General features: G+C 48.0%; 1 protein-coding gene across 2 annotated transcripts; it reads right to left on the reverse strand.

Moving 5' to 3' along the window:
- Nucleotides 1-732: 732 nt before the first annotated feature.
- KIF3C (kinesin family member 3C) lies at nt 733-36,247 on the reverse strand. 2 transcript variants are annotated; one of them, XM_032653190.1, is made up of 8 exons: nt 34,056-36,231; nt 17,269-17,370; nt 16,507-16,629; nt 15,015-15,133; nt 14,428-14,544; nt 3,797-3,905; nt 3,446-3,618; nt 733-3,206 (listed from the first exon to the last, which is right to left on the reverse strand). In XM_032653190.1, the coding sequence occupies exons 1-8, from the start codon at nt 35,586-35,588 to the stop codon at nt 3,113-3,115; spliced, it is 2,370 nt and encodes a 789-aa protein (XP_032509081.1). In that variant the 5' UTR covers nt 35,589-36,231; the 3' UTR covers nt 733-3,112. The 2 variants fall into 2 exon arrangements, with proteins under 2 accessions (XP_032509081.1, XP_032509082.1); XM_032653191.1 differs by having other exon boundaries at nt 1,922-3,206; nt 3,797-3,902; nt 34,056-36,247.
- Nucleotides 36,248-56,433: the final 20,186 nt, after the last annotated feature.

Here is a 56,433-nt window from a genome sequence, read left to right on the forward strand (position 1 = left end):
CCAGGAGTCAGGGCCTCGTGTTTGTTTGTTTGTTTTGGCCGCAGCACGCAGCTTGTGGGATCTTAGTTCCCTGACCAGGGATCGAACCCGGACCCCTGGCAGTGGAAGCGCCGAGTCCTAACAACTGGACTGCCAGGGAATTCCTTGGGCTTCGTGTTTTTTAGCAGCAACTACTTCTCATTTCCTGTAAGACTTCCACGCTACAGGGAGCCGACAACTAGAACCCAGAGGGAGGGAAAGAGGCCCTGGGAAGACAGGATAAGGGGAAGCTAGTCTTGAATTCTTTTAATTCAGCACCTACCATGTGCCAGTCATATCGATGCGCTTTCCACACATTATTGCCTGTTTTAATCTCTCTTGGCTGATAAACGGAGGAGCAGAAGGGGCACAGCTGTTAAATGATATTGACAGCTAATCTGGACAGGCAGTTCTGAAATCTGCTCATAGCTCAGAATTAACTGGGAGGGGACCACTAGCTTAGAACACGAACAGCTGCTGCCATAGCTCGGGCACAGACTTCAGACCGGAGCCTGAGCCCTGCCCCCTCCGCCTTGATGCTCCGACGGAGCCCCTTTTATTAAGCAGCCAGTTCTTTTCCCAGGTGCTGATCACTGCAGCTGGGCTCCAAATACTCTTGAACCCCTCTTGGAAAAAACAAGGAAGAGAGAGAAGGGAGAACATAAAAAGAGAAGTAGAAAGAGTCAGAGGGAAGAGAAGGCAGGCAACCAACTCTGTAACGATACTCATTCCTTTATTATCGACTGCGTTAATTAGAACAGGGCTGGAGCCTGCAGGTTGCTGGCAGCACTGAGCTGCAGGTGCATTTCGGCTCAACAGAGAGATCTCATCCTAAGCCAGGAAGACAGAGGGTCATGTCTTATATATATATTTATATATTACATATGTCCTGTATCGTCATATGTATAGAGTGACAAGAATGGGCCACAGCATTGTTAACTGTTGTCCTAAATAAAGACCGTAGCAACAGACACGGAAATTTGGTCCTAATCAAGGCCCTTACTTTGTCAACCAAGTGTTTGATACATCAAAAGGAAAAGAAGAGAGAGAGAGACAGAGAGACTGAGATCCAGCCACCCCGGTGGCCCTGTTCCCAGCGTATCTTACACTGAGTGTAGAGTGTCCCCCGTGGAGGTAAACACACACACAAACACGCACACACATACACACGTACACAAAACTGCAGGCAGGAGCTCCTCCTCTGACCACACCTTGGGCCCAGCCCTCAGACTGGGGGTGAAGAAGTTGGGTATATTGTGCTATAAGACTGTGAGGGTCAAGTGACCAGACAATGCGGAGTCGATGTGTCCAGGTGATGAACGGGGCTAACACGTGCGGCTTCATCCACAAATGAGAAAGAGGTCAGTGGGAGAGGCTGCTCAGCGCAGGACTGGAGGTCCCTCTGTGCCCAGGCCCCCTGGGAAATTTCTACACACTGGTCTTGTCCCAGCCACAGCCGAAGCTCTGATCTGAATCCTGAGTCTCAAATAATCTCCTGGGCTCTGATGAGAAATGTTATTTCCTTGAAGGACAGAAGCAAGTGGCAACTGAGTGGCCCAGCTACCTGGTCCCGTAGTTACAGCAGCGGTGACAGCATCACTGAATTAAACTAAACCATAGCTTGGTCCTTAGAGCAGAACTTGAACTGTGCAAGCAGCTTTCAGTTCCTGACAGAAAGAGAAAAACCAGGTAGTCGGCCCCTACCGCCACCTCCCACGCCCCCAATTTCATGTCAGTTTCATGCCTTTCCCCCAGTGACAAAACTCCTCATGTTCTAGGAACTGGAGACTCCGTTATCAGGTCGTTTTGAAATCCCAAACCACATGTTTTCATTCATGATTACCTCTTTACCCTTCCACTAAAATATACAATTAAAAGGTAAGTCAATGAAAATTAATCTCTCTTTTTTTTGGTAGAAATTTACTCGAGATACCTGGAGACATACCGGGTTGTCACAAAGGAAAGTGAGGAGTACTTCCCTAGGGACCAATTTGCACAATGCTGAAGAAAGGGTCAGTCTTGTCAACAAAACAGTGCCCAACAAACGTGATTCAGAAACAGGGGTAACAGGCAGAGCTGGCAGGTTGCGCCTGAGCCTCCATCTCCTGTGCTCAGTGAGGGGGAAAAGCAACAGATTCTGTGGTACCTTTGTTTAGCCAGAGGGAGAAGGATACTGATGCCTTCCACTGTGAACGGGGATCCAGGCAGCTGCAAGGAAAATGATGAAAGCAGGAAGGAGCAGCATCTCGAAGATGGGGAGCTGGCCTGATTGCTTGTCGGCCAAGGTTAGTTCTCCGAGGGGACAGAAACAAAGGGCCGTCCCTCGATGACTGTCCACATTGTCTCTATTACTGTTCCATTTCCTGAAGGTCCCAAGGAGGCAGCAACCGGTGGGTTCACAATTCGCATCCACGGGTTGGGAAGGTGGGCAGGAAGCAGAGTTTGGGAAGCCACGAGTTCTTGCCAAAGCTGAAAAGCATGGACCGTGTGGCTGAGGTCACTGGAGTCCTTGAGAAGGAGCCCAAGAAACCGAAAGAGGTTGTTTGCGACCCAGAAAGTGGAGAGCGGTCTCTGTCCACCGGAAGCACAGGCTCAACACCGCCAGGATGGACGTCTCTTGGCCTCGGTGGACACCTAGCATTTTTCTAGTCCCAGAAAGTGCTCAGGAGCTGCTTACCGGCAGTGCAGCAGGAGATGGGAGATTACGGAGCGCGCTGGGTAGGAAAAGCACTCTCTTCTCAGGCCCTGCCGCCCTCCCTTCTGGGGGCAACTGACAGGGAGGAGCATGAGGTCTGATTGGGGCGGGGGGTCTAAAGTCAGGAGACGAGGAGGCTGTGCGGCGACCATGGCAAGCTCAGGCGAGGGCACCTCTCCCAGAAGAACTGAGCTCCACGAATAAATAACATTAATTAAATAAAGGAGGCTAAGAGCCAGCAGAGGCATGGTCTGCCAGATTCTCGCCCCGCACACATATGCACATGCGCACACACACACGCACGCACGCACGCACGCACACCGAGCGTCAGGCGAGATGATCCAGGGTTGGCTGCCCCGTCCCTGGGGTCTGGGGGATGGGCAGCCCGACTGAAGGTTGTCACTCGTGGTCTAGCGCTGTCGTGGGGAGCAGAGCAGCGGAGGGCAGCGAGGCGTGTGCAATGGAAGGTGGAGGCCGCTGAGGACTCTGGCACCTGCAGGGGAAGGGGATGAGGTGGGCGAGAGCGGAGGGTGGGGAAGTGCAGGAAACAGAAAAGTGAGGACTTTTCTTTCCCTCATCCTCTCGCTGTAGGAAGTTGGCTCCCACAGCCCCAGTTTTCACTCTCCCTTCATGCCCTTTGGGTACAGCCCAAACCCTCCTCAGCCTCAACCAGCCCATGGGGTTACCATGCCTTCTAAGTCTACTGCCCACTCTGACCGTGATGGTACTGACCAGGATCTGGACTTTCGGACTTTAGATGTGGAAGGTCTTTCCAGAAAGCTGTCCAACCGCATGAGTCTCTCCATGTGTAATGCACGGGGGTCTTGTTCTTGATCGTGAGAGAATTCCATCTCAAAGACCGCTGGAGGGGACACATCCAGCTCCAGAAACATGATGTTCTCGGCCTGTGGCGGGAATATCAGGCCAGACGTGAGCACTGGCCCCGACGCCTGCATCTTCTGGGCACTTGGGAAATAGCGGGAGTAGCAAGGGTGATGAGGCAGGTAGAGGAAGCAGAGGTTGTGAGCATCACCTCCCTTGGGCGCTCTCTCCCCTCCCCCCTTCTACTTCCCAGCTTCTTACCCTATACCTGGGGTGTGACCCCATTGCCATGGCAACCCGAGCATACTGGCTGATAGGCCTCTTGTAGCCCACTGCAGATGTTGGCCGCTTCTTCATTTGGCTGTTACTGCTGTAGGGAAGAGGCTATATTTAAATCTATTTCCTCCGAACACAAAGGGAAAATGATATCATGATGGGTTAAGCACCATTCAGGTAGTCAGTAGGCCCTGCAGACTGCAGGTTCTGGAATTTTCTTTTCTTTGCTCTAATACAACCTGACAACTCAAAATAGTATAACACAAGGAGACACATACTTCTCCACTCTCGTTGCTTCAATTATTTTCCACAGTGAAAAGGTTTGACTAAAGGCTGGAAAAAAGAAAGGAAATCCAATCTTATTTTTAGCTGTCAGACTTGTAGACTGACTTCACACACTATATAAAACCATCAATTAGTGGTTCTGCTTTTCATTTTCCTTCATAGGATTTAACACAATAAAATGATTAGAAACTCAGGCTTGAACTGCAGGTGTTCCAAACTAGCCAAAACAATCTTGAAAAATAACAAAAGTAGAGGATTCACATTTCCACATTTCCCAGTTTCAAAACTTATTTCAAAGCTATAGTAATCAAGGCTGTGTGATACTGGCAGAAGGACCGACATATGGACCAATGGAATAGAATTGAGAATCTAGAAATAAACCCTCATATTGGGTGGGCCAAAAAGTTGGTTCAGGTTTTTCCATAAGATGTTACTGAAAAAGCCGAACGAACTCTTTGGCCAGCCCAATATTTTCGGTCAATTGATTCTCTATAAGGGTACCAAGACCATTCAACAGGGAGTGAACAGTCTCTTCAGCAAATGCTACAGGGACAACTGGATGTCCACACACAAGAAAATGAAGTTGGACCCTTCCCTTGTACCATATATAAAAAACTAACTCAAAATTAATCATAGACTTAAATGTAGGAGCTAAAACTATAAAACTCTTAGAATAAAACAAAGGAGTAAATCTTCATGACCTTAGATTAGGCAATGGTTTCTTAGATATGACATCAAAAGCCCAAGCAACCAAAGAAAAAATAAATAGGACTTCATTGAAAACTAAAAACTTCTGTGCTTCAAGGGACATCATAAAAAAAGTGAAATAACAATCTTCAAAATGGGAGAAATTACTTGCAACTCATAAATGTGATAAAGGACTTGTATCTAGAATATATAAGTAACACTTACAAATCAAGAATAAAAAGACAAATAACCCTGTTTAAAAATGGACAAAGGATCTGGGCAGCCATTTCTCCAAAGAAAATATACAAATGGCCAATAAGCACAAGGAAAGCTCAACATTATTAGTCATTATGGAAATGTGAATCAAAACCATAATGAGATACCACTTCACAGCCACTAGGATGACTATAATCAAAGAAGACAGAAAAGAGCACATGTTGGTGAAGATATAGAGAAATCGGAAACTTCATGCATTGTTGGGAATATAAAATGATGCAGTCACTTTGGAAATGGTTTGGCAGTTTTCAAAAAGGTAAACATAGAGTTGCCATGTGACCTAGTACTTCCACTACTAGATACATATCATCAAGAGAATTGAAATCACGCCCACACAAAAACTTGTATATAAATGTTCATAGAAGCATTATTCATAAAAGCCAAAAAGTAGAAATAACCCCAATGACCATTGACTTATGAATAAACAAAATGTGGAATATCATAGAATGGAATATTATTTGGCAACAAAAAGGAATGAAGGACTGATGCATGCTACAAGGTGGATGAAACTTGAAAACGTTTTGCCAAGTGAAAGAAGGCAGACACCAAAGACCACATGTGATATGATTCCATTTATATCAAGTATCTGGAATGGGCAAGTCCGTAGTGACAGAAAGTAGATTGGTGGTTTCCTAGGGATGGGGACACTGGGGAGAATGAGGAGTGACAGCTAATGGGTTTGGGGTTTCTTTCTGGAGTGATGAAAATGTTCTGGAATTAGATAGTGGTAATGTTATACAACTCTGTGAATATACTAAAATCCACTGAATTATACCCTTTAAAATGGTGAATTTTATGATATGTGAATTACATCTCAATAAAGGTATCATTTATAAAACATACAAAACTCAAGCTTGGCTTTTTTTGTTTGTTTTTTTGGCCGTGTATAATGGTCTGCTGGATCTCAGTTCCCCGACCAGGGACTGAGTGCTGAAGGCACTGAACCCTAACCACTAGACCACCAGGGAACTCCCAGGCTTGGCTTTTAAAAAGTGCATATTCTTTGACCGATATTCCCAGTCCTAGGAATTTCCCTAAGGAAATAATCAGAGATAGTGACAATTTATAAGCAGAGATGTTTGCTGCAATATTATTTACAAATGCAAACAATCAGAAACAACCCAAATGTGCACCAATAGGGACCAGTTTATTATTCAGCCAAGTGAAGGAATAGTATGTAGTCATTTAAATCGTCTTATGGCTCTGTGTAGACATGAAAAGGTTTCCACAACATATTAAATAAAAAAGCAGATAAAAAGATGACTTTTTTTGTTTTGTTTTTATAGGAGTGTGTGTACGTGCGTGGATGCTTAGAAAAAAGTGTGGATATTCAACAAAATGTTAACAATGATTGTCTTTGGATGGAGTGATTACGGGTGATTTTTATTACCTTTATGCCTTTCTGCAATATCTAAATTTTTTACAATGTATTGCCAATCTTATATCTAATAAATTATTTCAAATACTCAGAAAAGCATGGAAAATAATATATATCTGTTCGCCTATCATCCAGCATTGTCAAATCTTAACATTTTATTATACTTAACACCAAATCTTTAAGAAATAAAATGTAGACACAGTTTTTAAGACTCCATCACTTTCCTTCTCCAGAATTAATCACTCTCTTGAGTTTTGTGTTTATCAATGTCAGGCATATTTTTATACTTATTTATATATGTGGCTATTCATAAACAATATATATGGTATCTGTATGCCTACTTCTAAGTTTTATACTGTATGGCATACATACTATATACTGTTTTGTGTCCAACAAACATGTCTTTTATATTTATCCATGCTGCTCTAGATTAGATGATTAAAGTTTAACTATATTGACTATCTTAAGGTTTCAATATAGCATTTTATATATGTTATATATATATTTATGTTTTTTTATATATTCTCTTGTTGATAGACATCTAGGTCAATTCCTTTTTCTCTCTCCCTTTCTTTTTTTTTCTCTCTTTTTTTTCTCTCTCTCCCTTTCTATTTAACACAGTGCTGTTGTGAAGAGTTCTGTGTAGGTATCTTGAAGTACATATTCAAGTTTCCCTGGGGTATATATACCCAGGGCCGGAATGGTTCCGATGTGCATTTTCAGCTTTACCAAATTGCCAAATTGCTTTTCAGAGTGGCTCTATACCGACGAGAAAGTTCCCGTTGCTCTATATCCTGGCCAGCTCATGGTATGTTAAGACTTTTTACTCTCAGCAACTTAATGAGCGTGAGGTATTGTATTATTCAAAACAAAGATAGGAAAGAGAACAAGTTATTTCCGCTAAAAACCATACTGCAGGCTTTGGAGTGAGGTAGATCTGAGTTCGAACGTTGGCTCTACCCCTTACAACTTTGTTACCTTGGGAAGCGGCTTAGTATCTCTGAGCCTCAGATATCTCATCGATATCCTACAGAATTGCTGAGATTAAACAAGATAAGCACTTAGCACAGTACACCGCAAGGGCTCAACACGTGGCAGCTGTGATGATTATTAATTCTCAATTCCACTTGTTAATTTCAAACAGGGATACAGATGAGCAACGAAAAAAGCCAAAAGGCAGACAGAAAACAGAAGAGAAGAAACAGGCTGAGTAATTCAGAGATAGGACGTTATGTCCTTGAATAGGAGAACAAGCCGTGCAGGCGCCGACGGAACAGTGCCCGCCTTCTGCCACAGAGAGTAACAAGAACCACATTCCCAGGGTTTTTTTTTTACCAAGTGTATATAAAAGAGTGCTGGATCCCACTTAGGGTCCCCGCCGACCCCTCTTCATAGATGAAAACAAGGAAGATGAGGCTGTAGAAGCCCCAGCTGGTTCTGCTGCTATAGACCCTCTGGAAGGTGGGCGGGCTGTGCATGTGGAGAGTGGCAGCACCGGGGGAGGGGAGCGGGAAAATCAGTAAAATAACAACTTATCATTTATAAGGTGCATCTGTGCATCCCATTTGAACTTTACAACCTCCAGAGGTGCAGGCAGGGCAGACAAGGAGATGAGGCTCAGAAAAGCGAAAGCGCCTTTGTGTCCAAGATCGTACAATTAGGAAGAGACTCGGAATGGATTCTTCCCAAATACTCTTTTTAGGATGCCACGCTGTCTTTCAGGAGCGCACACAGAACAGCCTGGGCCTGAGTGTGCCTTGAAGGCTGCAGGCTCTGGGAACAGCACAGGGGGACAGGGCTGGGTGAGCAGAGCAGTGGATCAGGGTGAATTGGCAGCCTGACCCAATAAAGATGCCAGGGCTATTCTGGGTGGCAGGTGGGAAGAAGGGGGTGGGGGAGGGGAGTCTGTAATTGGGACACCAAGCTTCCCATCTACTCTCTCCTCTGCCTCAGGCCTACTTTCCATGATTGATCCGTCTGTAGTAAGCAGGTTGTGGCTGACAGCCTAGAGTGGAGGCCTGGCCCTGCGAGTATCCACCCCTCTTGAAAGAAACCCACAACAGCTTTCCTGTGCGTCGTAATCCTCAGAGTTCTCTTACGACCCTCCCTCCACATAGCTTCTATCACGAGATTATATATATTTTCCTCTTAATATTAAAAAGTTCTCTCTCAGTCCCATCTCAGAGGCTGACCCCAATCTCATTACCAGCTCTGTCTGCTCACCACCTTTTTCCCCTCCTGTTCTGAAAGCCGGCAGCCAGCATCATAGGGTGTGTTTTCCTTCTCGGTCCTTTACAAGCACCTGACACAGCAAATCTGACTTTTCTCCGTGATTGGATCCCTCCTTCCCTGCAAGTGAGCTGTCCACCTTGTAGCATTCCCCTGCATGTCTGAAATCCCACTCTTCTCAGTTCCCCTTCACACAGCACGCGGCCTGCCTGGGCAGGCAAAAACTTCTCCCTGTTTCAGATTCTTTTTCAGCTGTCACAGGCCTGTGAATCAATCTAGGGACGCAACTCAGAGCTGAGCATGTTCTGGCTGAGGTAAACTTTGCCTCTGTAAGGAAACCAGTTTAACTTTCTATCCTGATTCTATTTAGAGCAAGGAATGCTCTACTCTCTCTCTCTCTAAATTTGGAGGCAGCCTGATTTAAAGATCAAAATCTAGAACGAAAGCAACAAACCAAACTGTCCTTCTATGGCACTTGTAAGGCATGATGGCAAATTGGTTTCTCTGGAGTGCCCACAATTATCATACTGGCTTACTGGTACTATTGCAGCCATTTATGGATCATCTTCTCTGTGCCAGGTACTGGCCTGGAACACCCTCCACCCCACCTCCAACACGCACCACACACACTATCTCACTTCAATCTTGATAATCCTGCAGGGATTTTTTTTTTTTTAAATCCCGACTTTTATCTGAACTTGGGTTCAGAGAGGTTAAGAAAAACCTTCTCAAGGCAGAGCAGGGACTAGAATTCAGAACGTTCTAAATCCAAAATCCAGTCTCTTTCTACTGCACCATGATACTTTGAGAAGAATCTAGGATAGCAGGGATTGCAAAAGGCAAGTGGCTAAAGTTACAAATAGAATTTTGTGAACTGTAAACCATGGGCTACAGACGTTGCCAAATATACAACCCTTAGAAGACAGTTTTGTATAAACACAATTAAAAATAAGGTCCATGATGAGTAACCAAAAATAAAAGGTCATATTGGTAAAACAGTCGTGGTTAGAGCTGGCTGCAGAAATGTGTTTTGCAAAGTAACTTTAACACAAAAGCGTTTGCGATTGTGGAAGGGACCTCACCTGAAGTTACTGTGCCTTAACTAGCAGTGGCCTAGAGATAGCGGAGAAAAAAGAAAAAGGGATAGACATCCAGAATAAGTTGATACAGAGTGTGTTTCAAGAGCTCCCCGACAATAACTCCTTGTTTTCAAGAGAGGCTCGGGGAAGAGTGTGTAGGGTCAATGCTTGCAGCTAGCGGAAGAGGGGAAACATTTTTCCAACAAAGGCTTTCTAAAGGGACGGTATGACTTTAGGTAATTTCTTTCCAACAATGCCTTTTTCCTCTCCTTTTGAGCAGCCTTCAGTGTTCTAATCCCCAACACACCACAGGCCAAACTGAAGCAAAATATTCCACGCTTGAATTGAGCAAATGGGACAATGCCTTGATGAGTTAAATATGCTTTGGGAAGAAAGAGGTTTTTCAGCCCTGATTAAGTTATGTTGCAAACAGTGGGACCCAATCCTCCCAGAGAGGCAGCTTGTTCTACAGTCTCAGTCCACAGGGCTCCCTGAAATGCGGGAAGCTGCGTCCAAGGACCTGCCCACCCTCAGCCTTCCGCTGTGAAAGGAGGGGCTTGGGGCAAAAGATCTCAGAGATCCAGGCCAGTGATTCTTATGCTGTGATGCTACCCTGGGGCTGTCTGTTGCTGAGTCACTATCACGCTTGGGAATTCCAATTAGGAGGGAATTGTGTTTACTTTATTTTAACCACCAACTGCTGCCATACAAAAGTAATTTTTTTAAAAATGAATTTATTGAGATTGAATTTATTTAAAAATGAGTTTATTGAGCTGTCAGAGCTTGAGGATTTTTGGCTGCACCGTGCGGCATGTGGGATCTTAGTTCCCACACCAGGGATCAAACCCGTGCCCTCTGCAGTGGAAGCCTGGAGTCTTAACCACTGGACCGCCAGGGAAGTCCCAGTAGAAAGTAATTTTAAAAATTTGTTTTGTATAAAAACTTCCTAGATCTATTATTACTTTTCTTTTTTTTTTTTTGTAATTTATTTATTTATTTATCTATTTTTGGCTGTGTTGGGTCTTCGTTGCTGCGTGTGGGCTTTCTCTAGTTGTGGCAAGCGGGGGCTACTCTTCTTTGTAGTACGTGGGCTTCTCATTGTGGTGGCTCCTCTTGTTGCGGAGCACGGGCTCTAGGCGAGCGGGCTTCAGTAGTTGTGGCATACGGACTCAGTACTTGTGCTCGCGGGCTCTAGAGCACAGGCTCAGTAGCTGTGGCGCACGGGCTCAGTTGTTCCGCGGCATGTGGGATCTTCCCAGACCAGGGCTCAAACTCGTGTCCTCTGCATTGGCAGGTGGATTCTTAACCACTGCACCGTCAGGGATGCCCTATTATTACTTTTCTTTTGTATTTTTGTGATTTTTTTTTTAAGTTCTGAGATAAATATTATTTATTGCAGTTATCAGACAATGGACAAGTGACATTAGGAAAAAGAAAATAATCTGTAGTAGTAATTCAGAATAGCATGTAGTTGACTACCTGGTATTTATTAATGTCTTTTTGAAGTAATTTATTTATTGGAATTTTTCTTAAAGAAATCTATAATACCTGTTTATATCAACCGTATTTAAGCACAGTGGAGAACACTGGGATGTCACAATTGCCTTAATACCTTTGACCCTTTACCCAGATATATTTTGATATTTTCTACACAAAATATATACTCTCTGTATTCTGAGGAGGTACATATATATTCTGTATAAAACAGCATGTTTAAGTTGTGAATATACTTAACCATAATTTTGAAAAAGCTTGTAAATGTATTTATATCCTTACAATTTTAATATAAAATTTTAAGGGAACACAGTCGATTTGGGATCCAGTTAGAAGCACTGCTAATAGAGATGTACAAATGCAGGCTGGGGAGCAACTGTGTGCAGATTTAAGTCAAAGGGGTATGTATGTCGAGACCAGTTCTTCCTGAAGAGTTATGGGAAAGAAAACACTATAGCGTAAGCTAAAGCCCACTGCCTGCTTTGAGCCCGTTTTTTTTTTGGTTTGTTTTTTTGCTTGTTTATTTGTTTCTTTGTTGTTTTGGCCTCCTCGTGGCATGTGGGATCTTAATTCCCTGACTAGGAATGAAACCTGTGCTCCCTGCAGTGCAAGTGTGGAATCCCAACCACTGGACCGCCAGGGAATAACCCACAAGCAGCTTTTGAGGAAAGAGCCGAATTCTTAGGCTTCCTAACGGCAAAGAAAACACTGAATCTTTCTCTCTTTGCGTTACTTTCCAAGAGCAAGAAGGATGGTGGGGGGAATCAGAAGAGAAGGGAAAGGTGGGAAAAGAACATCACAGGCAACTCCCTCCGCCCAGAAAGGTTCTGGTTCTGAGGCCTAGAAAAGAACATGTAAAGAGCACAAATTCTCCTTTAAAGCAAAGAGAGGGATAAGAGGCTAGGAAAGGCAATAGCTCAACAGTGAGCAAAGATACCAATCTATATTTTGGAGGACTTCTCTCTTTTTAAAAGTTGTTACTGGGCTTCCCTGGTGGCGCAGTGGTTGAGAGTCCACCTGCCGATGCAGGGGACACGGGTTCGTGCCCCGGTCCGGGAAGATCCCACATGCCGCGGAGCGGCTGGGCCCGTGAGCCATGGCCGCTGAGCCTGCGCGTCCGGAGCCTGTGCTCCGCAACGGGAGAGGCCACAACAGTGAGAGGCCTGCGTACCACAAAAAGAAAAAGAAAAAAGTTGTTACTGGTATCTACTCTAAAAATTATTTAACATGTGCTATTTTAAGATAGCTGTTTTATTTTTAAAAATCTGTGAATGGTTTTTCAGTGTATGCAAACCATTTTATTTTTTGCAAAAAAAAGAGAAAGAAGTTATTTAAAAGGTTTTTTAATTTAAAAGTTATTCGAGTAAAAGGAAGAAACTAAACTTAAAAAAAAACAGAACAAAGAATGGAAATTCATAAACGTTAAGCAGAAAGCTTATCTTAGCTTCAGGCAAAGCATCCACCACGCTTTGGAGTCTGGATCGTGTGCTTAGGGGGTCAAGTAAAAACTGCAGGGACAATGTTTTGAGAAATGAATAAACACCTCTGAAGCATGAAAGTTTCAAAACTCAAATCAAGATCCATTCTCAGCTCCAGATTAAAGGAGATGGAAGAGGCATGACAATTAAATGCAATGCACCATCACAGGTGAGCCGGTGGGGGAATTGCTGTAAAGGACATTATTGAGGTAACAGAATTTCCTGAATTTAATCACTGTACTGTGGTTATATAAGAGAATGTCCTCACTCTTAGGAAATATGGGTAAAGGGTTGACTGTCTGCAACTTAATCTCAAATGGTTGACGGGAGGGGATTAATAAAGCAAGGTGTGGCAAGATGCTAACAGCCGGGGAGTTTGGGTGAAGGGCATGTGGGAATTCTTTGTACTGTTCTTGCTTTTCGAAATTAAAAATTTTTTAAAAACACACGCCTTCTCAGAGCGTCTCTCATCCCATCTCTATCCAATGTAAAGAAATTCCTCCACCTACAAACTTTAAACTCAAGAACTCTGTAAGCACAAAATAACTCTACAAAGCAGAAGCCTCACCAGCGTCTTCCTCCAGCAGATGGTGCTGGAGTAGTAGTTTTTGAACCTAGCTTCCTGCAGAATCAGCTGGAAGCCTTGAAAAAATTTTTTCTTAAGCCCTGGGATCCACGCAAGACCCTTTAAATCAGACCCTCTGGAGCCCAGCTCACAGGTGATTCTAGTTGCAGCCAGGGTGGAGAACTTCTGCATTAGATGACGTACTACTGCAGACCTCCACTTAGATTGGAAAGGTGGATTTAAATCCAAACTGATGCCATTGAAAAGTCCTTTACTCATGAACTTGCCACTTACAAACTTGTGTAGTGTTGCCTTGTGTAGGATCGGCCCTTCAGAAAGTAGACAAATTAAGTAGGCATCTGTTGCTCCAGTGAGAAGCTGTGGACCTCTACAGCTAGCTTCCCACCCCAGCTTTGGGGAGACTCCTGCCCTATCTTGGCGTTAATATTCCTAGGATAGATAGAGCAAAGAATCTCTAGGGAAGTGCATTGGTGTCAGGCCTCCTGAACGCCTCTGTACACAGATTGTCAACGAAGGGACAGTGGTCCAGCTGGGTGAGGTAGTCACTCTGCTGGGTTTGAATATCCAGTCTTGTTCTTCATGGTCACCAGCAGAGGGAAAGGCACACCCAGAGCTAAACGCACTTAGCTCTGTTACCTAAGAGCTAGGATGTGGAAACAGGTGGAAATGCTGAATCACCCAGCTGAGTGAGGCTACAGGACCTCACGTCTCTATCATTTCTTGATCTGATTACTTTTCTGTATTCCCCACTGGCCTGTGAGCTCTGACTGTGTCTGATTTACCTTCCATCTGCAGAGTCTCCTGCAGTGTCCAACACATAGTTAGTGCTTGGCAATATTATCTGTTGTTGCTGTTTTTGGCATCTGACAAATGAATACTCACCAGACTGGCCAAGTGTTAGCAAGCTAGTATTTTCTGCATCCCAGACCAATGAGACACTGTACTTGACACTCCTTCCTTCATGGAGACCCCAACATTAGGTCCTGGGAAACCCATCCTCCACCTGCATCCTTCCCAGCCCTCCCCAATCCACTAAAACGTCCGTCTCCCCCAGGCCCCTGGCTACCCCGGGCCTGGGGCGAGCTGGCAAGTCCCTAGGCCCAGACAGCTGGTGAAAGACTCACGCTCCACCGGGCATGAGGGGCTGGAACTTCCATTGCTCCTCCTCGCAGTCCAGGAAAAGCCGGTTCATGATCTTGTTCTTCTCCTCAGGGGGGATGAAGTTCTCGATGATTAGGTACCTGGGAGGAGGAATGAGGTAGACGGGGCCACGTGAGACCGCACAGTGTATATGAAGGTTGAAGGATGAGAAAAAAGAAGCAAAGAGGCAGAGGGAACAGAGAAGGTGGAAAAACCAAAAAGTTGGGGGGAGGGAATCCCTAGAGAAATAATAGAGCTTGAAAATCGCAGTTTCTAATGCAAAGATTATAGACTCAGGGCCTTAGGAGTTACTTCTGGGCAGCACCCGGCATGCACTTTGCGGGGTGCATCAAATGCAGGCCGAGGAGAGGAAGGAGGAAACAGGAGGTAGAGGAAACTCCAATGGGCCCCTCCCCCATCCCTCAGACACACTCTGTTCCTAAGGTACATGGACATGGGTGAGGAGACAGTCGGAATGAAGCCTTCAGGAAAGAGAGGAGCCTGTCAGGGAGAGGCCCAGGGCCTGAGGGATGGCTGTGAGAGCCCCAGATGGATAGAGGAGGGGCCCTACTTGAGCTTGAGCTCCCGGGTCTGCTCATTCTGTGCCTCTTCTAGGTCCTGCCGCACGCGGATGTACTCATCGTGCTGGTCCTGAATCTCCGCCTTCACCGCCTGCAGCTTGGCGTAGAGCTGGGTGGGGACAGGTGCAGCTCAGAGGCTGTGCAGTGTGGCAACCAATGTGGCTCCACTCCGCTCACCCAGCCTGGGTCCCGACAGCTGCAGGCTCAGGGTCCACCAGCTCGGTCCAGGATGAGCCCAGGGCCCACCTCTGAAGCTCCCTCCTGCCCCACCATCCATCGGAATGGGTTATTCTAAAGGCTGCCCTGTCCCTCCCACACTCTGGCCTGTTAACCTGCTCGCTCAGCTGCTGTCCACATCGTGCAATGTTCAAATCTGAAGGGATGCGAGGGAACTTCTGATCCAACACCCCCTTTTATAGGTGAGGAAACTCAGGCACAGACTTGCTCAAGGTTATACAACGAGGTAACAGAAGAGCCGGAATCAGGACGCAAGTATCAGGACTGCCGTCCAGGGCTCAGGGAAGGAAGGGAGCCACAGCCAGTTTGCAAGGTGACCCATCCAGCCGCTGGAGAGGCAGGAGTAGGATGGGTGAGAGTGCAGTGAGACGCGCAGTGGTTGAGAGTCCGCCTGCCGATGCAGGGGACGCGGGTTCGTGCCCCGGTGTGGGAAGATCCCAGATGCCGCGGAGCGGCTGGGCCCGTGAGCCGTGGCCGCTGAGCCTGCGCGTCTGGAGCCTGTGCTCCGCAACGGGAGAGGCCACGTGTGTGAGAGGCCCGCGTACAGAAAAAAAAAAAAAAAAAAAGTAGGGGTGTGGAGGGCAGCTCCAACCTTCCTGTCCCACCCCTAACCCACTGAAAGGTGTGTCCCTGGAAACTGCCACTGGAGCTGGGCCTCTGCCTGGCCTGCTCTGGGGCAGCCACCTCAGCAATCTAAGGGCGCTCCAGGTTCTTCCCAGAATCCAGACTGGAATTTGCTGCTTCCTGCCCTAGGCCCTCAGCTCACGCACACGCCTTTCCCTGGCCATGGACTTTGCAGGGTCCTGGCGGCCAACATTCTCATCCCTGGAGAGCCCTGTGCTCCCTCTCAGTGCTCCCAGGCTCGAGTCTCCTCAGGTTTCCCCACCACTCCCCTGGCCTGCTCTGTGCCTGGTTATCCAAACTGTGACTCACTGGTGACACCAGAGTAAAGGGGGAAGTTACCCAGGACCACGAGGATGGCAACCCTGGAGAGTAGAAGTAAAAGTGTTCCCAGCCTGTCCGGCCCCTCCTGGCCCAGAAGGAAAGGCTCTATCCCACCCCACCCAGACCCCCGCCTACCCCCCGCTCCTCACCCAGCACCCACGGAGTGTAACTCAGGGGGTCAGCAGTCCAAGCAAAGTGGGGAGGGGGTCGCTAAAGCACACGCCCCTTGGGCAGGTGACGTCTCCGGCAGAGGCTGCCAGGCCTTTACACACCTTGACCCAGTTCTGTGTGGCATCTCACCTTCTTGAGTTTCTTGGTTTTGACCTCCACCTCCTGCTGCAGAGACGTGTAGGTGCCCCGGAGCTCCATGGTCTCCTCGTCTCGGAGCATCATCTCCTGCTGCATTTCCCGTTCGCGGCGTTTCTAGGCCAAGGCAGGGCGCAGGACTCAGCGGGGCAGCACGTACTGGGGAGCTCTGCCTCTCATGGAACCTGGCTTCGTCATGACCACGGGCGCTAGGAGGCAGCAGGGAGCACCCCATGGCCCACATCCATTACTCCCACCCCATCCTCAGTGGAGCCTCTCTGAACCTTCTTCTCAGCTCATATGGCCACGCTTTTGCCAAGGCACTACCCCCCATGGAAGGAGACCTCAGCCCTAACAGCTGTGGCATTCCAGGGGTGTCGACCCCGTATACCGATGCCCAGATACTGGCTTTCCAGCTGCCTCAGCCTCTCCCATGTAGTATCACAATTGATTGGTAAGACGAACAAACTGTGGTTCTTGATGATTTAGGGCACAGTCCTGCAATTGGCAAAGAACACACACCTTTGTGGAAGGCCCAGGAATTAGTACCAGGTGCCTTACGGAGGCTGTCCTCATGGAGAGCCACCACCTGGGCAGTGGACCCAAGGGATGCAGGGCAGCATGCCTTAGGTTCTCAGCGCTGTAATTCCAGGGATACTGAGCCCACGATGGCTCACTGCCCTAAGCACCCCCGTGCGACCTCAAGGCCATGTGCCCCTCCCACCCAACCCAGGGACCTGAAGACCCCTGCCCTACCTGCTCGGCAATCTCCTGCCTCTTCAGCTCCAGCATCTTCTGCTGTTCGTTGGTGTGGTCCATGATGTTCCTGCCCCCGATGAGCAGCTTGCTCTCCATGGCCTGCGGACACAGAGGGCTGAAGAGATGGGCTTTGGGGCTTTTCAAAGGGCCACAGCAGCCCCAGCTTGAGAGGTCTGGCTTCTCTGTTTTGTGGTCCTTCCAGGAGGGGACAGAAGATGTGTCCCAGAAGGAGCCTCATGACCCTCAGCAAGTTTCCCCCTCCAGCCTCCTGGGCCCCAGCACAAGGCTCCCATTCTCAGCAGGACCATTAGGTGAGACGAAGAGAGGGAATCCCTCAGAGAATACAGGGCACCTGCTCTGTTTGCTTTGGATATGGAAGCTTTGCTTTGGATATACGGAAGGCTGGTTCACCACGCTTGGGAAGGGAGTGCGGGTGGCAACCTAATCCTGGCAACAGGACCCAGCTGGTGTTAGGAGGCGGGGAGACACCGGATACAGTCACTGGGCAGCCCAGCCCTTTAGGTAACTGACTCCTGACTCAGGAAGGGGGTTCTCACACAGGCAGCAGGAAAGGCTCTAATCTTCAGCTGGAAAACAGAAGAAAAGCCAAAGGGAGAAAACTCTGCAGCACTAAGGGGCGCATGGGGCCCCAGAAGCAGCATGAGCTTTGGAGATGGCCAGAAAGACTTGGGCTCTACCCACCAACTGCAAGGTCTCGGCCGAGTTATCTGTCACCTCTCACGTCCATAACCCTGGAGCCGCCTCTGCTCTGGGAAGGAAAGCCACAGCAAACATCTGCTGAGTGCTACCGCTACCTGCCAGGTGTCTCCATCCTCACCCCCAGAGAGACCCCAGGCAACAAGTAAAGAAACTGAGAGGAACTAGCCTCAGGCCATGCAGCTAGTTAACAGGGGTGAGATCTGAGCTCCACGCCAGTCTCCCCACTGAGCCCCTGCGCTGTGTGCAGCACCCCCAGCCCGACCCAGCACTTGGCACAGACATTCCATAGATGATGGTTGAATCTGAAGCTTAAATAATAAAGGAGTAGGGGAAACTGTTTAAGTTGTGACTACATTAAAATGCATTTTCAGGGACTTCCCTGGTGGCGCAGTGGTTAAGAATCCACCTCCCAACGCAGGGGACACGGGTTCGAGCCCTGGTCCGAGAGGATCCAACAGGCCACGGAGCAGCTAAGCCAGTGCACCACAGCTACTGAGCCTGTGCTCTAGAGCACACGAGCCACAACTACTGAGCCCACGTGCTGCAACCACTGAAGCCCACGTGCCTAGAGCCTGTGCTCCGCAACAAGAGAAGCCACCGCAATGAGAAGCCCACGCACCGCAACGAAGAGTAGCCCCCACTCGCCGCAACTAGAGAAAGCCCGCGCGCAGCAACGAAGACCCAAAGCAGCCAAAAATAAATAAATTAATTAATTTTAAAAAATGCATTTTCATTATTGCTAGTCAGAGGGTGCTGCCCGGGGCATGCCAGCTGTCCACTGATTTCATCCCAGGCCCCCTGGAAGGTTGAAAACACCTTGAGCCACTGACCTGCCTGAGGGCTCTCCAAGCAGGGTGTGCTGGCAGGATAGGGGAGCAGGGGGTCCCTGTACCATCCGTCACGGAGGACAGAGCAGGACAGGGGTCGAAGGTTGCTTTCGCGGGGTCAGAGGTTGGGCTGTGTGAGGGTGACAGAGGACACGGAGTGAAGCAGGGCCAGTCAGAGCCGCCCCACGCAGCCTCAGAGGGAGCTGTTGCCAAGCAAGGCACCCTCCCCATGGCAGCGTAGCCAGGGCTGCACTAGCACCTCCCCCAGGCCCTGCTCCTGGCTACCATCTCACCATCCACCCACCTCCACAGCACAGACTCCTTCTCTCTCACGGTCACACTTGTCCACCCTTTGCATGAGTGACTCCTTAAATTGTGTGCCCCAGGCACCTTACCCACCTCACCTGAGTCCCCGCCCTGCAGCTCACTCAGCCCCTTCATCTGGCCAGTCATTAAATCCCATCAAGTCTGTCTTCTGGGTACAGCTCACCTTCTTCCCTCCTTTTCATCCTCATCACAACGGCTCACTTCACTGTGGTCCCCATGACTCACCTGGATCATTGCCAGGATCTCCCCCCACCTCAGTTTCCCCTTCCAGCCCTCTCCACATGACACCCAAGGGGATCCGCCAACCACACAAGTCTGAACATGCCTCTCCTCTGCTGCAAACTATTGAAAGGGCCTCCATTCCTTGCAGGATGAACCACAAAGTCTGTAGCAGTTACTGGCCCCGTGGGCTGGTCTCACCTACTCCCCACATGTGCTCTGTGCTCCAGCTTTGCCAAAAGAATCCCAGCCCCCTGAGTGGGCTGTGCCTTTTCACAAGACCAGGCTTCTCTCCCCGCTTCACATCCACCTGGAAAATGGCTACTTTCCCTGCGAGACACAGCTTGAGCATCTTGGGAAGTTTTCTGATTCCCTCAACTCTGCACATTTCCTCCCTTAGGCCTCCTCAATAGCTAGGACACTTTCCTACTATTTTCCCATATTGTCCCATGATTTGTTTACATCCTGTCTCCTCTGTGTGCTCCTTCAGGTCAGGAACCATGTCTTACTCGGATCTGAGTCTTGGGACTTAGCACAGTGCCTGGCACACAGTAAATGCTCAATATGTTTGATGAACAGAAAGGACTCCTTGGGGTAGCCTCAGAGAGGGGTTCCAGGTCCTTTCTCTGGGCTCACTCATCCAGAGCAGAACTGGATCTTCACCTCAGCTTCTCCTTCAATTGGTCAAGCCACATGCACTGGCTAAGGGGCAGAGAAGCAGGGTCTGGGCATCTGGGAAGCCTGGCAGGAGGGATGGGCTGGGTGTGAAGAGGGAGGAAGGAGGAAGCTTCCTTGTCCACAGAGGAAGCCCCCGACTGCTGCAGGCCATGGATAACTGATCCCTCTAACTGTAATGGCATTTGGGGGGACCTGGTATCTGGCCTGGCCCCCCATTCTAGGACACACTTGCCTGCTCCAGCCCTGAGTCCTCACACTTCCCTTGGCATGTTATGTGGCCCTAGTGTTCTTCACTCTTTGCCACCGAATAGAAAGACACTAGTTCTCAAAATAGGTTGCGTATTAGAATCGCCTGGGGCGCTTTTGAAACTCCCAGTGCCAGGCCACATGGCAGGGTTATCTTGGTCCCTTCCCCTCACAAGTGGCAGTGAGAACTCCCAAGCCAGATGCTCTAGAGGAGACTCTAGTAAGGAAGACACAGGGCGACAGCTGATGCCCTGCTTTCTCCTACCTGATGTAAAGACTGGGGATGAGGATGGAGAGAGAAGCACAGGGCAAGGCACCAAGAGAAAGAAAACCATCCTTTTCTTTGCACCTGCTATGCGCCAGGTGTCTCACACTTACTTCTGCTAATAACCCTTCAGGCATTGAGTCTCAAACGTTGATGTACATTAGAATCACCTGGGGAGCTTTTAAAAGGCTCAGTGCCCAGGCTACATCCCACTGCCAGTTAAACTGGAAATGGAGGGGGCAGGTGGTGAGGTCCAGGCATCGGTGGTTTTCAAAGGTTCCCAGGGGATTCCAGTGTGCAAATTTGGGAATCCCTGCTTTTAGCAGTCCCCAGAATCAGCATTATCTGAGAACTTGTTAGAAATGCAGAATCTCAGGCCCTATGCAGACCCAGTGACTCAGCATCCGAGACCCCCAGGTGACCTGTGCGACGTGTTTTAAGTGGCATATTATTAACACCATCATTTTTCTGCCGAAAGCTCAAAGAGGTTAAGTAATCCATCCAAGGTCACATCACAGCTGTTCAGTTTAAATGGAGAATCCAGACCCAGGTTTGCCTGGCTCCAAAGCCCATGCTCTTCCTACTGCAGACAATGTGTGGCGTGCTTTAGGAAGCAGAACCTGCTATAAGAAAAGCAACGCGTTTCCAGCAAGAGGAAATCATGTCTGACTAATCTCCAAGAGTCCTTTCAGGGACAAAATAGATTATTTCAGTCCATGGGGAAGCCAGTGGCCAGAACTTTAGAGGTTAAAATGCTCCTGGCAAGGTCCTACATCAGAGGTTACTCAAAGTTACATGGGGGAGGGGGTGAGGAGACAGAGAAACGGGAGGGGGATGAGGGAAAGGAAACAGAAATGAACAGGCACCTCTCTAGGTGGAAAAATGTCCAAATGTTAAATGGGGGTACTGACTTCCATCAGAAATCATGCAAGAAAGGGTGTACAGGTAAAATACCAACTTCACAGATGCCCCCAGATTCTTGCAGGTGGTAAAAAGCAGAATTTCTAGGCCGTGTGAGCTGACCAAAAAATGGCAGATGAGCGTCAGTTAGAATTTTACATTTTGGGAAAAAGTAATCTTCGCTCTACTCATTAAATGATAGCTGTGAGCCATCAGTTATAAACCAAAACAGAGGGAAAAGAGGGGGAGTAATTCTCTATTGTTCCCAGAAGACGTTGGCTTAATATGCTGCCACAGCTAAAAAAGCTAAGAGCATCTGGCCAGGCACCATCTCCAAGGCTTTTTGGAAACAACACAAAAATCATTCTACCCTAATATAAAACTATGATGCAGCTGAATCTGGAGTACTGTGTGTAGTCCCTTGCTGCATCTCCGGGGACTTGAAGGAGAGAGAAGATCCAGAGAAGGGCAGCTAAAACCATGCAAGGGCTATTATAAGAGACTTAAAAAAAATAGGACTCTTTAGTTGGCAAAGACAAAGAAAGGTTAAGAGGATAGACCTGGAAATTATACCATCAAAACAGGTGTGAAAAGGAAAGCTCCAGGCTTTTCCAATCAATCCCTAGTACGGAGAGTAAGAGCTTGTACCTTGAGTTTTAGAACAAAGAGAAGTTCTGTTTACAGAAGGTAATAAATGTATGGAATGCATTATCTCAGGGGTACTGGATTAAATACCTCACAGTTCATTAAAGGATTCTGGGGACACATTTTTAACCTTTTATTGTCTTTTTCCGCTTTCAGAAAAAAAACTGCACTAACATCAAATAACCACAGAAATAAAACAAAATGGGAAAAAATTCATGTATTCCTTCTCATAGCTAATTAATTAGCTTTTTCCCCCAGATTTTTCCATATGCACACATCATTTTTTCACATCTATAGACATGGTATAAATATAAGTTTATGTCCTGCTATTTCCATTTCATCAAATATCTCAAGAATTTCCTGTTACTTCCATAAGGTTTATGATTATATGTTTAATGACTGCATAATGTTTAGAGTGGATGATTTATAATATATTTAATTAACCCCCATTATAAGATATTTTGGTTGTTTGCTTAATGTTTACAATAAACACTCTGTGCATATAATTTTTTTGGCCAAGCAGCGTGGCTTGTGGGATCTTAGTTCCCCAACCAAGGATTGAACCCAGGCCCTCGGCAGTGAGAGCACTGAGTCCTAACCACTGGACTGCCAGGGAATTCCCAATTTTTTGCTTTTTTAGAGACTTTCTCAGAAGGAAATTTCAGGAGTGGACAGAGGGCTGTAAACATTTCGTATATCTTAGAACATACTGTCAAGTTACCTTTCTAAACCACTGCCAGCAATAAATAATGGAACCATTTTTATTACAATGTCATAGTCATCAAGTATTATCATGACTTTCAATTTTACTTAATAAGAGATAGAAAATTGAGCCTCCCATTTATTTTATATTCTCTATACCTTTGCGGTAGACTTGCAAAGGTCTGATCTCTCCTTTTACAAAATGCTCCTTTATGCTTCTTTTTTTTTTTTGTGGTGATTTTAAAGTGTGGAGATGGACCTGATTCAAAACGATTCTTTGTTTGTTCGGCCCACACCTTCTCCAGCTGCCCACACGTAGCTCAAGAAACCCATTTGGACATTGTCAGGCAGAACTTCAGCTGCCAATCAGGCCCGGAATCTGATGCATCAGCCGAGACTACCAGGGCCTCCAAGTCCCAACCCTCCTCCCACTGCCACCCCCACGATGTGATTCCCAGGACTGGTTTCTGCGCTGATTCTTGCTCATCAGGCTTCGTGTTAAACCTCCTCCTTGGACCTGGAAATCTCGCTTCAGGATGTCTCCTTCTGGCCAGGCCCTGGGCTCCATGAAGAGGGTTCCTGGACGATGCCTGACTGCCCGCATCACCCCATCCCATTTGTCCACTGCCCCTATGCTTCTCTGCCTAGCCCTGCCCCGACACACATGTGATTTAAATGACAACCGAATGTGCCTTACCGGTTTCTCGCCAAGTCTTGCCCACCGGCCCAGCCCACACTGTCAGCCAAGCCTGCCTGACAGAACCTGCCTCATGCTAGAAGACGGGGCTGGTCCTGGCACGAAATCTGGGGGTGGGCCCCAATCCAGGTGCAGGGCCTCAGTGCCCGCTTCTCCCCAGTCTCAGTTCATTGCTGCCTGTTTCATCCCCCCGCTCTGAAATATGTCATGCATGGCTGCAGTTCTTTGCTTAGAAACAGCTTTTTTGCTCTTGCTTTTGCTTTTCCCCATTTCTTGGAGGATACCAGTGGCCGTCTCCTCCTTTTCCTCAGAGATCTCTGTCTTTAACTTTAATCACCTAAGGAGGGCAGGGAGGGACAGGGATGCCTCAAATCCCTGGGCCCACTTCAGGCTGGGAGGGCACTAAGCAGAATATGGGGTTTCTAGTCCCCAGGAAAAGTTCCCTAGAGCTCTTAGCTGCCCCAGTTAATGCTGCCCTTGTGATGTCTCAGGGCAAAAGAGTCCAGGTGGGTGGGGCCTGTGGACAGGACTGGGTTTGGTTCTACTGGTTCTAAATATGTCCATTGTAACTAAAAGGCCAGCAGAGGCTGTGGGGTGGAAAAGACAGGGCTGGGAGCTCCAAGGACACGGTCTGACTCTTGCAAGAGGGAAACGAATCACCGGATAACTAAGGTGACCTCAGGGAATCACCCCTACCGCCTTTGCTTTACAGATGACAAAACTGAGGCCCGGAGATGGAGAATTCTAAGCCTGGAGTCTCATAATTACGGAATCGGTATGTGTGTCTGCTCTTATATTGACTATGCAACTCTCCAAATAATTTCCCAACTCGATTAGGGTCCTCGATTCCAGGTATGAGAGGCAGGTCAGCTGCTGTGACAATTAACAGCCAAGATCACCACAGGGACCATGTCAGCTTGCAGATACAGCTTGGGATAAAGGTGAGAGACTCACCTTTTCCCATTCCAGGAGCAACTGTAGTGCAAAATCAGGAGGAGGAAGGAGACCCCAGCACTCATTAAGTGCTGATCTGGAAAGCCAGAATGGAGACAGCCGGGCCCAGACAGCCACCCTTCTGAGGAGATATCATCAAGGATGATTTTACAGAGAAGCCAAACAGGCTCCGCGCTGCCACTGCCAGCTAATCTATGACATTCTGCAGGAGACAGGAGTCTCAGATGCAACGTGCCATGTGCCTGTGGCTGGGCTAGGTCCTTTTTGCATTAATCATCCTATTTCATCATCACAAGAACCTTATGAGATAACGAGTATGATCCCCGTTTGACATAAAAGGAAACTAAGGCTCAGACAGGTGAAGTGACTTGCTTGAGGTTATGGAGCGGCAGAAGTGGTATTTAAACATCAGCCTCCTAATTCCAAGTCCAGGGTCCTTTTTCTTGCTCCACAGCTTTCTCCTGGGTTCAGGCAGAAAGGTGCCTTGGAGGAAAGCAACATTTGGTCTTAGCACCTTTGCCAACTCAGGAACCATCAGGAAAGCTCAGGGCACCATTTCTTTCTCTTCCAGATGAAACAGGCAGGGTTCTGCTGAAGTCGCTTCTGCCTGTGTGAAGTTCTTATAGGGGCCTCTGAGATAAGCAGGATAGAGCTCTTAACTGCGTGTGTGGGGGGAGGTCGCCAGTAATACTAGGGTCCCCCAGAGAGGCTGAAACCCGAATGCTCACGGGAAGGGCCACCTCACAAGTTCCATGGTGGAAAGATGTAAAGGGCACTGGGCATGACAGTCAGAGAACTTGAATCCTGGTACACACTCTACCATCCTATTTGCTAAGAAATCTAGGGCATCAGCTCCTGGACTTCAGTTTTCTCATCCGTAAAATGGGGCAAATACCCACTAACCTTGCAGGCTTTGGGTAAGAATGGTGAGTTGCATAATAGATGTGGAACTACCTGGTAAATGATAATGTACAATCAAATGTCAGTGGTTACTTGCTGTTCCAGTACCTGATTGACATTTACCCACCACTCATCACAAAGAGCAAAACAAAATAACTACTGCAACAATCCTGGCTCCCACCTCTTAGGAAATACGGCCATGCCTACCATCACAGACCTGCTTCTCCTTTTGCGGCCACTGGTTATAGATCTCAAGGAACCAGCAGTAAGGGAAGAAGAAATGAAAGAGACAATGGTGGGGGGAAGAATAGTGCTATTTTCAGTGGTTCTCTGCCTTGGGGAACATAAATCAGGAAACCGCGTCCGAGTTTCCTGCCTTGAGTCTCCTTGGATGGCTCAAAAATCTACATAAATGGTCTTTCAAATGTTAGTAATTCTCTCATCAAGAAGAAGGAACAATTAGAGATCAGGAAACATATTGGCTGGGGAGTGAGGTAAGCTGGACTCTACTTCCAGCCTTGCCCTGGACAGGGTACGGATGCCCAGAAATGCTTCAGTCCACCCTGGAGACAAGCAGGAAGAAAAAAATCAGCCCATCTACTTGAGCGAGAAAACCATGAGCACTTCAGATCTGATCCTCACCTTGTCTTTCTCCCCTACTTCCCTCACTTATTTGTGTTGTGCTAAAGGGTTTCTCTCCAGCACCAGGGATGCGAACCCAGCCAGACAACAGAACGCAACAAAGCCAGCAATGGATAAATAAGACCTAAGGATCCATAAGGTGCAGACTCAGTATTTTACAGATCCTGGGTCGTTCAGCCTCCAGCTTCCAGGTAGTGCTTGGTCATTCCTCTCCAGCCCTCACTGCCCCTCATCCAGGCTGTCTCTCACCCTGGGCTCCTGACCCACTGCTTCCAAGATGAATAGGCAAATGGTGCAGAGAGCAAGGAATCATCTACTGATCATTTCTTACAGTCCCTGGGAGGGGAAGTGACTTGTCCAAAGTCACAGGATTACCAATAATTGGGTATCATTAAGAATCATTATCAACTCTGGATTCCCCTCAATTATTCACTTAAGCCAATCTTCCAACCATGTATTAACACATTTCTTTTATATATTTCTCTCCTTTAAAAATTCTAGATTTGTTTTTGTTTAATTAACAAAGTAATATATGCTTGTTGTAAAAACACTATAAAGTGAAAAATAAAAGCCCCCTTCCTATTAAAATCCCTAGAGATAACCATTATTGGTGAGTTCTTGTGATTCATTCCAGAAACTTAAACAATTTAAAGACAAGGTTAAGCCTATCTACTGATTTGTATTGTTGGTCATAGTGTTAAAAAAGACTTGTCGATTATATGAATGAACGGCTCTAGGCTGAGGTCAGAGGCTGGGGGTTTGCATCATGTGGAAGGACAGAGTTGAGTCAAGCATCTCAGCAGACAAGTGCTCCCACTGGGGCCTACCAGCCAGGGATCTGGCGTGGAGCCTTCCTTTCTGAGTTGGTGATACAGTGTGGAGGGGAAGGTCGTGGGCTTTGGAGTCACGCAGACATAGGCTCATATGCTGGTGCTAACACCTCACAGGCATGTGACCTTGGATGGTTCCCTCGTTGTTACTGGGCCTTAGTATCCTCATTTGTCACATGGAGATTAAAACACTACTACTTCATGGTGCTACTGTGGAGACTGAATCAAACAATGCGAGAGTACGGCGAGTACTTGGCATTAAACATGCACTAAAGAAGCGGTAGCTACCGTTATTATTCCAGTTGTTGCTGTTATTATTATTCTGCTGGCTCACTTGAAGAAAGGAGAAAGCCTGCAGGTCCATTACCTACCACCGCAGAAACAGTTCAACCCAGGGCCTGGCACCCCTCAGTGAAGTACATCTGAGAGGAAAAGGAGACAACTAGAAAGTAAGTCTTTAGTCTGACCAGGATTTAATGCCCAGGAATTCCTCGGGGTATTAAAAATTCTAGATATACTCCAAAGCACTGGTACAGGTGCCCTATAAGCTCTGAGCACGGAGTCTGCCTTGTGCAGCTCCCATGGCTGAAGGGCTGGATTGGTGGGAAGCGAGACCATTTTCTTATCTACTCAGGCTACCTGATTCAGCAGCTCTCAGGCCCAGCTGGCCCCAGAAGTGCCCCAGACTGGCTAGGGACAGCAGGCTGGCAGGGCACAGATGGGAGGGGGTACCCTTCTCCCCCTGAATTCCAGGCCCTTCCTCCTAGTCCTCAGAGCACAATGAGAACATTATCACAGCCACTTCATCCAATCTTGCGCTATCCGGGGGCTGGAGATGACTAAGGGCAATATGATAATACACTCCGCCAGCCAACACACAGCAAGAGACACCCAACACTGGACCAAAAGGCCTGCTGAGCCCCAACATAACTTGAATCCCAGAACCTCTGATGCAAATGTATTAGTCTTAAACGCTTCCTGCCGGTCCAACCTTTATATTACCAAATGCCCCCAGCTCATGGAAATTCTGTTAACTGACCACACCCACCAGGGAGACGAAGGAATGAAAGTTACTGCTCCCAACAGTGCCAAGAGGCCATGGACTCTGACCTAGATACCAGACCCAGCCTGGAGCTCTGGTCACTTGCTATGGTGAGGCTTCTTCTCTTAAGGATCATGGACGACTCAGCTGGGATGGAGGTGCGGGTGCGCACAGTTCCGTGACGACCCGGCCCTGTAAGTCTCAGAGTGTCTGGCGTGGGGCTGGTGTCCTTGGGGACATGTGGAAGGAACCAGGCCAGTTTTGGGATCGTAGACACTCCCCAGATTATTGGGGAGTCTCTAGAGACTGGACACAGCCCTATGTGGAGACTAACCTTAAGATCAGGAGACTGGAACCATGCTATTTCACTCTCTCCCCCTGAGCATTTTCTCTCCCAGTTGGGGTTTCTCCTCCCCAGAAACACTGCTGTCCACCCCTTACGCACTCTCTCTCCTTCTTTCTTCCCGACTCTGTGACTCCATTTCTCTTTCCCCTCTTCACTGTCCCCCTCTACTTCTTTCCTGTCTTTCCTCCCATTTTCTTCTATTTTCTGCTTCTCATTGTCTTTCTCTAATTGGCCATGATAGAGAGCTGGAAATATCTCTATTATTGGTTGATCTCCTTCATTAACATTTAAATCCTGTCACCTTAATTTTCAAAAAGATGAACCGAACATTTCATATTTTGCTTTAAAAAATACTACTTTTACTACTTTTAACAATTAAGGACTTTGAAGAGGAGGGGACTTTAAAGATCACCTAGTTCAATGGCTTTTCTGGTACCTGAATCCCTTTAGAGCAACTGTGACATTCAGTTTCTCCTCGGACACTTCCAGGGATTGGAGCCCATTATCTCTAGAAGTAGATCGATTCTAACTATTAAGAAGTTCTTTACATTGAGCTTAACCTGCTCCTGTAACTCCCACTCCCTGGTTACCAGGATAATCGAGGATACAAAAACAGTGCAATCAGCAGAAGGGCAGTGAGGTACATCCTGAGTTCAAAGTATGGGGTAGACGAGTTGGCTGTTAGCTTCTCTTATCTCTTGCTTAGGCAGGCGAGATTGATGACATATATTACAGCCAGACTCTGGTAGGCCTTGAATGCCAGACGAAAATGTGATATGTTTAACATATCAGGAAGGTAGTCAAGTGAAAACATCCATTAAGCAGTTGAAGATAACAGTAATAAAGTTATTATTTACGAACACTTACACGCCGGGAACTATGCAAAGTGCTTTAATGTCGATTATCATCCTCTCAATAGAACTATGACATAGGTACTGTTACTATCCCATTTTACAGATGGGGAAACTGAGGTCTCAGAACTAGTAAATCACTAAACCCAGGCCTGCCTGACTCTGATATCCATGCCCCGAAAACAGCACTCTACAAAAAAAGGTCAGCAAAGACCTGGACAGGAGACCTTGATTTGGGAGTCACTTACATAAAGGGAGAGAGCATCCAGAACAGAGGGCCAGGGGGCTCACTGGAGCCCTCTTCTACAGATGAGCCCCCAAACTCCACTTCCGGTCCCGTGCTTGCTTCTAAACTCCCCTGCTCCACCTCCTGCCGCCTGCGGGACTCTTGTCACCTTAAACTCAACGCGTTTACACCAGCTCCTGTCATTTTTCACCACCTCCCCAGCAACCAGTTCCCAGCCCAATGTTCCTGATTCTTTAAGCATAAAAGAGGATCCAAGTTTGTGTCAAACCAACCTGGGCTCAACTAGATTTGCCATATACAAACCATAAGGCCTTGGGCAAGTCATAAATCCTCAGTTTTCTCATGTATAAAATGGGAACAGTAATAACACCTTTCATGGAAGATGCTTGTAGGGATTACATGAGATAATTTGTATACCATATATGGTATAGGGCTTGGCTCGTGGCAAGTGTTAAGTAAATGGCATTATTCTTGCAATTATTGTTGTTTCTCGGGCTTGAAACACCTCTTGCATAACTGTTTATGGTTAATGCCAATGCTGAGAAATAGGAGGAAGAAGAGGGGCCCACAAATAGACAGTAAAAATTCAGTGCGGTCTGTACTCTCTGTAGTGACCTCATCCCTCTGGCTTTGGGGGCAGCTTCTGCAGGGTCTCTTTCCCATACCCACCACAGAGAGAGTTGGGCTCTAGCCAAGCAGCACCCCGCCCCCTCCCTCCAGACCTACTTACTTGGGGATCAACAAGCAGTGCTGTTGTTTCTACCTCTTCCAGTCCCCCCGTCAGTTCCAGCCTGCATATTGTCTCATCTGCAGCCCTTGCCTCCCCTACATACGTACTCTTCTTTCCTTCTAAAGATCTAGAACCAAAGCTTTAGAAATCATCTAGCCCGAGCCCTCAAAAACTTAAGCTCAAAATTAAAACAGTCATTAAAAAATGTTCCGGGGCTTCCCTGGTGGCGCAGTGGTTGAGAGTCCGCCTGCCGATGCAGGGGACGCGGGTTCGTGCCCCGGTCCGGGAAGATCCCACATGCTGCAGAGCGGCTGGGCCCGTGAGCCATGGCCGCTGAGCCTGCGTGTCCGGAGCCTGTGCTCCGCAACGGGAGAGGCCACAGCAGTGAGAGGCCCGCATACCGCAAAAAAAAAAAAAAAAAAAAAAAGTGTTCCTTGCACAATTAAAGTGGGCCTTCTCCAGATCAAGCTACGGGCATCCCAGTCCTCACTGCAGTACGTGCATTGTACACAAACACTGGAGTCGCCATTGTACAGAGGCATAACCTCAGCTGTGGGTCTGCCTGTGACTTTACCAACTCTCCCTACCTCTCAGGTCTAGTATGCTATCAAGCCCCCCCTCCCGGAGACACGAGGTAAGTATGGATGGCTAATGACTACTGATAAACAGGGCACTAATGACAATCACAAACCCTCAGACACTTGCACACCCTCCCATCCCCTGAGGCCCGAGGTAAATATGAAAGGAGACTCCAAGGAGACAGGCATGGTGTTTGTACACAGTGAGGGGAGAACAAAGGGAACGGGGAGCCTAGAGGTGGCGGGCAGGGAAAACAGGCGAGACAGACTGTAAGATGAGTCAGAGAGAGTGAATGAGGGCACTGGGTCGCATCAGCTACCGCTCAGCTGCCCCCAGGGGTGGTGTGAACTGGAAGAAGGGAATGAGGGAGGCGACAAGGGGAGTTGTGGAAACTCAGAAAGTGGGAGCCGGAGTGTGTTGCAGATGGGGAGCAGAAGCTCAGCTAATTTCCAGGAGGGACCGGAGCTCCCGCCTTTGGAGGGCTCCCGGATCTTTCTCGCCTGGCTCTGTTCCCAGGGCTGCAGGGCTATGGCAAGGCAGCCGGGATGGCAGGGGAAGGAAAGCGTTAAGCCAACGACAAAGATGTCAGTCCTAGAGATCACTGGACCCCTGCTTGGCAGACAGAAGCCACCCAGTGGCTGCTAATGCCCTCCACTGATGTAGTGCTCTCAACGTATTTCAAATGCCTTCACACTAATGATCTCATTTAATCTTCAGCACAGCCCTGTGAAGTGGGCAGGCTTGGGATCATCTCTCATATGCTCCTCCCCTCATTACCCAGTGGATCCCTCAAGAGCCCTCAGATTGCTTCCTCTACCCTAGAAACATCCAACACTGAACCAGCAGTCCCTTAAGGACTATAGGGAGGTCGGGGTCCTCTATACAGGCTCCATTCAGGGCTTGCTGGCTGCTGTTCGTCCAGGGCTGGGTGTGACAACAAGTCACAGAATGTGGAATCATTCCCCCCCTGGAATTTACCAGGCAACCCTCCCCCTGAAAGCCTGGCACATACTGACTATTTCACCCAGTCCCTAGGAAGCTGTGTCAGACTTCCCCTCATCAGACCAATGGAAACCTGAGGCCTAGAGAGGCAAAGGCCTCTGCCCCGAGTCACACAGAGATCAAATGTGGAGGAATCCGTGAAGACTTGGAAAGAGCACAGGTCTGGGGCCATCAGAAGACCTGGGTTCCAGTCCTGGCTACGCCTGCCTATTAGCCCATGTCACGGAGACAGTCGCCAGCCTTGGTTTTCATCACTGTCAAATGGAGATAGTAATACTCATCTCTTGAGGTTGCTGGGAGGATTCCATGAGATTAAAACATAAAAGAGTTACATAAAAATGAATTACTCTGATTATCAGGTAGCACAGGTAACAACATCAGGACATTGGTGTAATGGAAAGAGGCCGGACCAAGTATAAAGAGTCTGGCTCTCCTTAACTCACCTGTGTGGCCCTGGGCAAGTCTGGGCCTCAGTTTTCCAAGGCCCCTGGCAGCTGTAAGATGGCGGGGGGGGGCGGTTCTGTGGGCTATGCCTCTGGTACAAGAATTCTGGCTCTGGCCGCCCTGACCTCTTGACAGTCCCATTATCCATGCCCCACATTGCCTTAGATCCAAGAACCTTACTGAGGGAACCAGGGAGTGGCCAACAATGGGAGATCCCATTGGATCCTTCGCTTCATCCCTTCTACCCATTTGCTCAGGGCTGAAGTGCACTCTCTTAGCTTCCGTTGACCCCCAGCTTTAAGGGTGGATGGGGAAGGGAGTAAGGGGTGGTGGTGGGGCTCTTGGTAATGAAACTGGTGACAGATTGCCCATGTAAGATTTCCTGGTGGGAAGCACTAGACTGCCTGGATCCCCTTCCTCCTGGGACAGCTGAGTCTAACTGTCCTGCCTTTAACATCCTGCTTCTCCCAGGAGGACCCCAAATGTACCAATCCCTTTGAGGAAGCGGCTCAGCATAACCCTTGCTGAGCTCCTGGAGGTGAATTACATACTAAATAAGCAAGGCCAGAGCCCCTGGTGTAGCAGCACATTCCCATAACACAGACAATGGCCTGTAGCTCATCTGTCCCTCTTCCAGCCGTTGCCACTCTCCCTCCCAGGCAGGGCTTCCCTGCACCCCAGCCCACACTCCTGAGAGGGACTAAGAACTGGTAATGTTTTGCTCCCCCCAGCAAGTCATCAGCTCACGGTTCCTTGCGTTCTTCCTCCAACCCTCAGTGTTAAGGACTCCAGGGACCTGGAAATGCCTGGAACATTGAGTCATGGCATCTGCAGCATTGAAACTTAACAGGTCTGTGGTTGGCCAGGCAGGGGCCTCTGCAGCTTAGTTCCAACGGGGCCTGGAGGCTTCCCCAGGGAAGGGAGCAGCTCAGGAGGGACGCCGAGGCCCTGATATCTCTCAGGGCAATGGGGAATTGGAACTTACTAGGATGAGGCCTGGGTGTGGGGGCCAGTTGGTTTGTTTTTCAGATCAGAAGAACCTCAGAGATCACCCAGGCCGACGCTCTGTTTTACAAAAAGGGAAACTGAGGCTTGAGGAAGGGAAGAAGCAACATACACAAGGTCACTCAATGAGCTGTAGCAGAGCCAGGCCAAGATGCCAGGTCTCCAGCGTAGACCCCGGCGCTCTTTCCAACCTTCTGCGTGATCTCCTTCCTAAGATTCTATGCAATGGGCCCAGGGGACCACTGGACCACTTTCACAGGGAGCAGGACCCATGTATAATCCTGCCTCGCCATCCAAGAACTAAAAGAGCCCAAGGGCCACTGGTTCCAGCTCAGCCCTGCCGCTGTGTAGGATGGAACCTCAGTCATGTCACTCTTCTGAGCCTTAGTCCCTCACCTGTAAAATGGGGGTTTAAGAAGCAGGACCCCGGATGGCTACCGTAAGAATCAAATGAGATCATGTATGTGGGGCATTTTGTAAACTGTGAAGTGTCCAAACGTCAGATATTAAAATGGTGTGAGGTTTGATGGTGCTGCAAAGGGAGGACGTCATGAGGGAGGTGGCCAGGCAAGAGTGAGAACCCACACCCGGATGGGGCTGAGTGCCCGCCTGGCTGTCCGTGGACCTGACCGGTACTGGGGGCCACCAGCAGAGACTGACAGGCAGCAGGTCAGACCAGTCCAAGCTCACTGGCTTGAGAGACTGCCTGCTGCTGTGCTCTGTGTGTGTGCGCGCGCGCCACGTGTGTGTGTGTGCGTGTGTGCGTGTGTGTGTGTGTGTGTGTGTGCGTCCTCCTAGGTGCTCCAGGGAGGCTCTGCCTGGCAGTCCAGAGTCACAGAAATTCGCCTGCCTTCTCCAGGGGAGCTCTTGGCAGGAGGGCAGGACACTTTGCTTCCGGCCAGGTCACAGACCCTCAAAGAAAAGCCTGCCAGCCCAGATCCCTCTGGGGACCTCTGGAGAGCCCCTGCTCCCTCGGGGGCTCTTACCTTGTACTTGGCTGCGAGCAGCTCTGTGGCCTGCTGCTCCCGCCGCAGGTCTTCCAGCATCTTCTCCTTCTCCTCCAGCAGCTTCTGCTTCTCCTCGCTCACCAGGCTGCGGTCATCCTGGATGGCCGCCTTCTCCTCCTCCAGCTGCTCCTTCTGCTCCTGCAGGTAATTCTCCATGTTCTTGTCCAGGGCCGACTCCAGGGTGGGCTGGGGCGGGCGGTAGTTGTTGTTGTCATCCTCCTCTTCGGCCACCCAGGCCTCCATCAGCGGCCCCTCAGGGTACCCAGCCGGGGCTGACACGGCCTTCTTCCTGCGGCTGCTCTTCCTCCGGAGCCGCTTTCCCAGCATCCCCTTCTTCTCCAGCTGGGCCTTCAGGCGGGCGATCTCCTCCTGGAATTCCCGCAGCAGCGTGTCCTTGGGGTCCTCGTTCACCCGGGGCTTGTTCTTGATGTTCTTGGCCCGGTTGGCAAAGCGCAGGGTGGAGAGGCTCTCATCGTAGCTGTGAGAGGCTGGCCCCAGGGTGGCCACCATGATGGTCTTGGCATTCCCCCCCAGAGAGTCCTGGAGCAGCCGGGTCAGCTTGGAGTCCCGGTAGGGGATATGGGTGCTCCTGTTGCCCGCCAGAGCAGCGATCACGTTGCCCAGGGCAGACAGCGAGAGGTTGATTTTGGAGGCTTCCTTAGGCCTCTCTCCACTACCACCACCACCTCCACCACCGCCACCACCCGTGGGCTGCGTGGCCGTCCCTCCAGCCGCATTGGGGCCTGCCTTGTTCTGCCTCTCACTTCCAGCCAGGTCCACGAGGTTGAGCTTGCCCACACGGATGTGGTCCTGGCCATCCAAGCCACGCTCACTGCACTCCACGGTGATGACAAAGATGGCATGGGAGCGGGAGCTGACCTCATTCATGTGTGTACTACCCACCGCCCGGGTCTGGTTCCCCAGGTTCATCACGTGCTCAATCTCCTTGACATTCTTGGTGACGAAGGAGGACAGGTCCTTGATATAGACGCCTGTCTCAGGGTTCTCCTTCAGCTCTAGCCTCTTGCCAGGCTCCTTGGAGAGCAGGTCCCGAATCTCCTCCTGGTAGATCTCCAGGTAGGAGGCCCGGACCAAGTACTGCTGGTTCTGGGAGCGCGAGATGTGGGTGAAGATATGCTCAAAGGCATTGGGGATGACCCCGCGCTGCTCGGGCTCCACCCAGGTCCCCTGCATGGTGTAGGTCTTGCCCGTGCCGGTCTGTCCATAGGCAAACACGGTGCCATTGAAACCTTGAAGCACCGAGTCTACCAGGGGCCTCACGGTTTCATCATACAAGTCTGCCTGCTTGGAGCTGGCATCATACACGGCATCAAAGGTGAAGGTCTTGGGCAGCTCCCCTAGGGCAGCGCGGGGGTTTCGCAGTGTCACCTGGCCCAGTTTCACGTCCATGGTCAGGATCTGCTCGTGACCAGAAGCCTCCTCCTTCCGGCTGAGGGGGCGGCACCGGGCCACCACCTTCAGGGCCTCACTGGCCTTGGTTTTACTGGCCATCTTGCTGCTCTGTCCTTCCTGACCACCCCCCCCACCCCTCTCCGCAGCCTAGGCGGTCCTGCTGTCCTCCCTAGGTCCGGATCGGCGGGGCCGGCCCAGCCCCCAGGCGCCGTTCTTCAATCCGCCTGTAGACTCCTAGGGTGGGGATGCTGGGAGGTGGCCCCGTCGCTGCTGCAGTCCGGGCCTCTACCGCTCTCCGGTCCTCGCTGCACCAGCTGCGGAGGGAGAATTAGGCAGAATCGCCGGGCAGCAGCGGGAGCAGCGCCGGCCGAATGGCAGTACCCGGAGCCCGCCCCATGCTGGGGCAGCGGGAGCTCTGCCGTAAACAGCTACAGCAACAATGAGATAAAGGAAGAGGAAAATGGGATGGGGGTGGGCGGCAGAGCTGTCTTCTCCTTGTCCTCCTCCTCCTCTAGGGATCCATGGCGGGGGGGCTGCAGGTCCTGGGCGACCAGGGGTCCTGGCCCTCCCGAGGGCAGAGGCTCACCTGGAGTCCTCTCCCCCAGCTGGGGGATCATTCATTGCAGCCAGCGCGGCTGCTGCTGCCCTTGCCTCCTCCTTCCCCGCCGTCGCCACCGGAGAATGAGAGAGAAAAACAGAAGGCGATGGGGCGGAGCAGCGGCAGCGAGAGTGATGTTGCCGCCGCGCTGCGGCCCCAGCTAAGCCGCCCGGCTGGGGTGGGGCAAGGGGCGGGGCCGTGGGGCGGGAATCGCGAGCCCTGCGCCGCCAGTGCGCTGGGGACCCGGGTGCATGCCCGCTCGCACCCCCACAGACCCCTCCGGAATGACAGGCTCCGGTGCCGACCCAGGTCCTGTGCGCACCAGACGGGTGCAGCGCAGCCACCGCCCGCCGTCACCCCACTGGGCCGGAGCATGCTGGGAGTTGTAGTCCTGCCTTTGTTAACCCGGTTCTGGCAGGTTGCTAATGACTTCTCCAGTCCGGTAGGCCCCTCCCTCTTTGGCGTTCTGCCCCAGGAGTGACTGTTAGAGGTTGCAGCCTAGCTGGGGGGGGGATGCGGGGTATCCGCTACGCACACCTGTTTCCTCCACAACCAGCATCCCCTGTCTCTCTTCTGCTCCTGCCTTTCTGCCGGCAGACTCGTACATGTCACCCCTCCCCTTAAGGGTGTTGCCAGGCATTCTAACTCCTAAATGTTTCTTGACTCTGTCCTTTCCTCTCCCTACCCTGGTTTACTTCTGGCCTTCCTTTTCTGTCTCCTGGAACCAGCTTCCAGCTGATTCTCTCCTCACATCCTCTCCGCACATGCACCCTCGTCCCCTCCCCTCCTCCAACACCAGCCTTCCATATTGTATAAAAAGCCTCTCCGTCTTCTGACTCCTGCCACTTCCCAGCCTCACTTCCAGCTACTCTCCTAGAGAGACTCTGTGTTCCACACATTCATTCCTTCAAACAGTCACCCAGCACCTGCTAAACCTCAGGCCTTATTCTAGGAGCTGGACCTTCCTGTCCTCAAGGAGCTCACAATTCTAGGAACCATTTTTCGTTTCCTTCTGGCTGTGCTGTGTTGCATCTTTGTGACTTTGCCAGGAGGACCCTGTTACTCTTCCATACTTGGTGCCCTGCTGCGTGGGCAGTTCAAGCACCTCCTCCTCTGTGAAGCCTTCCCTGACCAATCTCTTTTCCTTAACAGAGAGAGACACAGAATCTGCATAAAACAAAACTTGGACTCAAGTTGCAGTTCTAATCTCCATCCAACTGTGTGACTTTGGGCAGTCACTTACCTTGCCCTAGCCTTAGTTTCCTCATCTATTTAAAACAATTAGTTTTAAAGTGGTTTTGAGGCTCAAATGAAACCTCCTGAAATTCTGTACCAATGAGAAGACTCATTTTTAAGCAAGCCCTTAACACATGCATATGTCCTGGCTTGGCTTGCCTGACAGCTCCTGCTTCCTTGAGAATCCTGGACAGACCAGGCCCGTGTTTGGTGTTCCACTTTGGGGTCTTCATATTTTTTCCTCTAGGATACAAATCAAGTATAATTCCTCAAGCCCAGGGACCAAGCCAATGTCCTACCCATGCTCCACTCTGCAGAGGGGAGTTGAGTCTATGCATTGCATCCGAGGTGTCCATATTCTCCCACCTTGAGGCCCTTCTTCACAGAGGCGTCAGAAGAATCTTTCCACAAAACATTCCCAGTCATGTTATTCTCTCGAGGGCCTATTTGTTTAGTTCTTCAACTCTACAAAACCTGTCTCCTCACCTCTTCCCCATCTTCGAATACCCAGGACCCAAATGCCAGCTCAACTGGAAGCTTGAGGCTTAGCTGGTGGCTTCCCCAGTTCTGAAGTTTCCTGGCCTTCCTTAGCCTTCTCTTTGATCAAGTTCTACTGCTTGTGATTCACTTGATTTTGGGACCAATTACTGGGTGAGGTTTTGGCTCCAGCAACCTGACTTCTGAATGGACCATTTGGCTCTTGAACTGCTTTCCTGTTGCACTTGGCTTTGCTTTTTGGAGTACCCTTCCTCTGCTTTGGCTTACCTGCTTGGCACTATAGTGCTGGGTAAAAGGGATTCTGGCCCTGCGCTCCCCACCCAGTGTCACTACCTGGCAAGGCACTTGCCCAGATCCTCCAGCACGGGAGGGAATCCCATTGATTACAAGATGTGTGACAGTAACTAGATTATTCAACTTCTCTGAACAGCTATTTCCTCAGTAGAAAAAGTGAGGATAGGAATGCTTACCTGGCTCACAGCGTTTACATGAGGATTATGTAAGATAATGTATGTGAAAACTCCCAGAACATAAAAGACATTCAAGAAATAGTAGTTTTCCTTCCTTTTGTCCTTTGCATTTAAGGTTGTTCAAATCCTGTGTCTCCCTTTTCAGCAATCCTTAACCAACTGACTTCTTTCAACTCTAACCATTGAATGGTCCTAAGTCTTCTTTTTCTTCCAGTGCCACCCTCTAGTGATCACTACAGTTTATGGCTTCACTTAGTATCTAAATGATTCCTAGGGCTTCCCTGGTGGCGCAGTGGTTGAGAGTCCGCCTGCCGATGCAAGGGACACGGGTTCGTGCCCCGGTCCGGGAAGATCCCACATGCCGCGAAGCGGCTGGGCCCATGAGCCATGGCCGCTAAGCCTGCGCGTCCGGAGCCTGTGCTCCGCAACGGGAGGGGCCACAGCGGTGAGAGGCCCGCGTACCGCAAAAAAAAAAAAAAAAAAAAAAAAAAAAAAGTGGAGTTTAAATGATTCCTAAATCTGTATTTCCAGTCCAGACTTCTCTGTGCTCCAGTTCTATATATTCAATTCTCTAATTGATATAGCCACTTGGATAGCTCCCAAGTACCTGAAATTCTACTTGTTAACACCAAACTCATCGTCCTCCCCTCCAAACTTGCTGCTCCAAGAATGGTCCCTAGCTCTGTAAACAGCTCTTCCCCCAACCTCAACATATCCATTCAAACGCCAAATCCTATCAATTCAACTTCGTAAATATTTCTCGGATCTATCAACTTCTCCATTTCCACAGCCAATATCATAATCCAAGCCATCATCTTCTCTAGCCTGGCCTCCCACTATAGCCTCCAATCTGGTCTCCCTAGGTCTACTCTTACCTCCACCCATCCATTCTCTACAAAGTATTCTTTTAAAAACACATGTCTAATCACGTCACCCTTTGCTTTAAAACTTTCAATGTTTCTCGTTGCTCTTAAAGTCCAAATCATTAATGCAGCCCCCAAGGCCCCACATGACCTGGTACCTACCCAATATCTCCTGTCTCATCTCAGGCCACTTTCCTCCTTGCTCCCTGTATTCTAGTTCCAATGGCCTTCTTCACCTCCTTTCCAACTCCTACCACAGGGCCTTTACACATTCTGTTTCTGCTGCATAGAACATTTATCCTCACCATCTTTGCCTAGATACCTGATCTTTATCCTTCAGCTCTCAGCTTGAATGTCACTTCCTTAGGGTACCTTTCTTGACTTCCCCACCTGTATTTCTTTTATAGAACTTAGCATAATTGTAATTAAATAATTATTCATCTACCTCCTCTGTTGTTCTATGAAGACAATACATGTCTGTTTCATTCATTTTTGTATCCACAATTACTACAGATCTTCCTTGACTTATGATGGGGTTACATCCCGATGAACCCACCGTAAATTGAAAATATCTTAAGTCAAAAGTGCAGTTAATACACCTAACCTACCGGACACCATGGCTTAGCCTACCTTAAAACATGCTCGGCACACTTACATTAGCCTACAATTGGGCGAGATCGTACAACACAGAGCCTATTTTATAATAAGGTGTTGCATATCTCATGGAATTTATTGAATACTGTACTGAAAGTGCGAAACAGAAAGGTTGTGTGGGTACAGAATGGTCGTAAGTTTATCAGTTGTTCACCATCATGATCACGTGGCTGACTGGGAACTGTGGCTCACTGCCACTGCCACTACCCAGCCAGGAGAGAATATCATACTGCATGTCACTAGCCCAGGAAAAGATCAAACTTCAAAATTTGAAGCATTGTTTCTATTGAATACGTATCGTTTTCTCACCATTGTAAAGTCAAAAAGTCATTATTTGAGCCATCATAAGTTGGGGACCATCTGTAGTCTAATTCCTGGCACATAGATATGCTCAATAAATATTTTTATAAATAAACAAAATAAATATGAATGAATATGAATTTGTGCTTCATATGAATATCACCTCTTCTGGGAAGCCTTCTTTGACTCCCCTGATTCTACTTTCTAATTAATCTTTCCTTTCCTCATGATTCTATAGCTCGTTGTTTAACTAGTCTTATAGTACTCATAGTCTGACTAGTAATGTGAATCTGTCTCCCTCACCATATGTGTGCCCCCCTGAAGACAGGAGCTGTGATCTTTGTCTTTGTGTCTTCCTTTCCCCATATCTAGCACAGAACTCTGTATACTTTAGGTAAGACCTTCAGGGCAAGAAAATGGAGAGGCAAGACAAAGAAGTGACAGTAATAAACTCTTATATTTGTAGAGTGATTTACAGTTAATAGAGTATGATCATCTCTGTTACTTTATCCTCACATCAACCCCAGGAAAGGGGAAAATATTAATATCCCCATATTGTGAGGACTCTAAGCTTTAGGCTAATTAAGTGACCAAGGAAGGAAACCCAGTCACCAAGTGGCATAGTCAGTCTTCAGACTCCAAAACTGAAACCCTGGGGGTCTTTCCCCTATGCCATGGGGACAGCTTACCGTGAAGATGGCAGAACAGTTGCTGCTCAGTCCTGGCTTGAATGACAGTTTCCTAAGAGTCCAGACCCATCGTTGGCTTGGGAGGAGGAGGAAGCTCCCTTTGCTTCATTTCCTTTGACAATGAAAGTTCTTTTTTCCCGGAGGATTCCCATACCAACATCTTCTTCCAGTATGGTCTCAGTAACAGTCTGGGTGAGACCATACCAAGAACGCAGAGTTAGCGCTTCAATATTCCCAGGGGCCTGCAAATTTCCAGATGCAAGTAATTCAAGATTTGGGTTTACCTTGCAACACCAAATTCTACCAGCAGAGGGAGATATGACTATGTGACACCATCCCTAGATGAACAGGAAGTTTCTGGGCTCTCAATCAGTGTGAGAGTATCTCACTCAAGGGTTCCCAGCTATGTCCAAGTCTAGATTACTAATAGCTCCTCTTTTCCCAGTAGCTTATTTTCTCCTGTCTCTGCTGTAATTTCTAGTGAATGGGGAGTTAACTCCCCACTCCCAACCCCCAAAATAAAAAATAGAAAAATCTGAAAAATTTTAAAATCTGAATATTAAAAAAGAGCTTTCCTTAGAAGCTACCCTGTATTGAGCACCTAATAGGTGAGTTACAGTTGTTTTATCTAACCTTTACACTAACCCAAGTGGTAAGTGGCAATACTTGAACTTGAGCCTAATTTCTCTAACTCCAAAGCTCCTGCTCTTTCTACCACCCTGTACTGGGCCCCCAGGCGCAGCTCTCAGTCTGCTTCTCACCTGGACTAACTCCACCTTCTTTCAACTCCGGCCTCCTCAGTAAAGACTTTCCTGCCTCCTCCAGGCCTCTGGGGTCTCTTCCTTTCCTTACCTCCTGTGGCAATTAGCTTCTGCTTTTTTTATGGTGTTATCCATCCATCTATGAAAATATCCCATCTCCCCAACTGCATTTCTTAGGCTCTGCTGTATTTAAGTTTCTCATCACAGAAGTAATTTAAGAACATGTTTTGATCAAATATAGAATTGCGCATCCTATTTTTAAGAAAAATATTATACTTATTATTGACGCCTCTTCCTCTTCCCCTATATGCCATCCATCAGAAAAATCCTATTTGGGTTCTATCTGCAAAATCTATTGATTCTGTCTCCAAAATGGCCATTCTAGTCCATGCCACCTTCATCTCTTGCCTGGACACTGTGGTAGCATTTTAACAGGAATCTGTAATTCCACCCCACCTAGACTACCTCCTCCACGGAACAGCCAGAGTCTTCCTTCTAAACTATACATCAAATCCTACCACTTCCTGCTCTCAACCTTCCAATGGCCTCTCATCACTCTCAGAGTAAAATCTGAAGTCCCTTGCAAAGCTGCATTGGCTTTCTGTGATGGGTCCCTCGTTACTTCTCCCGTTTCGCGTCTTCATCTTCTCCCCCTCCCTCACTCTGAACTAGTAACACTGGTCTCCTTGTTCCTTAATCCTGCCGTGCACATTCCAGTCGTAGGGCCTGTGCACTTGCTCTTTCCTCTGCCACAGGCTTTTTCTCCCATGGCTACACGTGGTTTCTCTCTCTCACTTCGTTCAGCTGCATTTTCAAATGTCCTCTCCTCAGAGAAGCCTTTCTAACCATGCTTCCTAAAATCTCTCTTCATCCCTCTCTAGATCCTTATTCTGCTTTGTTTCTCTTCATAGCATTTATCACAATATGACATTCCAGATGTTTCAGTATCTGTTTATACATTATCTTCCCGTTAGAATGTGAGCACCAGGACCAAATTTTATTCTGTATCCCAGTGCCTAGAAATATGCCTGGTTCACAACAAGCCCCCAGGAAATATCTGTTGGATGGGTAAGTGAGTGAATGAAGTTATTAATAGCCTTCATGACCATCATTTTGAATGGCTACTTAACTTATTTTTAATTACGAAATATTAGGTTGAACCATATGAAATTGCCAGTAGGTTTAACTATTAAGTTAAAAAGGGTTGAATATCGTCAATTTCACATAGTTCAGTTGAATAAACCACACACTCAGAAAGTTGCATTACATAAATATACCACTTAAAGAATTCTCATAAAACAGCCGGGTACCCACCACCCAGGCCAAAACCAGAACATTGACAGCATCCCAGGAATCCCCTGCAGGACCCTCTGTGGTCACAATTCCCTCCTTCCTCTCTAAGGTAACCTGTCTCCTGACTTCCATGGTAATCATTTGCTTGCTTCTTTTTTTTTTCTTTTACCATCTAAAGATTGTGGTTTTGTTTTGTCCTTTCTTGAGCTTTACCTGAGTGTATTCTTTCGTGTCTGGCTTTTTTCCGGTTTCTTTTATTTGAGAGATTCACCCACGTTGTTGTGTCTGGCTGTTGTTCATCCATTACTACTATGTAATATTTTGTTGTGTGAATATACAACCTATCATTGTCTCTTGATGGATACTTAGGTTGTTTCCAGTTTGGGGTTATTACAAGGTGTGCAGCTGTGAGCATTCTTGCTCATGTCTCCTATCACAGAGGACACATTTCTGTTGCACATACACCCAGAGGTGTGATTGCTGGGTCACAGGGAATGCATATCTTCAACTTCAGCTGATAACGTCAAACTGTTTTCCGAAGTGGGAATAACGATATGCACTGCCAGCAGTGTATGAGAGTTCCAGTGGCTTCACATCAGAACCAACACTTAATATCGGCATTCTTAGTTTTAGATATTTGGTATCTCAACGTGGTTTTGATTTGGACTTCCCTGACAACAAATAAAGTTGAACACCTTTTCACATGCTTATGACATGGCACTTCTGTGTCTTATTTTGTGAATTGCCCCTTCAAGTCTCTTGGTCATTTTTCTACTGGGTCACTTTTTTCTTACTGCTTTATAAGAGTTCTTTTATATTTTGGCTTTGAGCCTTTTATTGCTTCCATGCATTGCATGCATTTTCTCTGTGGCTTGCCATTTCATTCTTTTTTTTTTTAATTTATTTTTGGCTGTGTTGGGTCTTCGTTGCTGCGAGCGGGGGGGCTACTCTTCGTTGTGGCGCGTGGGCTTCTCTTGTTGCGGAGCACTGGCTCTAGGCTCGTGGGCTTCGGTAATTGCAGCACGCGGGCTCAGTAGTCATGGCACGTGGGCTCTAGGGTGTGCAGGCTTCAGTAGTTGTGACTCTCGGGCTTAGTTGTTCCGTGGCATGTGGGATCTTCCCAGACCGGGGATCAAACCCGCGTCCCCTTCACAGCAGGTGGATTCTTAACCACTGCAGCACCAGGGAAGTCCCCATTTCATTCTTTTGGTGGTACCTTTTTATAACCAGGATTCCTTAATTTTCACATAGACATACACATTTATCAATTTTTTTCTTTGATTAGCACTTTGCATTTTACTTAAAAACTCTTCCTCTACCCCAAGATCACAAAGACATTCTATATTATTTTCTAAAAGCTTTATTGTTTTGGATGGCTACTTAAGTTTATGATTTATTTCAGGTCACTCTCCGTATTGAACAGTTAGGATGTCTCTGATTTTTTTTTTTTAACTATTATAAATGTCGTGGGAACAACTCCCATCACTCTTCTCCGTCTCATTCAGCCCCTCGGGGACTCAGGGAAAGGAAGTGGAGGTTGTGGTGGGGTGGGAGGTATTGCCCACCTGGTGGGCTATCGTTCTAGCTTTGCTCTCCTTCTTGAATTTCAGATCGTATCTCCCACTGCCTGCCCCCTTCCCTCTGGAATGCTCGCCATCATCACCGACTTGAGGGGAGGATCCTACAACAGAAACACGGGACACCTGAGTTGAGGCCAAACTGGGGCCACCCGGGCATTTGACCTTGACAGGAAAAACACCCGAATCTCTTCGCCTCCTCCGGCTCTGGTGTAGGTCAAGGCACAGAGTCCTGCATCTCGAGACTGCCCGTCTGGTGCCCTTTCCCCTGACTCACACACCACCAATCAGCAGTCAGACCGAGGGCCTGGCTTTCGCATCCTGGAATGTTGCAGAGGCACTTTTCCGGTGTGATTCACGAACAGCAAGAATGTTTCAGTCTGACTGGAGACCGACTTAGGGGAGGGGGACCGGGTGTCCCCGGTCAGGAAGCTGCCTCGGAGCCTCCCAGTCCCCAGAGGTCTCCGTCTTTCTGTGCTCACACTGTCTTTTATCCAGGAGGGTCATCGTGTCACCCCCTTGAGGGGGTGCTCACGTCGTCCTCTTTGCTGTTATTTCCCGTGCGCTGCTGTTTCTCCAGCTGTGAGCAACTCCCGGTCAGGGAGCAGGCCTGTGTTTCTGTGCTCGCCCTACCCCAGAAGCTGGACAGGGCTGACACTCCCTGGTTGTGAGAATGATGTTTGTGTGGCACTAGGCATCAGCACACTTTGTGGTTAGAATCACACCTGGAGGAAGGATTCCAAAACGATCCGAAAGACCCACCTCTGTTCTGGTGGTTGCCTGACCACTGACACAGAGGAGTGACAAAGGAGCCTGGGCAAATTCCCAAGGGCCCAGGGCGAGTAGATCTTCAAAGACCAAGCCTGTCTCACTGGCAAAAGCTCAAGTGTCCCCTGATATAGCCCCACCCAAAGGCCGTGATGCCTGCCATGGGGAAGTTCATCCCCTAAGAAGACCCTGCCTGTACCCTCTGTAGGTTTAGAATCTAAAGAAACAACATCAGTACGTGCTGGGAGCAGAGCAGGCCCCACGCTGAGGTCAGGAAACCTGAGCTCAGGCCTGGCTCGGCCACATCATGCCTGCCCGGTGACACCGGACCTTCGGGTGACTTCACCCCTCTGAGCCTCTGCCCTTATATGCCCAGCAAGGGGCAGCCCTGCCCGGCCCCTGCACAGGGATGGTGTCAGAACAAACGACACAATATATATTAAACTACTTTGAAAAGTGTAAGGTGTTATAATGACATGAAGGATTATTAGAAAGAAAAGCGCTGAGAGATGAAAGGAGTGGGCCTCTGACACTTCTCAAGGTAGTTTCCTCAATAGTAGGAACAATCCCTTATTTGTTCAGTACTTGATAATTCACAAAGGTTTCTAGGCTCTTTATCTCACCTGAGCCTCCCAGTAACCCAGTGAGGCAGGCAGGGCAGGTTTTATCCTCCCTGACCACTGACCAGGTAAAGAAAAGGAGGCTTAGACCATGATTTTCCCTTGGTCCTATAGTCACAGACCTAGGACTAACACCCCTTTTTTTAAAAAAAAAATTAATTAATTAATTATTTGGCCACTCGGTTTGGAGGATATTAGCTCCCCGACCAGGGATTGAACCCATACCCTAGGCAATGAAAGCGCAGAGTCCTAACCACTGGACCGCCAGGGAATTCCCCTTAACCCCCCTCCTTGTAGCTCTCAATGCTCCTTATGATGGGCCCGTTGTTGTGCTCCCTCTGTTTCACTTGTTGCAACCTCGTGGGGCAATTTCCCAAAAGAGCTGTGTGAACACATCCTCTCAGGCCTCCTATGACTAGAAGGGGTGAGGAGGGAGGGGGAGAAGAGGGAGGGGGGATGTGGTTATCCAATGAGCAATGTGAAGTTATTAAAACGTTTCAAGCACAGAAATACTATGATCAGGGCTGTGCTTTTTTTTTTTTTTTTCGGTACACGGGCCTCTCACTGCTGTGGCCTTTCCACAGGCTCTGGACGCGCAGGCTCAGCGGCCATGGCTCACGGGCCCAGCCTCTCCGCAGCATGTGGGATCTTCCTGGACTGGGGCACGAACCCGTGTCCCCTGCTTCGGCAGGTGGACTCTCAACCACTGAGCCACCAGGGAAGCCCAGGGCTGTGCTTTAAAAAAAAAATGCTTTCCTTCTCCACCTCCTCCTTCCTTTCCTACTCCTTTTCTCCCTCCCCCATCTTCTTTCTCCTTCTCCTCTTTATTCTTCATTTACTTTAGATAATTCCCTAGGAAGAGAAAGAAAGGAACATTCTGGGACCTTCCATCACCAGAACCCTTGGGGTTCCCTGACGGGCTGGCTCTTCGACTTTATAGGGTGCCAGTGTTCAGCCCAGAACTCAGGGTCCCGCCCAGAGACTCCCTTCCTCATGGGGACACTTCTAGGAGTTGCATGCTCCAGGAGCAAGGTCAGGATTCAGGGAAGGAGTATGATGTAGCAGGCACGTGCCCAGACTGCTTGTCTCCCCAAAGGCTGCAACCAGTCCCTTGGGTGCCTCCCTGGCCCTCTGGGAAGGGTCTTGCTTCGAGAACTGCCTGAAGTGGCCAGAACCTGAGATCCCGGCCATGTGCCCTTCTCCACTGGGTGCCTGCCATTCAGAGTTACACACTCCAGGCCACTAGCAAATGGCCAGGTGATGATGTGTACATCCTGGGGTGCCCCTCCAGGCTGTCTGGCCCCTCTTCCTCCCCAGCTTCCTTCCCATTTGTCTGTGTCCCTCAAAGATCACATGCCTGGCAGCTGAGTCCCTAGTGGGAAGCTCTGGGGAGGATGTAAGCAGAAAAAGCAAGTGCGTGTGCATGCGTGCATATATGAGCACGTGGCATTTTGGGAGGAAGAAGTAGACACTGTCTCTGTAGAGAACTTCTGCCTAATGGATCTTGCTCAGTATCGTACCTCCAACACAGGGAAAGTAGTGGCTCTTAACAAATATTCTTCGACTCAATGAATGAATGAACAACAAATGAATGAAACAAGATTAGAGCTGGGGAGTATCTGTTGTCTGGATATGGCGACCAGAAAGTCCTTGGAGAACTTGCTAGCACACTTCTAAGGAGAGCCAACAGGGCAGGCATGGTGCTGAGGGTGGAGGAGTGCGGAGGAGGTGAGCCAGGGAGCATGGGCAGCTTTTAAGGAGTTTGAACCGAAGGAAGGGAGGTGTAGGGGAGCTGGAGGTGGGCTGGGGATGGGAGAGTCTGTTCGAGCTGAAAGGAAGAGTCCGGTACAGAATGTTACTGGCCGCAAGGCCTTCTAGCATCCTTGGACACATCAGATCTTAACCTTGCTGCTTCCTTTTCCCAGGCTAAAACCAAGCTCTCTTTTCTGTGGCTCTCCTTGAACACAGACCTTACACCTTGTCCACATCAGGAACTGTTCGTCACCCAGTTGGTCACTTCTAGACATATTTGACAGAATTTCCATTGGTGCCTTCACTCAGCTTCTTTCACAGTGGCCTTGCCTCCCTGTGGGGTTCGCAGGGCACTCCAGCTTCTGCCAGGTGGGCCCTCCCTCCGAGGAAGCAGAAGGACCTGGTCGGCAGATGCAGAGAAGAGCAGAGGAAAGACCACATGTGCCCCAGAGATACAGAGGGAGGAGCCTCCATTTTTGACTTCCCAGTTCCCCACTCGAGCTAACTCAACGAAGCTTCTGTTCCTTCCAACCAAATGATATTACAAACCCACAGTTTGTCTCCTTTTTCTGGCCTCACCTCATGGCATGCGGGATCTTAGTTCCTCAACCAGGAATCGAACCCGTGCCCCCTGCAGTGGAAGCACAGAGTCTTAACCACTGGACCGCCAGGGAAGTCCCCAGACCCACAGTTTGGATGTCCCCGCGGCGAGCCGCTTCTGACCAGCAGAATGACGAATCACCACACGCTAGATTCTTCTCGCATCACACTTTATTGGAGTACAGCTTGGTTTCGGGCGGATGGAAGGAAGACCGCGTACGCTCGAGCCTGTCTGCTTATATAAGGGCTTAAGGACTCGTGTAAGTCCCTGATTCGTCCGTATGGTTATCGCATTTCGCAAGCCGGACTTTGGATAGGCCACTGCTTCAAAACCTGATTAGCATATTAGGTGCATACGCCCTAGCGGCATACTTAGTGCATGCGTAATGGCTATCCGGCCGCGCCCTACATGTCCCCACCTGAACAAGTTCAAAATGTAACCACATACACGCCCCCTTAATATTCCCAACCAGGTCCTTCCCTCTCAACTACCCTGTCTCCGTCATCATTACCAGTATTTGGAGCTATATTTTTCTCATGCCCTCATTCATGCAGGAAGCATCTCTCACCTCTCCACCCCCCTCCATCCGTATTCCTACTGCTCTATGCCATCCTTCCTTGCCCTAAGCCTCCATCTCACTTCCAGCTTCCTTCCTGCATCTCTGATTTCAAGGTCTCTTTTCTCCATTCCATTCTGTAATCATCACCTCCACATTATTTATTTTCTTTTTCATTTTTCAAAGGTACACATTATATCATGTTTTTATTCAGAAGAGAGTAAAAAACATATATGCATAATTTAGAGTGAACGTATGTGGGCTATAACCATTCCCCATGTTAAGAAACAGAACACTGACTGTACCAGTATTTTCCTTAAATGTCTCTTTTAAATTGTTCAAGAATCTTTTTTTTTTTGCGGTACGCGGGCTTCTCACTGTTGCGGCCTCTCCCGTTGCGGCGCACAGGCTCCAGACGCCCAGGCTCAGCGGCCATGGCTCACGGGCCTAGCCGCTCCGCAGCATGTGGGATCTTCCCGGACCGGGGCACGAACCCGTGTCCCCCGATTCGGCAGGCAGACTCTCGACCACTGCGCCACCAGGGAAGCCCCAAGAATCTTTTTTTTTGTAGAATTAAAAAAAATATTATTGGAGAAGAGTTGATTTACAACGTTGTGTTAGTTTCATAGCAAAGTGAATCACTTATACATACACATATATCCACTCTTTTTTAGATTCTTTTCCCATATAGGCCATCATAGAGTATTGAGTAGAGTTCCCTGTGCTATACAGTAGGTCTTTATTAGTTATCTATTTTATATACAGTAGTGTGTGTATGCAATCCCAGTCTCCCATTTTATCCCTCCGCGAACCCCTTCCCTGCTGGTAACCATAAGTTTGTTTTCTACATCTGTGACTCTATTTCTGTTTCATAAATAAGTTCATTTGTATCATTTTTTTAGATTCCACATATAAGCAATATCGTATGATATTTCTCTCAAGAATCTTCTGAGGCGCCCTATTCCTTGTCTAACTTCCTAGCATGTCTTTTAGTCAGGCCCTACCAGGCTGACCCCACCATGCTCAATAATCCTTTCCCACACTACCATCACTCCAGTTATTATACTTAGTTTAAGAGCACAGGATCAGAATTTAAATATATGGTCTAAGCTTTCTGAATCAGCCAGGACTCTGTTAGTAGCAAGTAAAAGAAATAAGATTCAAACTGGCTTAGAACAAGAAGGGAATGTAATGGCTTACCTCTCAGAAAAATCCTAGGATAATGCTGGCTTCAGGCACAGCTGGACCTAAACACCCAAACACACCCAAACACCCAAACAATGTCAACAGAAAATGGTCTCTTGGCTCTGCTTTCCTCTGCATTGGCTTTATTCTCTTCCCCAGTTTTCCAGCAAAGGTTCTGGGTGTGAGTCTCATTGGCCTACTTGGGTCACATGCCCATCCCTGAACTACTGTGGTGGTTGGTAGTTCAGTAGTAGACCAGGTCTGGTTAGGCCCACCCTGGATTCAGGGGTGGAGTCAGAACACTGGTTGGTCTGAGAGTGGAGAGAGATGTTTTTCCAAGGAAAACCAGGATGCTAGATGCAGAAAATGTGAGATAGGGAGGCTGAGCAAACAAAATCAACAGACTCCAGTTTTCACTTTCTGTGTGAGTGGGAATCTCTGTTCTGTCAAATGCTTGAGGCTGCTGAGAAGATCAAAAAAAGAGCAGGGCTATTAAGTTTCTTTGAAAACTTTAAAATTCAATGGAAATGGGAGTGATTTGGAAGGTGAATATTTCTTTGCCTTTTCCTCACACTGTCCACCTGTCCAGAATGCCCTTTGTTTGTTTATCCCAAGCCTACCCTTCCTTCAGGCTCTGTCCATTAAAAATTGTACATTTCCGGGCTTCCCTGGTGGCGCAGTGGTTAAGAATCCGCCTGCCAATGCAGGGGACACGGGTTTGAGCCCTGGTCCGGGAAGATCCCACATGCCGTGGAGCACCTGAGCCCGTGCGCCACAACTACTGAGCCAGCACGCCACAACTACTGAAGCCCTCACACCTAGAGAAGCCACCGCGATGAGAAGCCCGCGTGCAGCAGCAAAGACCCAACGCCGCCAAAAATAAATATAAGTAAAATAAATAAATTTATAAAAAAAAAAAAAAAAAAAAATTGTACATTTCCTAGAAGCTGGAACCTCTTGGGTACATGTGGATCCCCTCAGCCCACATAGATTAGCATTTAATTAGATATGGTCTTTCATTATTTTGTTTATTCATTTTTTTAGGGATATTACAGTTTATTTGACAGTTCACACATGGATCATCAACACTTACGGATGAATTGGAAACAATTCTGAGTCCCAGGATCAGGACAGCTCCTCCCTGCCTCCTGGGATGCTTCACACTCTCACTGTTGCCCAGCTGGTGTCTGCTCAGGGAGTTCATGCTAATTTTCATTTTGGCTTAAAATAGAAACACAAAATCATATCAGTTGTACTATTCCTTAGGCGTTTCACATGCCTTATTCTTCTCTCTCTGATTACTTAGTAGCCTCTTTGAGGGGAGACCCTGTGTCTCTTGTTCTCTGCTCATAAGCCTCAAGACACAGGGAACACATTTTAAGTGTGTACACCTGTTGATTGATTTAAAAGTTGACCTTGGGCTTCCCTGGTGGCGCAGTGGTTGACAGTCCGCCTGCCGATGCAGGGGACACGGGTTCGTGCCCCGGTCCGGGAAGATCCCACATGCCGCGGAGCGGCTGGGCCTGTGAGCCATGGCCGCTGAGCCTGCGCGTCCGGAGCCTGTGCTCCGCAACGGGAGAGGCCACGACAGTGAGAGGCCCGCGTACCACAAAAAAAAAAAAAAAAAAAAAAAGGTTGACCTTGTGGGAATTCCCTAGCTGTCCAGTGGTTAGGACTCCACGCTTCCACTGCAGGGGGCATGGGTTCAATCCCTGGTCGGGGAACTAAGATCCCGCATGCCACACAGTGTGGCCAAAAAAAAAAGTTGACCTTGTGAAGAAGCAGAAAAATAAGCTAAAAAGCTAGGTTGGAAAGGTATCTATTCATATCCCAGTTAACTTAGTCCCAGGGCCAAATCTCCAGTTGACATCTGATCTCACCATGTACACTCTAGTCCCAGAGTTCTGGTGCAACCATGGAACCTTTCCCAGGTTCCTTGCTTTGGCTTTTGTCTCCTTCTGGGGAGGTGCCATCTTACCACATCTTTCTTTCTTTTTCTTTCTTTTTTTTTTTTTTGCGGTACGCGGGCCTCTCACTGTTGTGGCCTCTCCCATTGCAGAGCTCCGGACGCACAGGCTCAGCGGCCATGGCTCACGGCCCAGCTGCTCTGCGGCATGTGGGATCTTCCCAGACCAGGGCATGAACCTGTGTCCCCTGCATCGGCAGGCGGACTCTCAACCACTGCGCCACCAGGGAAGCCTCTCTTTTTTTTTTTTATACTGCTTTACTGGGGATGTTCCATCTTTTTTGCCTGATTAATTTCTAATAACATTATCATTAGTTTTTGCTATTCTTCTAATTCAATTTATTTTTATTTTATTTTTTAAACTTCTTATTTTATATTGGAGGAGAGTTGATTAACAATTTTGTGATAATTTCAGTTGTACAGTAAAGTGATTCAGTTATACATATAAATGTATCTATTCTTTTTCAAATTCTTGTCCCATTTAGGTTACTACATAATATTGAGCAAAGTTCCCTGTGCTATACAGTAGGTCCTCGTTGGTTATCCATTTTAAATATAGCAGTGTGTACATGTCAATCCCAGACTCCCTAACCTTACCACTTACTTCTCTAGAGCTACTCCTTTTTTTGCCGGAGCAAAAAGCAGAGAGAGTCTCTCTGTCATTCCCTGGAACCCTTCCATCAGTCCCAGTTTCTACTTTAAGGAATATATTGTCCAAGTACTTTTTGTCCGAGTAACTGGAAGAAAGGCAGAGCTTGAACATGAACCTCTCCTTCCAGAAGAGACCCTGCCCTCTCTGACAGACGGTGGATAGTTCCTTCTAACCCAACAGGTAGCCCTACTTTAACCATTTAATGCCCTTAACAAGTATACCACACACACACACACACACACACACAAGTGTAATGAGGGCTTATAGACAGAGTGTCGACCCAAAAAGTATCATTCTTTCAGAGGGATACCCTTCACTCTGGCAGGTCATGGGGAGGTATGTGGGGGACCTGGGATGTTCCTTTCGCTTTCTTGTGCCTTCAGAAACCACTTCCAGTGCCTCAGTGACACAAACCTAGGTGTCAGGTAGGTGGGCACAGTGTCCCGTCCAGGGTTATCAATTTTCCCAGGTACAGGGGTGTGCTGAGGCTGCAGGCAAGAGAGGAAGCCCAACATAGAGGAAGGACAGGGCGTCGGTTCCTCAACTTGCTGAGACCAGAGCCATGTAGCAAGACAAGCTGGAGCACACTCAGCATTTCTCCTTCCTGGCTTGGGTTTCACCCCGGCCTCACTTCAGTGGCAGCCCTGTTGGCTCAGAGGCTGAGAGATCCAAGACGAGGAAGCTTGTACAATCCCTCATCTAGTAGGGGCGGGGGCAGGGTGGAGCTTTAAAGTAAGCCTCTGTCAAAATCTGAGTCAGTTATACTGTCTCAGTTCTGGATCTGGCTTCTCCTGATTCTCTACCCCACCCACCCTGCCCGCCAATCACAGCAAATTTCGTATCATCCCTGACCATTAGAGGCATGGCTGCTGTGTACAGATGGATGAGTTGTGCACTGCATAATTCCTGGAGGTGCCATTCCCACAGACAAAGAAGTGGAAAGCGATTCTAAGAATCATGTACAATTGTACCAGGTAGCCCTGAGCCAGGTCCTTTTATGACTTCCTTTCCATTTATTGCTTTCTCTGCCAAGAATGCCCCTGTTTGCCTTCCCTCCCACCATATCTTCACCTGGTGAATCATCAAACAAATTCCACTCAAATAATGTTGGTGAACACAAATGTAACAACTGAATGCTTTTAGGAATGCTCAAAGCCATTGAGAAGAAATCCTTATATACAGGAGTCTCAAACTGGTGCACTGTTAGCTCATTCCACCTGGTGGTTTTATTATGTCTGTAGCGTGTTCTGAAAGGCAGTGTAAGTAAAATCCATCAGAATGGCTAAAAAGAAAAAGACATAACAGCAAGTATTGGTGAGGATATGGAGCAACTGGAATTCTCATATAAACCTAGAAGGAATGTAAATTGGGATAACTACTTTGGAAAACTATTTGGTGGTATCCACTAAAGTAGAAAAGATGCCTAGCTTATGACACAGCAGTTCTACTCCTGAAAATACATACATATGTACACAAAAAATATGTGCAAACATGATCATAGCAGCACTATTCATAATAGCCCCCAAACTCGAAATAACTCAAATGCCCGTCAACAGTAGAATAAATAAGGTGGTATATTCATAAAATGGAATGTTACACAGCAACGGAAATGAATTAATTATTGCTTCACATAACAACATGAATGAATCTGACAAATACGTTGAGTGAGAGAAGCCAGACATAAAGTACATACTACAAGATTCCATTTATATAAAGTTCAAAAACATGCACTGTGGGGTGCTACATATTAGAACAGTGGTTATTCTGGGAAGAGAGGTAATGACTGGAAAGGAACATGAAGTTTCTGGGGTGCTAGCGATGTTCTATTTATTAATATGGGAGTTGGTCACACAGGTGTGTTTATTTTGTGGAAGTTAATGGAGCCATTCACTTAGGATTTGTACATTTTTATGTATGTTTGCTATGTTTCAATAAAAAGGATCACTTAAAAGAATAAAAGCAATGTCTACTTTTGGCTATGATGAAGTAGCAGGACCTAGATTTATCCTCTGCCTTAGTCAATTATAAAATTGAACAAAAGATATAAAACAATGGTCTTAAGACTTTGGATAACAGGCGGGACAGTGATCACTGAGAGAATGAAAACAAATGAGATGAGTCCTACCAATGTCCCCGCTCACTGTCTGGAGAGAGTTTCCAGGCTACCACAGAGAGAGAGAGAACCCTTGAAGAGTTGGTGTTCCCACCAGCCAGAATAGAAAGACCTCCCAACACACTGGGCATAGATACCAAGCCAAATTAGCTCCCATCTAAGAGGTGTTTTGGACCCACCTAACAAAGCTTAAAAGCACACAGTAAAAGGATTAAATTGTTTCCAAGCGAAAACTGCATCCCATATTAACTACCGAAATATCTAAAAGAAAAAATCCTAAAACAAAAAAAATGTACTAGTACCCAACAACATAAGATTCAAAATATCTGGCATCCAATTAAAAAATTACCTATCATTCAAACAAGCAGAAGAAAAATCAACCAATAGAAACAGATCCAGAAATTATACTGCTAATTTTAGATAAGGACATTAACACAGCTACTATTAATACATTTCAGATGTTCAAGAAGGTAGAGGAGCGCATGAGCATCCTGAGAGTGAGAGTCCAGGGGCTAGACCTCCAGCAGTGAAGGAGGCAATGGATCTCATTGAAACATACCCTCTCAGGGTCCAGGTCAGACTAGAAAGGAAATTTGATGCTGAACCCTCTGAGATGGGGCTAAAGCCTCTTAAGTCTTCCAAGTGAGTAATGGGAGGGGGAGGTTTATAGAACTTGAGGTATAGTTGAGCCTGTGGGAAGGAATTCGGTAATCCTAGGTGAGGAGTGTCACAGTTTGAAATGATCTATTGATTTGTTTGCTTTTCAGTTACGTGGTACCCCTCATAAGTGTGTGCACTCCGTGAGGATAGGGATCTTATCTGACTTGTATCACAAGGGCTTGGACCAACACCTGCTGCATGGATGGCACTCAATAAATATTTGTTGAATTAATATTGAATGAATAAACTCACTCTAAACCAAACTCATGAGGGAGAGACCAGATACAGCATTATTCATTCATCCTGTAAAATATAATTGACAATAGGCCTGAAGAAACCCCAGTCAGCACGTTCTTTACTCTGTGGGAAGGCGGAGTTTAGAAGCCAAAAGTAGATCTGAGAGTTGCTTGGTAAATACAGAGTCGGACAAAGTGACTTGGAAGATCTTAAGAGATTGTGTCACTGAGCTGTGGCACCCCGATGAGTCATGCTTTCCCACATGGGGACAGACGTCCCTTGCCAAACAGGATCCTGCCTTGCCCAACGCTGCCATCCCTTTCCTGTCACTGTAGGGGAAACACTGACAGTCTGTCCTCCCCCATTCTTCCTTCTCTGTGCTCCTTATCAGTAATAATGCCTCAGTCCTTTAGGCTTGATCTCATGTTACAGTGTTGAGGATTACACAGTGTCCCTTATTGGTTACATTTTCCACTGTGGCTTCCCAGGGAGATTTCAGCCACAATTTCACAAAACCTGCTCAAGATAAACAATCCTAGACCCCAGATCAAAACTTTCCACTAACTGAGCTGCATAGTCACTGGACCTCAGTTTCTCTATCTTTAAAAGATGAAATAATAGAAAATGTTCATGTATCTCACAGAGCTGTGAAGCCAAAGAAATTGAAGACTGTGAATATGAGAGGCTTAGAAGTTGTGCTTTGACCCTTACGATTAAAGTTCTATACCAGATTTGCCATTAATGAGCTACATGACATTAAGTCATTTTTATGAGGTACTCAGCCCAGTGTCTTGTTCTTAATAAGCCTTCACGAGATATGATATGATAAATCAGATTATATGGCTCTATGACCATGGGATGAACAGAGACACCTCCCACTTTCCCAAGGAGAATG

The sequence above is a fragment of the Phocoena sinus genome, chromosome 13 (assembly GCF_008692025.1).
Source record: "Phocoena sinus isolate mPhoSin1 chromosome 13, mPhoSin1.pri, whole genome shotgun sequence".
Lineage (NCBI taxonomy): Eukaryota > Metazoa > Chordata > Mammalia > Artiodactyla > Phocoenidae > Phocoena > Phocoena sinus.

Coding starts and splice junctions, on each gene's coding strand:
- KIF3C (XM_032653190.1), bottom strand. CDS start 35,588: ATGGCCAGTAAAACCAAGGCCAGTGAGGCCCTGAAGGTGGTGGCCCGG. Junction 17,371..34,055: donor TGCTCGCAGCCAAGTACAAG/GTAAGAGCCCCC, acceptor CTGTGTCCGCAG/GCCATGGAGAGCAAGCTGCT. Junction 3,906..14,427: donor CCCCTCATGCCCGGTGGAGC/GTGAGTCTTTCA, acceptor TCTTCCCTACAG/CAGTAACAGCCAAATGAAGA.